Source organism: Zea mays, chromosome 5 (genome assembly GCF_902167145.1).
Source record: "Zea mays cultivar B73 chromosome 5, Zm-B73-REFERENCE-NAM-5.0, whole genome shotgun sequence".
In the NCBI taxonomy this organism is placed as follows: Eukaryota; Viridiplantae; Streptophyta; class Magnoliopsida; order Poales; family Poaceae; genus Zea; species Zea mays.
Window position 1 is genome coordinate 167,166,332 of NC_050100.1, and position 71,564 is coordinate 167,237,895.

At 50.0% G+C, this 71,564-nt stretch overlaps 2 protein-coding genes across 2 annotated transcripts; both read right to left on the bottom strand.

Annotated features, from left to right (window-relative positions):
• Positions 1 to 23,135: 23,135 nt before the first annotated feature.
• On the bottom strand, positions 23,136 to 28,741 carry LOC107548104 (uncharacterized). The gene is made up of 2 exons (NM_001323021.1): positions 28,240 to 28,741; positions 23,136 to 23,719 (listed from the first exon to the last, which is right to left on the bottom strand). Exons 1-2 carry the CDS (start codon positions 28,649 to 28,651, stop codon positions 23,343 to 23,345), a joined length of 789 nt encoding a protein of 262 aa, NP_001309950.1. The 5' UTR covers positions 28,652 to 28,741; the 3' UTR covers positions 23,136 to 23,342.
• Positions 28,742 to 33,117: 4,376 nt separating this feature from the next.
• LOC100279052 (uncharacterized) lies at positions 33,118 to 33,734 on the bottom strand. Its single transcript, NM_001363831.1, has one exon. It carries the CDS (start codon positions 33,535 to 33,537, stop codon positions 33,328 to 33,330), a length of 210 nt encoding a protein of 69 aa, NP_001350760.1. The 5' UTR covers positions 33,538 to 33,734; the 3' UTR covers positions 33,118 to 33,327.
• Between the last annotated feature and the right edge of the window lie 37,830 nt (positions 33,735 to 71,564).

Genomic DNA, 71,564 nt, shown 5'->3' on the forward strand with positions numbered 1-71,564 from the left:
ACGATATTGTGAAACTGATTATTGATATGCGCCCAGGTAGCTTGATGGCCGCGCGCGCAGTAAGAGTGACGGCCACGTCACTGGCCGACACTTTTAACATAAGAGTGTCAGTTGCGTGTTGAACCGACACTCTTAACTTAAGAGTGTCGGTCCCCACACTTCTATACGAATAAGAGCGTCCATTTTAGAGTGACAGCTAAGAGTGTCGGTCAACTAACACTCTTATACTTAGAGTGTCGGCTTATTTCAGTAAGAGTGTGGGGTTTTGGCCGACACTCCTTGCCTTTTTCCTTGTAGTGGTAGCTTGGAGCTAACGTGGCTGGCAGGGAAGTACCCTGAGCCCTGTACAGATAATAATGTGGCCGTCAGGGGAGCGCCTTGAGCCCTGTAGAGGTAGTAACGTGGCCGTCGGAGAAGTGCCTTGAGCCCTGTAGCAGCACAGCTGTTGGCGCTGCATGGATCCTGCTGACGTCTCCTTGCTTCCGTAGGGGGCTTGAGAACCACCGACGTCATGGACGCACGCGGGGAGCCATCATTGCCTGTTAACGGGGTAAGCTAGATGGGACGCCGGTCTTGTTCCTTCGTAGCCTGAGCTAGCTAGGAGTAGGGTAATGATGTATCCCTTGTGGCGCGGTCGCTCTGAGCCTGAGGTCGGGCGAGGCGGCGGCTCCTCCGAGGCCGAGGCTGAGGCTGAGGCCTAGGGTCGGGCGAGGACGTGACTCTTCCTGAGGCCGAGGCTGAGGCCGAGCCCTGGGTCGGGCGAGGCGGAGATCTCCTCCCGAGGCTGAGGCCTGATGTCGGGCGAGGCGGAGCTTCCTATTGCGCCCGAGGCTGAACTTGGCTGTTGTCGGTTTCACCCGGGTGGTTGGCACAGCAGCCGGAGCGGGGCGAGCGACGCTGTTTTCCTGTCAGATCGGTCAGTGAAAGGGCGAAGTGACTACGGTCACTTTGACCCTGCCGACTGAGGCATGCGTGTCAGGATAAGGTGTCAGGCGATCCCAGCATTGAATGCGCATGCAATACGGTCGGCTGGTAAGGTGATTTGGCCAAGGTCGCTTGCACGACAAGGCTTGCCTTTCGCTGAGCCGAGGGTGTGCTCACTGCCTGAGGAGACCCTCGGGCGAGACGTGAATTCATCCGGGACTACTGTTCCCGCCCGAGGCCGAGCTCGGATGAGGCAAGATCGCGTCCCTTGGTAGACGAAGCTTTTACTTTGACCCGAACTGTCAGTCTTTATGGTTTGCTCCGAAGGTGTTTACCAGCCGTGTTTAGGAGTGTTGGGGGTACCCCTAATTACGGTACCCGACAGTAGCCCCCGAGCCTCGAAGGGAGTGTAGGCACTCGCTTGGAGGTTCTGCCGGATTTTTGCGAGGGGACTAGCCTTTCTCGGTTATGTTTCGTTCCGGTGGGTGCGCGCGAGCGCACCCGCCGGGTGTAGCTCCCGAGGCCTCGGAGGAGTGGTTTGACTCCTCTGAGGTCTTAATTCTTGTTGTGATGCCTCGGTCGGCCTGGTGGTTCCCTCATGCGGCCTGGCCGCAGCCCGGGTGCATGGTCAGGCTCCGAGTTTTTGAGCTGGTTTGTTGACGCTGTCAACAGTTTTGGTGGCAGCCGGGTGCGAGGGCAGCCCCCGAGCCTCTGCACGGAGCGAGAGGACGATCAAGGACTGTCTCGACTTTTATTATATGCCCCTTTCGTCGCCTTTTCACAAGGAGGAAGGGGGGAAGCACCACGTTACCCTCGGAGGGCACCGATCATGGTGTTTCCAGTGAGTTGCTAATGGGTGATCCGAGTGGACACCCCTGCCCCGTTCGTTAAGGGTCGGCTAGTGGCCCAGAGGCGCGCTCCAAAAGTACCTGCAGGGCATTTGCTAGACCCGGACCCATTTCGATAGGGTCCGAGGGCTCGGTGCCTCCCTCTGGTGGGATTCCATTACAAATCGTTCCCGCTGGTCTCGGAAATGTCCTAGGGTACCTCGGGAGCGTAGCCCGAGCCTCGGCCATGTAACAGACGTACCCAGGGTCATCCCTCACTCTGCGTGCTCTGGGGCGGCTGTCGAACCCTTCCGAGGGGCCAGCCTTCGAACCCCTGATCAGTAATGGGCGCAGAGCCCGAGTGCTCTAGGGCGGCTGTCGAACCCTTCCGAGGGGCTAGCCTTCAAACCCCTGATCAGTAATGGGCGCGGAGCCTAAGTGCTCTGGGGCGGCTGCTGGACCCCGCAGGGTGCAACCTTCGAACCCCTGATCAGTAGGAGGGCTTGGGGGCCCGAGTGCTCTGGGGCGGCTGCTGGACCCCGCAGGGCGCAACCTTTGAACCCCTGATCAGTAGGAGGGCTCGGGGGCCGAGTGCTCTGGGGCGGCTGCTGGACCCCGCAGGGCGTAGCCTTTAAACCCCTGATCAGTAGGAGGACTCGGGGGGCCGTTTCCTTCACGGAGAAGGATCCTTTTCGAAATATCCCCTTTCCCGATCCCTGTGGCAAGAGAGAGAGAGGGGAAACGGAAAAGGATATGAATTTAAATAACGTGGCGCACCTTTTTGACGCGGTCATCATGACGGAGGTGAAACGTTGCCCGCTTCGCCTGCCAAAGCTGTCGCTTGCTCTGCCAAGGAGTTAATGCAACGGGACGGGCAATTCGCGGGGCATCTGTTGCGCGTGCGCGAGTCGTTCGAGGAACGGAGCATGGGCGCGTCGTCTTTACACCGTGGGAGAGGGCTCCCCTGCCGCTTCAGGAAAGGATGCGAGGCTGGGGGTGATTTGACTGCTGCTTCCGCTCGTCTGTTGCAGTAGTTATTGTCGGTCCACTTTTGGCCATATCAACTACCGCGCCTACCCCCGCGGCTGACTGACCCATGATCGTTGCACTTAATTGGCATTGTTGGGTCACGCGTGGGGCTGCCTCGAGTCGCGGCACTGGTTCCGCAGTCGAGAAGACGCAGCATTGGCGCAGGTGGCAGTGCGGTTTCCTTGCTCGTAGTCACCGTCTCGCCGGTTACATGATATGTGGGACCGGGCCTCCGCGCTGGTCCACTGGATGTGACGAAGCCGAAAGGGTGCATAACCGCGGTGCGGTTGCATGCTCCCTGCGTGGCGGCTCGCCCTTTCATCCGCTGGTTTCGGTGAGGATGAGGGAACGCTTATAACCGCAGGGCGGTTACATGCTTCGCGTGCGGCGGTTTGCCTCCTTCGCGTTTAGGGTCAGCTCTCGTGACGTGTGGGACCTAGCCCCCGTGTCGTAGGGTGGGAACCCTGGAGCACGTCAGTGGAGACTTTGCCCGTGACGCTTGGGGGTGCGAGTGAGGAGATCTGCCTTTAAAAAGGGACCAACCCCTCGGGGGGTAGCCATGCCTTCACACTCCTCGCATCCATCGCGCCCTTCCACCTTCCAAGCCCCCAGATGGGGCGCACCCGCGTTGCCTTCTTCTTGCTGCTGTTGGAGGAGCGTGACCCCATGGGGGTTAGCGCTCTTCAGTCATCGCTCGGCTTCAAGGATTTTCATCATGCAGCTCGGCTGCAGTCCCTCACCAATGGTCATCCGCCGGGATGATCACCAGCCCGGTGGTGGGGAGAAGCAAGTCGGGCTCCAGCCTCTGCCCCGCCCTCAGCTTCAAGGATGTTCATCATCCGGGCTGAGGAGGGGGGCGCGCCGAGGGGGGTCATGCCTCCCGCGTGGGCCTGTGACCCGCTTCTTCCTCCAGCATTCGGGGGAGAAGGGCATCCTCCAGCCCTGCGGAGGCGTCCTCCAGCCATGTGGGGGAAGACGAACTGCTGCTGCCTAGCCAGGGTGCAGCTGTCCGTCCTCCACCCGGGCGGTGGTCGTGCCGTGCGCAGGTGGCTGCTGTCACCGGTGCTGAGGTGGTGGCCGCCGCTGGTGAGGCTTCCCACCACATCGGTTGCCTCCGCCGATGAGATCGTCGGTGCCAGCTGCGCTTCGGACCTCCAGCTCTTTGGCTTTAATGTCTGGTTTTCGTCCCCCGTGAGGGGACATGAACGAGAGCCTTTTAGCAGTAGCGTTTGCCCTGAGGTCATTATTGCTGTTGTTTAGCCGCCCGAGGCGGAGGTCGTTGTCGCGCTGCTGGCGCAGCGGTCGCCGGCAAGCTGCTCGGAGCTTGTTATCCCGCAGACCTTTTGGTGTGGAGGTTGTTCATTCCTGCGGGAATAGACCCGGAGTCTCGTTTGTAATGGCACCCTCTTGAGAGCGAGATGTAATAGCTTTGAGTACTAAGACATCTGCTGTAGGTCGGGACAACCGCCGAGGGCGCTGCCGACGTCTAAGTCTAGGTACCATTGTTACCCCAAGCACGTGTGTTTGTTCTTTGTGGCTGCTGACGCCTGAACACTTGGGTATAAAGCCATGCTTCTTCCTCGTCTCGAGCATTAAGACTTGCCCATCGTAGCCGAACCACTTAACTGGGCGCGAGTTACTTTTCGCGGAAGGTGACGAGTGAGGTATCCGTATCCCAGAGGCGTAGGATTCCCTCGGCTCGGTCGGCCTTGCCGTTCAAGGTCTCTCTCGCCCGGTTTTAGAACCTTCGACCGCTCTACGATGAGCTGAAGCTGGAGGCAGCGGTGGCGTGGACAGAGGCGGTGTCGGCTCGGACAGAGGCTTTCTTGGCGCGGGAGCAGGTGGCTTCCCAGGCCGAGGAGATGCAGCAGCGGCAGCTGGAGTTTGGCCAGATCATCCGCGAGCGGGACCAGTCCCGGAGCCAGGCTGCCGAAGTCTTGAGCCGGGCTGAGATCCTCGGGGGACAGTTGGTCGAGGCTACGGAGCGGCTAGCCGAGGCGTCTGCTCGTGTTGCCGTCTGAGGCTGGGCCAGATTCCGCCGAGGGTGGAAACGACACTGAGGGTGCTGCTCCTCCCCCTGCCGATGTTTGAGTCTGCAGGAACAGTTCATCTGAAGTATGCGTATGTTTTTTGCGACCGCTGAGGCCTAAACATATTTAGCGTTTGGATTATCAAGCTGCGTTTTCTTTCTTCTCGTTTCGAGCATTAGGACTTGTTCGTCGGTAGCAGAATCGCTTTATCTGAGCAAGAGTTACTTTTCGTGGAAGGTGATGAGTGAGGTATCCGTATCCCGGAGGCATAGGAGTCTCTCGGCTCGGCCGGCCTTGTCGTTTACGTGCTCTCTCGCTCATTTTTAGGATCCTATTATCGATATAGTCGAAAATGCACGAAAGTCGTTTTCTACCCGAGTGTTAGGACTTGTTCGGTAGCAGGATCGCTTATCCAAGCGTGAGTTACTTTTCGTGGAAGGTGATGAGTGAGGTATCCGTATCCCGGAGGTGTAGGAGTCCCTCGGCTCGATCGGCCTTGCCGTTCAAGGTCTCTCCCGCTCGTTTTCAGGGTTCCGTTATCGATATAGTCGGAAAGCACGAGAGTTATTTTGGTAGAAAACTTTTCTTGGTAGAAAACTTTTCCGAAGAAAATTTTGACGCAGAGGGGGTTCCCCCCTTCTAGCCCCTGAGGGAGGGTCGGGCTTTGCCGAGGCAAGGCCGATCCTTCCTTGATGGTTAGACTTTATTTGTGTATGTAAAGAAAGCGAGATACATGAACGACTTAAAACATTTTAAGGGTATAAGCGACGTAGCTGTTCGATGTTCCAAGCGTTGCTGTAGACCTCGCCTTGATCGTTGGCCAGCTTGTATGTCCCGGGCTTCAGAACTTTGGCGATGATGAACGGCCCCTCCCCGGGAGGAGTAAGCTTGTGGCGCCCTCAGGCGTCTTGTCGCACCCAAAGTACCCTTGGAAGTCTCGGGGCCGAACCCTTCGGGTGTGGTAGCGTCGCAGAGACTGCTGATACCGCGCTGAGAGTAGTAAGGCCACGTCCCGAGCCTCTTCCAGCTGGTCCAAGGAATCTTCTCGGCTGGTCTGGTTGCCTCAGTCGTCGTACGCCTTTGTCCTCGGGGAACCATATTCCAAGTCCGTGGGTAATATGGCCTCGGCCCCATAGACTAGGAAAAATGGCGTGAAGCCCGTGGCCCGGCTCAGCGTCGTCCTCAGACTCCATACCACTGAGGGTAGCTCTTTCATCCACCGCTTGCCAAACTTGTTGAGGTTGTTGTAGATCCTCGGTTTTAGTCCCTGCAAAATCATACCGTTGGCGCGCTCCACCTGCCCATTTGTCATCGGGTGAGCTACGGCGGCCCAGTCCACACGGATGTGGTGGTCCTCGCAGAAGTCCAGGAACTTTTTCCCGGTGAACTGCATGCCATTGTCGGTGATGATGGAATTTGGGACTCCAAAGCGATGGATGATATTTGTGAAGAACGCCACCGCCTGCTCGGACCTGATGCTGGTTAAGGGTCGGACTTCGATCCACTTGGAGAATTTGTCGATGGCGACCAGCAGGTGCGTGAAGCCCCCGGGAGCCTTCTGCAAGGGACCGACGAGGTCTAGACCCCACACGGCAAACGGCCAAGTGATAGGTATTGTCTGTAGTGCCTGAGCGGGCAGGTGCGTTTGTCGCGCGTAGAATTGACACCCCCGTCAGGAGCGTACAATCCTAGTGGCATCGGCCACTGCGGTTGGCCAGTAGAAACCTTGTCGGAAAGCGTTTCCCACGAGGGCTCGAGGTGCTGCATGGTGACCACAAGCCCCCGAGTGTATTTCTTGTAACAGCTCTTGTCCTTGGGCAATGGATATGCATCGTTGGAGAATGCCCGAGGGGCTGCGGTGGTACAGCTCCTTTTCATCGCCCAGTAAAACGAACGACTTGGCACGCCGAGCCAGTCGCCGAGCTTCGGCCTTGTCGAGGGGTAGCTCTCCTCGGAGGAGATATTCCAGGTATGCGGTCTGCCAGTTCGAAACCGGTGTGACCCCATTCCGCTCCTCCTCGACACTCAGGGCCTCACCCTCGGCGGTCGCGGGTACCTCGGGCTGGGCCGAGGCCTCCTCGGGCTCGGCGTGTCGTCGATTTGGATGGATGGTTGATATATATCCTTGGAGAAGACGTTCGGGGGAACCGTCGTTCGCCTCGAGGCTATTTTTGCCAGCTCATCTGCGGTTTTGTTGTACTGTCGAGCAACATGGTTGAGTTCCAGCCTGTAGAACTTATCTTCCAAGCGCCAAACTTCGTCGCAGTAGGCCTCCATTTTTCGATCGCGGCTGTGGGAGTTCTTCATGACCTGGTCAATGACGAGCTGCGAGTCGCCACGAGCGTCGAGGCGTCGAACCCCTAGCTCGACGGCGATGCGCAGGCCATTAACCAAGGCTTCGTACTCGGCCACGTTGTTTGACGCTGGGAAATGAAGGCGCAGTACGTAACAAACATGTTTCCCGAGGGGTGAGATAAAGAGCAAGCCAGCACCTGCTCCTGTTTTCATCAGCGACCCGTCGAAATACATGGTCCAAAGCTCGGGTTGTATTGGGGCCGTTGGCAACTGGGTGTTAGTCCATTCAGCCAGGAAGTCGGCCAAGACTTGGGATTTTATGGCCTTCTGAGGGGCAAATGAAAGTGTTTCGCCCATGAGTTCCACTGCCCATTTGCTATCCTACCCGAGGCCTCTCGGGACTGGATGATCTCTCCCAGGGGGAAGGATGACACCACAGTCACCGGATGGGACTCCAAGTAGTGTCGCAACTTTCGCCACGTCAAAATCACTGCGTAGAGCAGCTTCTAGATCTACGGGTAGCGGACTTTGGTCTCGGATAGCACCTCGCTGATGAAGTAGACCGGCCTCTGGACGAGCAACGCATGCCCTTCTTCTCGTCTCTCGACTACGATCGCGGCGCTGGCCACCTGAGTGGTCGCGGCTACGTAGATCAAGAGGGCTTCTCCCGTAGCGGGGGGCACCAAGATGGGCGCATTGGTAAGGAGTGCCTTTAAGTTTCCGAGGGCTTCCTCGGCCTCGGGGGTCCAAGTGAAGCGTTCGGCCTTCCTTAAGAGGCAGTATAGGGGCAATCCTTTTTCGCCAAGGCGTGAGATGAAGCAGCTCAGAGCCGCAAGGCATCCCATGACCCTCTGTACTCCTTTTAAATCCTTGATTGGTTCCATGTTGGTGATGGCCACGATTTTCTCTGGGTTGGCCTCTATGCCCCGCTCGGAGACGATGAATCCTAGGAGCATGCCTTGGGGGACTCCGAAGACACACTTCTCGGGATTGAGCTTTACACCTTTCGCTCTCAGACACTTGAATGTCGTCTCAAGGTCAGAGAGGAGGTCGGAGGCTTTCTTTGTCTTGACAACGATGTCATCGACGTAAGCCTCGACCGTTCTGCCGATGTGCTCTCCGAACACGTGGTTCATGCACCTCTGGTAGGTGGCACCTGCATTCCTCAAGCCAAATGGCATTGTAGTATAACAATAAATGCCAAAAGGTGTGATAAAAGAAGTCGCGAGCTGGTCGAACTCTTTCATCTTGATTTGGTGATAGCCTGAGTAGGCATCAAGGAAAGACAGGGTTTCGCACCCAGCAGTGGAGTCCACAATTTGATCAATGCGGGGCAGAGGGTAGGGAACTTTCGGACATGCTTTGTTTAGACCAGTGTAGTCTACGCACATCCTCCATTTCCCACCCTTTTTCTTTACAAGAACAGGGTTAGCTAACCATTCGGGATGGAATACCTCTTTGATGAACCCTGCAGCCAGTAGCTTGCGGACCTCCTCGCCTATGGCCCTGCGCTTTTCTTCATCAAAACGGCACAGGGACTACTTCACGGGTTGGGCTCTAGCTCTGATGTCCAGTGAGTGCTCGGCGACCTCCCTTGGTATGCCTGGCATGTCCGAGGGACTCCACGCAAAAACTTCGGCGTTTGCGCGGAGAAAGTCGACGAGCACTGCTTCCTATTTGGGGTCGAGCTCGGAGCCGATCCTGACTTTCTTGCTGGCGTCGTTGCTGGGGTCGAGAGGGATGGACTTAACCGCCTCAGCTGGTTTGAAGTTGCCGGCGTGCCGCTTCGTGTCGGGCGCCTCCTTGGAGAGGCGTTCCAGGTCGGCGATGAGGGCCTCGGACTCGGCGAGGGCCTCAGCGTACTCCACGCATTCCACATCGCATTCATACGTGTGGCGGTACGTGGATCCGACGGTGATGATCCCGTTGGGGCCTGGCATCTTGAGCTTGAGGTAGGTGTAGTTGGGGACGGCCATGAACTTGGCGTAGCACGGTCTTCCCAACACCGCGTGGTAGGTCCCTCGGAACCCGACCACCTCGAAGGTGAGGGTTTCCTTTCGGAAGTTGGAGGGAGTTCCGAAGCAGACGGGTAGGTCAATCTACCCGAGGGGTAGGATACGCTTTCGGGTGTGATCCCGTGGAAGGGTGCCGCACCGGCCCGGACCTCGGACCGATCAACCCCCAAGAGTTCCAGGGTCTCGGCGTAGATGATATTGAGGTTGCTGCCTCCATCCATGAGGACCTTGGAGAGCCTAACGTTGCCAATGATCGGATCGACGACGAGCGGGTACCTCCCTGGGCTTGGCACGAAGTCGGGGTGGTCGCCTCGGTCGAAGGTGATAGGCTTGTCGGGCCAGTCGGTAGACTGGCACTGCCACCTTCACCGAGCAGACCTCTCGGCGCTCCTGCTTGCGGTGCCGAGCCGAGGCGTTCGCCATCTGCCCGCCGTAGATCATGAAGCAGTTGTGGACCTTTGGGGACTCCTCTTCCTCGTTGCCCTCCTTCTTGTTGTTGCCTTGGCCCTTGCCATCTTTCGCCGAGGGCCCGACCTTCTGGAAGTAGCGCCAGAGCATGACACATTCTTTAAGGGTGTGCTTGACGGGACCCTGGTGATAGGGGCACGGCTCCTTGAGCATCTTGTCGAACGAGCCGGCCCCTCCAGGAGGCTTTCGAGGGTTCCTGTGCTCGGCAGCAGCGACGAGATTCGCGTTAGCGACGTTGCGCTTCGCTTGCGCCTTCTTCTTGGCCTTCTTCTTCTCACCATGTTGGGCGGACGCCTCGGGGGCGTCTTCCTTTGGCTCTCCCTGAGGCTGCTTGTCTTTCCGGAAGATGGCTTCGACCGCCTCCTGACCCGAGGCGAACTTGGTGGCGACGTCCATCAATTCGCTCGCCTTGTGGGAGTCTTGCGCCCCAGTTTGCTCACTAGGTCTCGGCAAGTGGTGCCGGCGAGGAAAGCCTCGATGACATCCAAGTCGGTAATATTGGGCAGCTCGGTGCGCTGCTTCGAAAACCGTCGGATGTACTCTCGGAGGGATTCCCCTGGCTGCTGGCGGCAGCTTCAGAGATCCCATGAGTTCCCAGGGCGCACGTACGTGCCTTGGAAATTTCCCGCAAAAGCCTTGACCAGGTCGTCCCAGTCGGAGATCTGCGCAGGAGGCAGATGCTCCAGCCAGGCCCGGGCAGCGTCGGAGAGGAAAAGGGGAAGATTGCGGATGATGAGGTTGTCGTCGTCTGCCCCTCCCAACTGGCATGCCAGCCGGTAATCCGCGAGCCACAACTCCGGTCTTGTCTCCCCCGAGTACTTGGTGATGGTAGTCGGGGCTCGGAACCGGGCGGGGAACGGCGCTCGTCGTATGGACCGGCTAAAGACTCGCAGACCGGGTGGCTCGGGCGAGGGACTTCGATCCTCCTCACTGTCGCAGCATCCCCCGCGCCTAGGGTGGTAGCCTCGGCACACCTTCTCCTCGAGGCGGGCTCGATGGTCGCGACGGTGTTGCTCGTCACCGAGGCGATCCCAGGTGGCAGGTGCCTCGTCCCGCATGCGCTCAGGATGGACCGAGGCCTCCCGCATGCGTCGAGAGGACGCCGCGTGATGCACTGAGGGGCCAGCTCACCTTCGGGAGGCAGAGCTCTCGGCTCATCGAAATGCAGCACCTTCCAGGAGATCCTTGAGTTTGCCCTGGATACGCCGTCCCTCGGCAGTGGATGGCTCCAGCATGGTTCAAAGCAGCATCGCCGCTGCAGCTAGGTCCTGGCCGGACCCGCTGACGGCCGGGGGCAGCGCTGCCCTGGCATTGCCATCGATACGGCGCCGGACGTCTCGGGCCTGATGACGGGCTCCTCCGGCGAGTGTTCGGCCTGCCCACTCCTGCTCGATGTTCTATCGGAGCTGCACAAGTCGCCCTTGAAAGGGAATTAGGCTTACACCTAGTTCCTAAATAATTTTGGTGGTTGAATTGCCCAACACAAATCTTTGGACTAACTAGTTTGCTCTAGTGTATAAGTCATAAAGGTGCAAAAGGTTCACACTTAGCCAATAAAAAGACCAAGTGTTGGGTTCAACAAAAGGGCAAAGGAGCAACCAAAGGCCCCTCTAGTCTGGCGCACCGGACTGTCCGGTGTGCCACCGGACAGTGTCCGGTGCACCAGAGGACTTCAGCTCAAACTCGTCGCCCTCGGGAATTTCCAGAGGCCACTCCGCTATAATTCACCGGACTGTCCGGTGTGCACCGGACATGTCCGGTGCTCCAAGGAAGAGTCGCCTCCGGAACTCGCTTGCCTCGGGTTTTCACTTCGGCTGCTCCGCTAAAATTCACCGGACTGTCCGGTGTACACCGGACTGTCCGGTGTAACGGCGGGGCAACGGCTATTTCGGCGCCAACGGCTTCCTGCGACGCATTTAATGCGCGCCAGAAGCGCGCAGTCGTTAGGCACGCGGGAGCAGGTGCACCGGACATTGAACAGTACATGTCCGGTGTGCACCAGACATCCAGGCGGGCCCAGAAGACAGAACCCCAACGGTCGATCCAACGGCTATTTGGTGACGTGGCTGTCGCACCGGACATGTCCGGTGTGCACCGGACTGTCCGGTGCACCATACGACAGACAGCCTCCACTAAACGGCTAGTTTGGTGGTTGGGGCTATAAATACCCCCAACCACCCCACATTCAAGGCATCCAAGTTTTCCAGCTTCCAACCACTATACAAGAGCTAGCATTCATTGCAAAGCACACCAAAAGAGATCAAATCCTCTCCCAACTCCACACAAAGCCCTAGTGACTAGAGAGAGTGATTTGTAGTGTTTATTTGAGCTCTTGCGCTTGGATCGCTTCTTTTTCTTTGGCATTCTTTCTTGTGATCAAACACTCACTTGTAATTGAGGCAAGAGACACCAATCGTGTGGTGGTCCTTGCGGGAAGTTCGATTCCCAAGTAATTTGAGAAAGAGAAGCTCACTCGGTCCGAGGGACCGTTTGAGAGAGAGAAGGGTTGAAAGAGACCCGGCCTTCGTGGCCTCCTCAACGGGGAGTAGGTTTGAGAGAACCGAACCTCGGTAAAACAAATCCGCGTGTCTCACTTCATTATTCGCTTGCGATTTGTTTTGCGCCCTCTCTTGCGGACTTGATTATATTTCTAGCGCTAACCCGGCTTGTAGTTGTGATTATTTTTGAGATTTTCAGTTTCGCCCTATTCACCCCCCCTCTAGGCGACTTTCAATTGGTATCAGAGCCCGGTGCTTCATTAGAGCCTAACCGCTCGAAGTGATGTCGGGAGATCACACCAAGAGGGAGATGGAGACCGGCGACAAGCCCACTACAAGCCAAGGGAGCACTTCATCGGAAGAGTCCCGCACCAAGAGGAAGGAGAAGAAGAAGGTCTCCTCCAAAGGAAAGGAGAAAAGATCTTCTTCACACCACGAAGAAAAGAAGAAGGACTCCTCCAAAGGAAAGGAGAAAATATCTTCTTCACATCACAAAGAGAAGAAGGAAAAATCTTCTTCCCACAAGCCGCATCGGAGTGGGGACAAGAAGAAGAGGATGAGGAAGGTGGTCTACTACGAGACCGATTCTTCATCGACATCCACCTCCAGCTCCAACGCGGCGTCCGTAACTTCTAAGCGCCAAGAGCGCAAGAAGTTTAGTAAGATCCCCTTACACTATCCCCGCACATCTAGACATACTCCATTACTTTCCGTTCCATTAGGCAAACCGCCAACTTTTGATGGCGAAGATTATGCTAGGTGGAGTGATTTAATGAAATTTCATCTAACCTCACTCCACAAAAGTATATGGAATGTTGTTGAGTTTGGAGCACAGGTACCATCAATAGGGGATGAGGATTATGATACGGACGAAGTGGCCCAAATCGAGCACTTCAACTCCCAAGCCACAACCATTCTCCTCGCCTCTCTAAGCAAGGAGGAATACAACAAAGTGCAAGGGTTGAAGAATGCAAAGGAGATTTGGGACCTACTCAAGACGGCGCACGAGGGTGATGAACTCACCAAGATCACCAAGCGGGAAACGATCGAGGGGGAGCTCGGTCGCTTTCGTCTTCGCCAAGGGGAGGAGCCACAAGATATGTACAACCGGCTCAAAACCTTGGTGAACCAAGTGCGCAACCTTGGGAGCAAAAAGTGGGACGACCACGAGGTGGTTAAGGTTATTTTAAGAGCTCTTATTTTCCTTAACCCTACTCAAGTTCAATTAATTCGTGGTAATCCTAGATATCCACTAATGACCCCCGAGGAAGTTATCGGGAATTTTGTGAGCTTTGAATGTATGATCAAGGGCTCAAAGAAGATCAACGAGCTTGATGATCCCTCCACGTCCGAGGCGCAACCGGTGGCCTTCAAGGCAACGGAAGAGAAGAAGGAGGAGTCTACACCAAGTAGACAACCAATTGACGCCTCCAAGCTCGACAATGAGGAGATGGCTTTAATCATCAAAAGCTTTCGCCAAATCCTCAAGCAACAGAGGGGGAAGGACTACAAACCCCGCTCCAAGAAAGTGTGCTACAAATGTGGTAAGCCCGGTCATTTTATTGCAAAATGTCCTATGTCTAGTGACAGTGACAGGGGCGACGACAAGAAGGGAAAGAGGAGAGAAAAGAAGAAGTACTACAAGAAGAAGGGCGGCGATGCCCATGTTTGCCGGGAATGGGACTCCGACGAGAGCTCCACCGAGTCCTCCTCCGACGAGGACGCCGCCAACATCGCCGTCACCAAGGGACTCCTCTTCCCCAACATCGGCCACAAGTGCCTCATGGCAAAGGACGGCAAAAGGAAGAAGGTTAAATCTAAATCCTCCACTAAATATGAATCTTCTAGTGATGATAATGCTAGTGGTGAGGAAGACAATTTGCATAACCTTTTTGCCAACCTTAACATGGAACAAAAAGAAAAATTAAATGAGCTAATTAGTGCTATCCATGAAAAGGATGATCTCTTGGACTCCCAAGAGGATTTCCTAATCAAGGAAAACAAGAAACATGTTAAGGTTAAAAACGCTTATGCTCTAGAGGTAGAAAAATGTGAAAAATTGTCTAGTGAGCTAAGCACTTGCCATGAGACCATTAACAACCTTAGAAATGAAAATGCTAGATTAATTGCTAAGGTTGATTTTCATGTTTGTATTGATTCAATTCCCAATCTTAGAAATGATAATGATGATTTGCTTGCTAAGATTAAGGAATTGAATGAGTCTCTTGCTAGCCTTAGAGTAGAAAATGAAAATTTGATTGCTAAGGCTAAAAATTTTGATGTTTGCAATACTATTATTTCCGACCTTAGAACTAAGAATGATATGTTACATGCTAAGGTTGTAGAACTAAAATCTTGCAAACCCTCTACATCTAATGTTGAGCATGTTTCTATTTGTACTAGATGTAGAGATGTTGATATCAATGCTATTCATGATCACATGGCTTTAATTAAACAACAAAATGATCATATAGCATTATTAGATGCAAAAATTGCTGAGCATAACTTAGAAAATGATAAGTTTAAATTTGCTAGAAGTATGCTCTATAATGGGAGACGCCCTGGCATCAAGGATGGCATTGGCTACCAAAGGGGAGACAATGTCAAACTTAATGCCCCTCCTAAGAACTTGTCTAACTTTGTTAAGGGCAAGGCTCCCATGCCTCAAGATAACGAGGGTTACATTTTATACCCTGCCGGTTATCCTGAGAGCAAAATTAGGAAAATTCATTCTAGGAAGTCTCACTCTGGCCATAATCATGCTTTTATGTATAAGGGTGAGACATCTAGTTCTAGGCAACCAACCCGTGCCAAGTTGCCTAGAAAGAAAACTCCTAATGCATCAAATGATCATGCTATTTCATTTAAAACTTTTGATGCTTCTTATGTGCTTACTAGCAAATCCGGCAAGGTAGTTGCCAAATTTGTTGGGGGCAAACACAAGGGATCAAAGACTTGTGTTTGGGTACCCAAAGTTCTTGTTTCTAATGCTAAAGGACCCAAAACCGTTTGGGTACCTAAAGTCAAGAACTAAAATTGTTTTGTAGGTTTATGCATCCGGGGGATCAAGTTGGATACTCGACAGCGGGTGCACAAACCACATGACAGGGGAGAAAAAGATGTTCTCCTCATATGAGAAAAACCAAGATCCCCAACGAGCTATCACATTCGGGGATGGAAATCAAGGTTTGGTCAAAGGATTGGGTAAAATTGCTATATCACCTGACCATACTATTTCCAATTTTTTCTTGTAGATTCTTTAGATTACAATTTGCTTTCTGTATCCCAATTATGTCAAATGGGCTACAACTGTCTATTTACTGATATAGGTGTTACTGTCTTTAGAAGAAGTGATGATTCAATAGCATTTAAGGGAGTGTTAGAGGGTCAGCTATACTTGGTAGATTTTGATAGAGCTGAACTCGACACTTGCTTGGTTGCTAAGACTAACTTGGGTTGGCTCTGGCACCGCCGACTAGCCCATGTTGGAATGAAGAATCTTCACAAGCTTCTAAAGGGAGAACACATTTTAGGACTAACCAATGTTCATTTTGAGAAAGACAGGATTTGTAGCGCATGCCAAGCCGGGAAGCAAGTTGGCACTCATCATCCACACAAGAACATCATGACTAGTGACAGGCCACTGGAGCTCCTACACATGGACCTATTCGGCCCGATCGCTTACATAAGCATCGGCGGGAGTAAGTACTGTCTAGTTATTGTGGATGATTATTCTCGCTTCACTTGGGTGTTCTTTTTGCAGGACAAATCTCATACCCAAGAGACCTTAAAGGGATTCTTGAGACGGGCTCAAAATGAGTTCGGCTTAAGGATCAAGAAAATTAGAAGCGATAATGGGACGGAGTTCAAGAACTCTCAAATTGAAGGCTTCCTTGAGGAGGAGGGCATCAAGCATGAGTTCTCTTCTCCCTACACTCCACAACAAAATGGTGTAGTGGAGAGGAAGAATCGAACTCTATTGGACATGGCAAGAACCATGCTTGATGAGTACAAGACATCGGATCGGTTTTGGGCCGAAGCGGTCAACACCGCTTGCTACGCCATCAACCGGTTATATCTTCACCGAATCCTCAAGAAGACATCCTATGAACTCCTAACCGGTAAAAAGCCAAATATTTCATATTTTAGAGTTTTTGGTAGCAAATGTTTTATACTTGTTAAAAGAGGTAGAAAATCTAAATTTGCTCCTAAAACTGTAGAAGGCTTTTTACTAGGATATGACTCAAACACAAGGGCATATAGAGTTTTTAACAAGTCCTCAGGACTTGTTGAAGTTTCTTGTGATGTTGTGTTTGATGAGACTAACGGCTCTCAAGTAGAGCAAGTTGATCTTGATGAGATAGGTGAAGAACAGGCTCCATGCATAGCGCTAAGGAACATGTCCATTAGGGATGTGTGTCCTATGGAATCCGAAGAGCCTCCACATGCACAAGATCAACCATCCTCCTCCATGCAAGCATCTCCACCAACTCAAATTGAGGATGAGGCTCAAGATGTTGAACAAGAAGATCAAGAAGATGAGCCACCTCAAAATGACGGCAACGATCAAGGGGGAGATGCAAATGATGAAGACAAGGAGGATGAACAACCAAGGCCGCCACACCCAAGAGTCCACCAAGCAATACAACGAGATCACCCCGTCGACACCATCCTCGGCGACATTCATAAGGGGGTAACTACTCGATCTCGTGTTGCACATTTTTGTGAACATTACTCTTTTGTTTCCTCTATTGAGCCACACAGGGTAGAGGAAGCACTTCAAGATTCGGATTGGGTGATGGCGATGCAAGAGGAGCTCAACAATTTCTCAAGGAATGAGGTATGGCATTTAGTTCCACGTCCTAATCAAAATGTTGTAGGAACCAAGTGGGTCTTCCGCAACAAGCAAGACAAGCATGGTGTGGTGACAAGGAATAAAGCTCGACTCGTGGCCAAGGGGTATTCACAAGTCGAAGGTTTGGATTTTGGTGAAACCTATGCACCCGTAGCCAGGCTTGAGTCAATTCGCATATTATTGGCCTATGCTACTTACCATGGCTTCAAGCTTTATCAAATGGACGTGAAGAGTGCCTTCCTCAATGGACCAATCAAGGAGGAGGTCTATGTTGAGCAACCTCCCGGCTTTGAAGACAGTGAGTACCCTAACCATGTTTATAGGCTCTCTAAGGCGCTTTATGGGCTCAAGCAAGCCCCAAGAGCATGGTATGAATGCCTTAGAGATTTCCTTATTGCAAATGGCTTCAAAGTCGGCAAAGCCGATCCTACTTTATTCACCAAAACACTTGATAGTGATTTGTTTGTATGCCAAATTTATGTTGATGATATTATATTTGGGTCTACTAACAAATCTACATGTGAAGAATTTAGTAGGATCATGACACAGAAATTCGAGATGTCTATGATGGGGGAGTTGAAGTATTTTCTAGGATTTCAAGTCAAACAACTCCAAGAGGGCACATTCATTTGCCAAACAAAGTATACTCAAGACATTCTAAGCAAGTTTGGAATGAAGGATGCCAAGCCCATCAAGACTCCCATGGGAACAAATGGGCATCTCGACCTCGACACGGGAGGTAAGTCCGTGGATCAAAAGGTATACCGGTCGATGATTGGTTCATTGCTTTATTTATGTGCATCTCGACCAGACATTATGCTTTCCGTATGCATGTGTGCAAGATTCCAAGCCGACCCTAAGGAATCACACCTTACGGTCGTAAAACGAATCTTGAGATATTTGGCTTACTCCTAAGTTTGGGCTTTGGTACCCTCGGGGATCGACTTTTGATTTGATTGGTTATTCGGATGCCGATTGGGCGGGGTGTAAGATTAATAGGAAGAGCACATCGGGGACTTGCCAGTTCTTGGGAAGATCCTTGGTGTCATGGGCTTCAAAGAAGCAAAATTCGGTCGCTCTTTCTACCGCCGAAGCCGAGTATATTGTCGCAGGCCATTGTTGCGCGCAATTGCTTTGGATGAGGCAAACCCTGCGGGACTACGGTTACAAACTAACCAAAGTTCCTCTTCTATGTGATAATGAGAGTGCAATCCGCATGGCGGATAATCCCGTTGAGCATAGCCGCACTAAACACATAGCCATTCGGTATCATTTTCTTAGGGATCACCAACAAAAGGGGGATATCGAGATTTCATACATTAACACTAAAGATCAATTGGCCGATATCTTTACCAAGCCACTTGGTGAACAATCTTTTACCAGACTTAGGCATGAGCTTAATATTCTTGATTCTAGGAATTTCTTTTGCTAATTTGCACACATAGCTCATAAATATACCTTTGATCATGTCTCTTTTATATATGCTATGACTACTGTGTTTTCAAGTGTATTTCAAACCAAGTCATAGGTATATTGAAAGGGAATTGGAGTCTTCGGCGAAGACAAAGGCTTCCACTCCACTCTACTACTCATCCTTCGCCGTCACTCCGAGCATTTCTCTCCAACTTTGGTATAATCTTCACTCATTTATTTTATGACCAAAGGAGGAGAAAGTACTTCGAACGGCTTATATCTCACTCAAAGTTTCCGTTTTTGGCGATTCATGCCAAAGGGGGAGAAAATATGAGCCCAAAGCAAAAGGACCGCACCACCACCCTAAATTTTAAAATTAATGGTTTTCAATTGGAAAATTTCAATTGGTATCTCTTTGTGTTCTAAATTGGAAAATTTCAATTGGTATCTCTTTGTGTTCTAAAGGGGGAGCAAGTAGTATCTTCAAAACTTAATATCTCAAAACCCTCTTGAACACTAAGAGGAGAATTTATTTGAGGGGGAGTTTTGTTTAGTCAAAGGAAAAGCATTTGAAACAAGGGGAGAAAATTTTAAACTTGAATTGCCCAATATGTTACAACAGGATTTGCAAAAACAAAACATATGGTGCAAATGTGGTCCAATATGTTAAAAACAAAGAAGCAATCCATGCACATCATGTAAGTATTTATATTGGCTCAATTCCAAGCAACCTTTGCACTTACATTATGCAAACTAGTTCAATTATGCACGTTTATATTTGCTTTGGTTTGTGTTGGCATCAATCACCAAAAAGGGGGAGATTGAAAGGGAATTAGGCTTACACCTAGTTCCTAAATAATTTTGGTGGTTGAATTGCCCAACACAAATCTTTGGACTAACTAGTTTGCTCTAGTGTATAAGTCATACAGGTGCAAAAGGTTCACACTTAGCCAATAAAAAGACCAAGTGTTGGGTTCAACAAAAGGGCAAAGGAGCAACCAAAGGCCCCTCTGGTCTGGCGCACCGGACTATCCGGTGTGCCACCGGACAGTGTCCGGTGCACCAGAGGACTTCAGCTCAAACTCGTCGCCCTCGGGAATTTCGAGAGGCCACTCCGCTATAATTCACCGGACTGTCCGGTGTGCACTGGACATGTCCGGTGCTCCAAGGAAGAGTCGCCTCCGGAACTCGCCTGCCTCGGGTTTTCACTTCGGCTGCTCCGCTAAAATTCACCGGACTGTCCGGTGTACATCGGACTGTCCGGTGTAACGGCGGGGCAACGGCTATTTCGGCGCCAACGGCTTCCTGCGACGCATTTAATGCGCGCCAGAAGCGCGCAGTCGTCAGGCACGCGGGAGCAGGCGCACCGGACATTGAACAGTACATGTCCGGTGTGCACCAGACATCCAGGCGGGCCCAGAAGACAGAACCCCAACGGTCGATCCAACGGCTATTTGGTGACGTGGCTGTCGCACCGGACATGTCCGGTGTGCACCGGACTGTCCGGTGCACCATACGACAGACAGCCTCCACCAAACGGCTAGTTTGGTGGTTGGGGCTATAAATACCCCCAACCACCCCACATTCAAGGCATCCAAGTTTTCCAGCTTCCAACCACTATACAAGAGCTAGCATTCATTGCAAAGCACACCAAAAGAGATCAAATCCTCTCCCAACTCCACACAAAGCCCTAGTGACTAGAGAGAGTGATTTGTAGTGTTTATTTGAGCTCTTGCGCTTGGATCGCTTCTTTTTCTTTGGCATTCTTTCTTGTGATCAAACACTCACTTGTAATTGAGGCAAGAGACACCAATCGTGTGGTGGTCCTTGCGGGAAGTTTGATTCCCAAGTAATTTGAGAAAGAGAAGCTCACTCGGTCCGAGGGACCGTTTGAGAGAGGGAAGGGTTGAAAGAGACCCGGCCTTCGTGGCCTCCTCAACGGGGAGTAGGTTTGAGAGAACCGAACCTCGGTAAAACAAATCCGCGTGTCTCACTTCATTATTCGGTTGCGATTTGTTTTGCGCCCTCTCTTGCGGACTTGATTATATTTCTAACGCTAACCCGGGTTGTAGTTGTGATTATTTTTGAGATTTTCAGTTTCGCCCTATTCACCCCCCCCTCTAGGCGACTTTCAGCCCTGCTTCCTCGTCGACCTTGGCCTGCATCTCGCGGATTTGCTCGAGCTGTGTGTCTTGACCCCCCGCAGGGACTGGGACCACAGCTAGCTCCTGCGGGATGTCAACGCGAGATGCGGGCCCAGGGGGATCACCAACCTCCAGCATGCCGAGATGGTTGCCTTCGTCGTTATCTCCCTGATCGACGTGGAAACATTCGCGACTCGGGCCATAACCCTCGTCGTCAAGGCCGTGGCCATCGTCAGAGCAACCGGAGAGGCAGTGGTCACATGCGGACATGAAGTCCCGCATGGTACTGGGATCACCGAGGCCAGAGAAATCCCAACCGAAGTCGGGGTCGTCCTCTTCCTCGGAACCCGCCGGTCCAGAGGTTGAGACAGCTGTCAGTCGGTCCTAGGTTGACCACATATGGTACCCCGGAAGGTTTGGATACGCCCTTGCGAAAGCGCTCACCGAAGCGAGGTCGCTAGGTGGATCGAAGCTGAATCGAAAGGGAACAGGGTGGAATACGGACGGTACCTCTTGGTCGATGGATGGTGGTGAAGTCGCATCGGGGACGGAACGCACCGTCGTCTCAGGTACGAGGCTAACGCCTAGCAGGTCCTTTGCGAGGGTGCTGGCGTCATCAGCCCGCTTGGGGCTAGCACGTTGCGGGGAAGCGACGCTCGTCGTTGTCTCAGGCGCGAGGACAACACCCGACATGTCCCCCGGAGGAGTGCCGGCATCGTCGACTCGCTCTGGTCCGACAACCGATAAGGTGCCGCCTCCTGCGTGGCCACGGTTGCCCTGTCTCCGTCTCCTCCGGCGAGGAGGGTGGCGGGGACGACCCAGGTGTTCCTCTTCCACCGCGGGGAGATGTCGTCGTCGAGTTCGCCGCCGCCGGGCGAGCCGACTGTCGTTGTTGTCGTGCTGCGAGGGGAGGAGTACCATGTCGTAGCTGCCGTCAAGGGACATGAACTCGAGACTCTCGAAGCGGGGCACCGTCCCGGGCTGAAGAGGTTGCTGAAGTCTACCCATCTGGAACTCAACGGGAAAGTGTTCGTTAACACGCAGAAGCCCCCTACCTGGCGCGCCAACTGTCGGTGTTTTAGACCCGGGGGGTCCCTGGACCGACTAGTAAATTTATCGCTGTGTGTCCCTGCCCAGATGGGTTAGTGCGAGATGGAACACAAGGGGGGAATGAGACTTGTATTATCCTGCACCAGGGTGCTCGTAGTAGGGGTTACAAGCGTTGCGAGAGAGCGAGAGCGAGAGAGCGAGCACGAGAGAGAGAGGGTCCGGCCCTGCTCGTCTTCTCCCGTCCCTTTGTCGTGCGTCTACTCGTCTCTGTTCTGCCGTCCCTCCCTTCGTGGGGCCCTGGACACCCCCTTTTATAGACACAAGGAGATGCCCAGCTGTACAATGGGGGTGTAGCTTGGAGCTAACGTGGCTGGCAGGGAAGTGCCCTGAGCCCTGTACAGATAATAACGTGGTCGTCGGGGGAGCGCCTTGAGCCCTGTAGAGGTAGTAACGTGGCCGTTGGAGAAGTGTCTTGAGCCCTGTAACAGCACAGTTGTTGGCGCTGCATGGATCCTGCTGACGTCTCCTTGCTTCCGTAGGGGGCTTGAGAACCACCGACGTCATGGACGCACGCGAGGAGTCATCATTGCCTGTTACCGGGGTAAGCTAGATGGGACGCCGGTCTTGTTCCTTCGTAGCCTGAGCTAGCTAGGAGTAGGGTAATGATGTATCCCTTGTGGCGCGGTCGCTCTGAGCCCGAGGTTGGGCGAGGCGGCGGCTCCTCCGAGGCCGAGGCCGAGGCCCAGGGTCGGGCGAGGACGTGACTCTTCCCGAGGCCGAGGCTGAGGCCGAGCCTTGGGTCGGGCGAGGTAGAGATCTCCTCCCGAGGCCGAGGCCTGAGGTCGGGCGAGGCGGAGCTTCCTATTGCGCCCGAGGCTGAACTTGGCTGTTGTTGGTTTCACCGGGGTGGTTGGCACAGCAGCCGGAGCGGGGCGAGTGGCGCTGTTTTCCTGTCAGATCGGTCAGTGAAAGGGCGAAGTGACTGCGGTCACTTCGACCCTGCCGACTGAGGCGCGCGTGTCAGGATAAGGTGTCAGGCGATCCCAGCATTGAATGCGCATGCAATACGGTCGGCTGGTAAGGCGATTTGGCCAAGGTCGCTTGCACGACAAGGCTTGCCTTTGGCTGAGCTGAGGGTGTGCTCACTGCCTGAGGAGACCCTCGGGCGAGACGTGAATTCGTCCGGGACTACTGTTCCCGCCCGAGGCCGGGCTCGGACAAGACGAGATCGCGTCCCTTGGTAGGCGAAGCTTTGACTTTGATCCGAACTGTCAGTCTTTATGGTTTGCTCCGAAGGTGTTTATCAGCCGTGTTTAGAAGTGTTGGGGGTACCCCTAATTACGGTACACGACAGTGTCGGTCATGCAGCATGATCGGTGTTTACCAGCCATGTTTAGGAGTGTTAAGGGTACCCCTAATTACGGTACCCGACAGTGTCGGTCATGCAACATGATCGGGAGCGTGGCAACCAAACACCCACTCGCATGCCACGAGCCTGGACGGATAGGACGTGGCAACCAATCAGGCGATTACTGCACGACGGTAAGCAATGGCACCATTCACAGAACACAGTACAGGTGAAATTTGCAGAACATAATGTCCATTGGGTTGGGTAAAAAGACACAAGACATTCCTGCACGTGTCCCCATGCTCACAACAACAATGAACAAAAAAATTTGGGACGTAACAGATCAAACCCAGCACAAGTTAGATTTCAACGCAAAACATCTAGTATTTGGGCACCTTTATTTACTTCCTCGTCCATTCAACTGGACGAGTGAGGGCAACAGGCTGTTACAGGGGGATGGAGAACGACTTCTTCAGCTTCTCTACCTCCAGATAAGCGTTAGAGTAAGGCAGGAACTCCGAGAAATGGCTCTGCATCAGATCGTTGATGGCAGTTGCCAGCTTCGGAATCTCCATGATCTCCTCATTGGTCAGCTTCCGAACGAACCTGGCCGGGCTTCCAGCCCAGAGCTCGCCGGTCGGAATCCGCCTTCCTGGGGGCAATACAGAGCCAGCTTCGAGGATCGAGTTGGTCTCCACCAGCGAACCTTCCATGAGGACAGAGTGCTGGCCAATGATGCACTCAGGCTCGATGGTGCAAGAGCGCAACAGACAGTAGGCGCCCACTGTCACGTACCGGTCCACGAGTGTCTCAGCTGGAAGCCCTGCAAACAGCACAAATTTACGCTGAGATCAAATCCAGCCTTGCCTAACAGGTACCATACAGCGTATGGACATTATTATTACAGTACAAGTACAAGGTGGTGCAAATCTAAAAATTCCTTTTGATGATACCTTAGAGCAAGTTGGTTTCTGGTGGGGGAAAAGTATTCACATGTGTCCAGAACAAAGTTGCTTAAACAGAGGGGGGGTGGAATAATAAGGTACAGTGGTGTCTATTGGATAGACCCAATGGTGATCAAGTCAGGACTAAGTCTTATTTTTATGAAATAGCAGTGCTTATTTTTGCAACTCATGCATTATTTTTCGTAAAAATGGCAAGGTGTGCAGATGATAGATAGATTTACTGGGTAGGCAAGTTCACAAGCATCATTATGTGTTTAAGCAGTCACAGATCACACACGGCGACTTCTAAGACAAAAAAAAAATCACCAACAAAGATCATTGATTTAACACTAATAGAGATTCTCAATCCATCTACACTTGAGGTCCATGCCATGTGGTAAGGCTACATGTTCAGAGTAAAAGGAGATATACCACCCAGAAACTATAATTCACAACTTTATTCTAACAAATGTTTACAGCTTCTAGTAGAAGGCAACCTTATGATGAAAAAAATATATGAAAAAAAAACACATGGACCACTAGGAGACACCTACCTAAAATAAAATACACATATAGTGATGTAAACATGACATTCAACAAAAAAAAACGGCATGGAGTACAACAGATGAGAGAGTTTGATGGTATACTTATGTATAAGAGCGCAAGTCTAGCAGAAAAACAGTTTCAGCATTAAATTTAGTTTGCAGAAAATAAAATCAAAATCCTCAGTCCAGTAGGCACACGTATCATGGTTTTTAAGGCGGTACAGCAAGGAGTGCAGATCTACCCACCTTACAACGTCTAGGCAACACCTAGGTGTTCATAAGGCAAGGTGAGGCAACGTTTTGGAATGTATTCTGTGCTCATGAAGCTTTCATGGTTATACTTATATGAGCACTACAAATCTGGTGCATCCGTGAGCAATCCAACAATACCAATAAATTTTCACTTACCTCATGTGCTACCAAAGCCGAGGTGGAAGGGAGTAAGTGAAAAACTGCCGGTCTTGTTGGATTGCTTACAAATGCACCACGTGCTCATATGAGCATGAAGGCTCCTATACGTTCCCTTCTAAGAAATAGGAAAATAGCAGCAGAGAATAGACAAGAAAAATAGAAGAAAAAAGGAAAAAAGACAAACCAGAAAAGGGCAAATGAAAATATAAGTGATTGGCCTTAGCCCGCGAGTGCCCTCTTGTACTTATCCCTTCTCAGGTCATCTTTTTTTTCGAAAACGCAGGAGATTTGTGTATCATTATATTAAGAAAAATAGGTGAGGCAAAAAGAAACCTCGTACAACTCCACACAAACCCACATACACTAGATTATAGGAAGACAATTAACAACAAAAGACATCTAGACCCGTGACCTAAAGATTACCGACGGGTTCACTGGAGCATAAGGATGCTAGATAAATCACTGGCTCCAGCCCTACACCAGAGATGAGACTCATACTGGCTCCAGCCCTACACCAGAGATGAGACTCATCCTTAACCCAATTGATGACCATGCTGAACCTAGGCTGCACACCATTAAATACACAACGGTTGCGGTGATTCCAGATAGCCCAAGCCCTTGTGCAGCCCCTTGTATGCTGGATCAGCAGGAGGTGCGGCAACTCCTCCCCACCAATCCTCCAAGGAAGAGCTCTCAAGGTTAGGAGCAAGGTGCTGCAACCCAACATATTTCATAATCTGAAACCAGACTTCCCGTGAGAAAACGCAGGAGACCAGCAAATGGTTTAGTGTCTCTTCCTCTTGATCACACAGGGTACAAAATTGAGGGTGAGGCAGTCCTTTCTTTGCTAGGCGGTCAGCTGTCCAGCAGCGACCGTGAGCCACAAGCCACATGCAGCGCTGCTGCATCTCCTCCCTCAGTTCATGCAACCACGCACACAGGTGCAGGCGCGCAGCACCACTCTCCCTCCCTCGGTGATGCTCTTGGCTGCACACCCTCAGCCTGCCCTCCGCTCTCCTTCAGATCCCCATCTCAATCAACCGCCGCCTCAGTTGCAGATGACCCAGGCAGCACCAGATTTAGTGGAGATGAGCAAGGAGGCAGCTGCATGGCCTTTCCCTATAGTTTTCCTCTGTTTTGCCTCCAGGCTCCATTCCATGGATATCTTGCTACTTTTGGCTAGGTATCAAGGATGCCTTACTCCCTGCAAGCGCCTCGTCGCCTAGGAGAAGCCGTAAAAACACTGCACAGTATCATTCATGGGGAGCAATCCATAGCAGTTCATTCTAGATTCTAGAATGCACAAACTTCCGAGGTTACCATGCTCAGAATCTAAAACTTCAACTAACATTATAAAAGCTAAATGTTAAGTCACCAATAACAGTTTAATTTGGTTACTCATGTGAAACTGCATATATTCTCATTAGCCAAATTAAATTGTTAAGATGTGTTCCAGGTAAGAAGTCAGCAAAATCTTATGGAACAATTTATGGAACTCTCATTCGAGAAAAAAAACAATTTATGGAACTCTGTTCAACACCATTCAAAAGCCTACACAGGCTTACTAATAATATAGCACAAAGGAATCATGTTAATAAGCACAAAGGAATCAGGAAAAAAAATAAAACCTTGAATTTGTACTTCGAGTTGCCTGATGCTGGTGACCTCATGTTAATAAGCAACTAAAACAATAGATCCGTCAAACATCTTTATCATCTCAGAAACTGGTTTACTAGTATTTCTACTACAGAAATTCCAATGAAGTAACCATGGTGACCCCTTCCTAAAGAAAAAATATTCTCTAAAGCATCCAAAAACCAAAGGTTTCGTTACAATCAAAATATTACGATGATCTGTTTTATTGCTGTTCCGGTTAGTGTTTTCATTCTGGCCTCAGTTTAGGCCTTTCCCACTTGATGTTGATGAAACACTGATCCACATATATTGGCATTAAGTGACAGAGCCAAAAGAATATATTGATAAGCCCATTCAGCATGTGCTTGTCCCGTATAAGGATCGTTCTGTATAGAAAGCAAAGAACAGAGTAATGATGAATTTCAGGTACTAAAAATTCCTTTTGTTATAGATGAAAGAACTAGATAAGGGTAAACAAGGTGCAAGAGGAGAAAGTTTTATCTGTTACTACGAAATATTTATGGGTAGACCTAATGAGCAGAAAAAGTATATTCTTATTTACCACGAATTAGAAAAAAAAAAAGGTTGAAGGAGGAATTCTTTGGAGATAACCCACATGAACATGAACCCAACCGGAATCAGTTCTATTGTAGTGGAGGAAAGTTAAGGTTGTTCAGTGAAGAGACTTGCAGAACAACAAGAAACAAGAGTGATAGTGACGCAGGGGATGAGAGCTTTGTGCCACAGGCAATAGAAGTACAAACCAGAAAATGCCAAAAAAAAATGGACACATCTAATAGTTATGAGGCCCATGTGAGAAGAGTGACACAACTAGCACAATATTTGAGTAAACCAAACTCTTCAGTACTACGAAAAAGAGTAAACCGAACTTCCATAGCTGTCTGACATAGCTCCCTCGAATTGTAAAGTACCTTTTGATATCATATAGCAATACAAGTTCAGGGACCAGTGTAGTACATGGAAGCTCCAATAAGGGTCATCACTACTATCAGAAAATTATTGTGAGATGTGAGAAGAAATGGTATATCAACAAAACCGATTGTGGCTCATTGCCTCATTGAATGGGTTAAAGATAGTAACTTCGATATTTAGCATAACAAAACAGTAAAATACATAGATTGAAAACAGCTAAGTGCACCTCAGATTTCCATGAAACAGCTTGTAAACACACTCACATGCAGCCTAGTTAACATGAACCCTTTTTTCCATCTAAGGCTTGTTCGGTTATTCCCATTTCACGTGGATTGGATGGGATTGGAAAAAAAATATGAAGAACTTTGAGTCTTTGACTTGTTTGGGATTTAAACCCACTCAATCCCGCTCAATCCACATGGATTGAGATCAAACAGAACAGGCCCTAAATGAGTCAGAGATTAACTTAACGTGGCTAGTGTAATTGGATAGCTCTAGCTACAAGAGCATTGTTCTACTTGTAGCTAAGTACACTAACTAGAGAAAAGAATCATGGAAACACGGTCCAAGCTCCATAAGAACCGGCACACAGTAACAATTCATACGAGAGAAACCATGGAATAGAGCAAATACCAATTCCAATTTGCACACAAAATTCGTAAATCATTCAGGTCAACTCTTCAGAAACACAAATACACAATGGTTCAGTTCAGGATCAAGCTGAGAAAGGCATCACCAAATTACAAGCCACGCCCGATTCTTCACTACAGAGCCGAAACAAAAATAGTCCCGCTGCGTCCTAGATCACGTAAGGAGTTCAGGAAACAGTCCTAGGCCTAGCAACCAGATCTAGCATTTTGAGTGATGACGATTACCTGTGGGAGCCGTCCATGCGGCATGGAGGACGCATCGCTCCTGTACGTTGGCGCAGAAGCCGAGCGTGATCTTGTTGAGGTCCCCCCGCAGGACGGCGCCGCTCCAGACGGAGGCGCCGTCGTGGACGGTGACCTGGCCGGCAAGCACGGCCTCGGGGGCTACGTAAGCGTCCACGGCCACCTTGGGCATCCATTGTCCCAGCGGAACAAGCTTCCTCTGCCCGCGGTAGTCCCACCGCACCCGATCCGCGCCCACGGCCGCGGCGCCGGCCGCGCTGGGCGGCGGCGGCGGGGCGGATGCCGCGACAGAGGCTGTGGAGGTTACTGAGAGGAGGCGCCGGAGGGAGGGCGCCGCGGCGGTAGCGGAAATGGTGGCGCGTCGGGAGAGGCGCGCGAGGGAGGTGGCCGCCATGGTGGTGGACTGGTGGTAGTCGCCGGAGGTGGAGAGGTGCGGCCGTGCGCCTGGGGGAGTGGGCGGAGCGTGTGATGGGTTCGTGCGGACACTCACGACCATCTGGTGGGCCGGATGTTTGGGCTGGGCTGTTAGCCTGTTACGTTCAAATTGGCCTGCGCAGTGTGAATGTGTGGTCCAGTTATAGACGGTCAAATGGGTCGTAACTGTCGGTCCGAGATACGACCCATTTAATAGTATCGAGGTATATATTGTGACTTTTTAACATATGGTCAGCCAAGTTCAAACGGTGGGAGAATGGGAAACGGTTTGATGCCAATAAACGCAATGTGTTAAGGGCAACAGTGTTTTTCTCCGTCCCCCGCAATGGTACAGTATAGGGATATTTATAGGTAACCGAGGGCCGACCCTGTCTCGCCAAAGACGAGTGTACCCTCAGTTACCTATGTTATCCCTAGAATATTCCCCTAGGTGGGTTATGACGGGTCATTACAGCGTAATCAATTACAAACATGGGCGGTCCATCAGCCCTGCCAGCATGGCGGCCTACGATCGGGACAGGACCCTGTAACATGGGCCGACTATACATGGCCATCTCAAAGAAGAAAGCTCACTCGGTCTAAGTGACCGTTCGAGAGAGGGAAATGGTTGAAAGAGACCCGGTCTTTGTGATCACCTCAACGGGGACTAGGTTCTTTGGAACCGAACCTCCGTAAAATAAATCACTGGGTCATCCGCTTTATTTCTTGGTTGATTTGTTTTCCCCTCTCTCCCAGACTCTGATTTTATTCTAACGCTAACCTCGGCTTGTAGTGTGTTTAAAGTTGTAAAATTCAGTTTCCGCCTATCCACCCCCCTTAGGCGACTTTCAGGCTTCATACTCCAAAGTCCATCAGTAACCCTAAAGTTCTGTCTAATTTTGGATCTAAGAGTTAGGCTTCCTTCCCCTTAAGTGTGTGACCTTATAGGTTCACATACATATAGACATGGCCCAAGTACTCTTACTTGGCCCAATAAATGACAGCGGCCTCTAGCAAGACATGTCAACTCCTATGCGCACGTAAAGATCATATCAGACGAACCATTGCAACAATACATACATGATGTTCCCTTTGTCTCACGATATTTGGTCTGGCTCTAAGCTGACCTCTCTTTCTCGATAACGTGAATTAGAATCCTTTCATTTGTTAACACTTAACCCTGGCACGGCTATGCAATTCTTGATCCAATCACTTGAGGGGCCCAAAAATATCTCTCTCAAGAAGAGAGGGACAAATTCTATCTTGACTGACCATGCCTCAGCATGATTCCTGATAAACCCAAAACTACCTTTATAACTACCAAGTTACGGAGTAGCGTTTAATAGTCCCTAAGTAAGTCAATTCACATCTTGAGAACATACAACAATCTCAGGTATAAGGACACAATATACATGTTGCAAAAGAGAACTATATTACAATCTCATGTTGGGTCGGTCAGCCTCATGTCATACATGCGCCCACATTGTTACTTTAACATCTCCATGTCCATGACTTATGAAATGTAGTTATCAACTAATACATGTGCTAGTCATCGACTCTAACTAGGGACATCATTTAGAATGACCATACAAGTAAAGAATCTCACAAACAATTTACATAATTGCTAATTAATACAAGGTGTCTTTCATGGATATTCAATTAAACAATATATATCATGGATACAAAGAAATATGCTCATCTTTATGATTATCTCTAGGACATATTTCTAACACTTGTTAGCAAGGACCGTCCGGGATTAGATTAGTTCGAGCGAGAGTCTGGATTTGTGGATTTGTTGCGAAATATTGCTCGTTTATTGCGTTATATTTACTTCGCTTAGGATAAGGTCCAGACCTCCTCCCCTAAATAAGAAAGGGCACGACCGATTAAGATACACAATCCAATTGAACCAATCTATTTACATTACTTAATTATATGTATACCCCAATCCAATCGAACCAATCTATTTACATTACTTAAGTATATGTATGCCCTAGGTCCGTCTAGTTGTAGTTACCCAATCTCAATATTCACCTCTTCAGCTCCATGTCGTATAGAAGCGTTTTAGGTGGCCTGCTAATCCTAAAACAACTCTACTATCTCTCTTATCTCTCCTCCCTAATAGATCCCTCCTAAAAGACGTGATCTAGGTTCAACACGAAACCCTCTGCACATAATGGTTCGCCAACACATGGACAGTCCGTGTGCATGTAGAGAAGACCAGAGTTCTCTATACTATCATGAACGTTTCAATGCCCAATCGCAGACCATCTAGTGACCTACAACAGACGCTCTTCTGTCAGCGTCATGGACAATCCGCCAGCTCGAGAAAACTCCCCAAAGTTCTACATTCCTAGGGATCGTTAGTATTTAGCAAAAAGACGACAACAATAACTTAACCTATAACCATGTATAACTAATCAGTTTCAACCAGTTTCAACTTTGTAAAACCCACGTAACTAAATTTCCTTCACACTCATAACCTTCCTAAATTCACTAAACAAATTGTACCCACACATAACACGCCCTTAAATCCAAGAGTTCAGATCACTGCATAACCCATCTCTTTAGAGCAACTTCAATAGTTCTCTAAAAAACTTCTCTAATCAGTATTTTAGAGAGTTTGGCTAAAAACACCTCTCCAACAATTCTCTAAATTAACTTCTTAAATTTAGCCACTTCGGTTTTAACCTCATTTGTTCTCCAAATGTGGCTATACTATCCCAACTCCCGAAAGTATTGTGCCACCATTTTTTTTGTTCCACGCCATTTTTCTACTGGTACAGTGGTACTGTCTCTATTCCCAAAAGGCAAAGATGAGATGAGGACTGACAGTTTTCAGGACGTTGCAGCAAAATATTCGTGCGAACCTTTGTTGGTAGATACAGGGAAAAAAGATGTGGCACAACCTTTGTTAGTTTCTAGCAAAAATCGATCACAGGTAGCACAAAGTAACGATGGCACGAGGCCTCTGATGGTGTAGGGTTTTATACGGGAGTTTTTCTATTCAATTAAAACAGATAGACCCACTAAATACATTTAGAACAGATTTACCTCCCTACGTATCAGGAACTATTGGAGACCAAGTATTTTTTTCCTTCGAAAATTAATTTACCAACTTACTAAACATCTATTTAGGGAGCTATTTTTTAAAAAACTATTGGAGTTGCTCTTATTACTCAAATCCAATGTCCAATATTATTTAGATCATTCTTCCTCTCTCATCCCACACCGCACAGTAACCACACATAACCATAGGCATCACCTGCGACTCTATCACGTTCCCCACCTTCCGGACTCTATCACCTTCCCCTTCCGAGGATCATGGTGTTTAGACTAGTCACCCCAAGATCATAGGGGGTATTTGGTTTAAGGAATCCCTCTATCCAAAATGAGGTAGAGCTAGGTCTATTTCTCAAATTTGGTGGGATGATCTCATTCCTCATATTAGTACTAACTAACTAATTATAAGGAATGAGATGATGATGAATCAACTTATTTCATTCTACAAACCAAACAAAAAAAAGTTGAGCAGTAAGAAGATGATGGACTAGTTAATTCCTCAAACCAAACATCCTAATAGTGTTTGTGTTTAGACTAGTCAAAGGGTATATAAAAACCATATTAATTAGAAGATCTTTCGAGGGATCCCATATTAATTAGAAGATCTTTCGAGGGATCTTTAGAGAGTTATCTTTCAAGATAGACGGACTATTCGAGCAAAGAACCCATGAGTCTTTATTCATAACTATATTTAAGACACAAAGACTAGATTATATCATAGTCTCTTAGCTGTATTTATTTATATACTTAAAAATAAAAAGGGTTCTAACGGCCTAGAAGAGCCGAGACCAAAAGAGACCCTTGGACCTCGTCGCTAGAGCTTCCTCGAGGCCCCTTCGGCACCTACATTTGCAAAGCGATATGGACCTCCCCCTCGCCAGAGGCTTCGTCTCCAAGCAAGCACCGACAACCAGAAGTGTTAATGAGCTATATAAAATTAATTTAAGCATCGGACTGGATCTTATTTGAATCGGGCTGTATTTCTATTTGATTTTAAACTAAAATTAATTAAGAACACAAATAAATCCATACCAAAAAACTTGACACTGATCTTCGTATCTTCGTGATGTAGTCCACGAACACCAACGAGTCCAACAGCTAAAGTATATCCATAATTAATTCCATCTCGATCTAATGACTGTGACTAGAGTTAAGAACTAACATCCAAATAAGTTCGGCAGAAGGGAAAGAACGAACAGGTTAGCGGAACGAACGAACCCCAGGGATATAATCAAACCAACAGCCAGTAAGTGTTCATTCTGAGTCTTGTATAAACACATACACACACACACAACTGTTCAGACTGAATCAAGAGCCCGGCCGGACCATCTTCAGTGAAATGGATGCGCAACCAAGCGTTAAGACGACGGAAGGAGCTGGAACAATATAAAACACCATAACAATCCCATAATAAATACCAACATACTGCGGGGTATCCGGCGTCCGGATTAATTGTTCGCCGCAGCTAAGCTAGCATGCGCGCATCATCCGCCAAACGAAGACTAGTAGTAGTACATGACTAGGAAGCTAGCAGGGGCCGATGATGAGAGGAAGAGACGAAGGGGGTGTGGACTAGAAGACACCCGGCCCTAGCTAGCCGGCGTAGATGTGGACGCCGATGGCGATGAGGAAGATGGTGATGAGCGCGAAGTAGAGGACGGCGTGGACGAGGATGGCGACGCCGCTGGTGTGCATGGTGCCGAATCCGACGATGCGGCCGTGCGCCGGCAGCTGGAACAGCAGGCCCGGCGTGAGCAGCACGAACAGCACCGTCGCGATCACCACGGGGCCCCAGTCAGCCATGGGGGGCGACGAGCTAGCTGTGGACCGATGAGTGACCACCTTCCTATCCCCCCTCGATAGTGAGTTTGAAACTTGAATCCCCACTCTCACTCTCCCTCTCTCTCTCTCTCTCTCTCTCTCTCTCTCGGGCGGTGGCTCGCTCGCTCGCTCGCTCGTCTGAAGCAGCTGGGTGATGCAAGGGAGGGGGAGTAATTAATGGGCTGCACGGCAGGTGAGGAGTGCGGGCGACGTTGCGCTTCTCGGGGCTGCGCGCGTTCCCACTGCCACTGCCACTGCCGCGTGCCGCCCACTGCGAAGAGCAAACGGTCGGCGAGGAGAGGCAGGTGCCACCGGCTGAAACCTGGGTCCCCCCTACCAGGGGACACGTGGGCGGACGCGCGGCGGGCCCACCGTCCGCCTGCCAGTCGTGTGACGGACCTTGGGTTGGGTGGACGGCTGTTGCACGTGACGCCTCGCGATCGGGCTACGTGCGTGTTCGCATTTGTATGCGTGTCGTGTGCCGCTTGCCGGGCACGGCGGTCTCGGGCGACTCAGCGTCGTCTGTACTCTATCCGGCTCGCGTCACGGCGCCGCTTGGTCTCGTGCGCCTCGCCTTGTGGCTGCTCGCTACGCACACGGCACAGCACGGTAGCGGTAGGTGCTCGTTGCTTGGTCTTTCGTCACACCACCCCACACCCCGTTCCAAAAGCTATGCCAGAATGGCAGAATAGCTAGGCAGCGGCCATGCTATGTACCGACGACGACGGGAAAAGGAGAACCACCGCCTCCATCGTCATGTCTCCACCTGTTATGCGAACGTACGGATAATAAAAACAAGCAGTAAATCAGGCAAGATCTCCTTCAGTTCGTGCTTGCTGCTGCTAACTGTCACGCAAACCAACGCCACCAAGGATGCTTTGCTTCGGCCTGAAATCTGGATCGCATGAGCTAACGTGATCTATCTGTTCTTACTTATAAGTTTTTTTTTAGCTTTTGATTTGGTAACGTAATACTACACTATAAACTAGTACTAAGCGAGTACTGTACTGGCTATTATTATCTATGCATGGCACCGTCGTCGATGCGATGCAATGAGCCGTCCGATGCACGTACGGCTTGCTCAGTTTTCGAATCCTTAGGGCGGCCAGGCCCGGTGCGCGTGCAGCGCCTCTCGGCTTCGCCGCTTATGGTTAACAGTCGGTGGCCTGCCTGTCGCGGTGTGTCGTCTCGCCTGCGCCCCGCCCCAACAATTTTCGTTTCGATGCAGCCTCCTGCTAGCCGACGCCCGACGGAACGGTAACGCGCCCTGATGAATGTGAATCCCCGTCACACCTCCGTCTACGTCGACATGAAACGCGTGATAAGCAAATTAGAGGAGTGGAAGTGGAATGATACCTTTTCTTTCCTTTCTGCTAGCTGTTAATGCATGATGCTTTACTTCTTGCTTTCAGCAATATATGGGACGTCTCTATCTCTCTCTCTCTCGGCAATCAGGAGCTGGTGAGCACGCTGAAAAGAGAATGGCCATTTGTTCCAGCATCCAATCCAAAGCTATAGGCGTGTGCGTGTTTGTGCCTTTTTCACAGTTAACAAAAAAAATATGAAACTCCACCTTCCCCCCTCCTCCTTTTATCTTATATTTTCTGGATGAAAAAGAAAAAAAAAGGATCGCAAAAATGCGCTTTAGATAAAGAGCTTGCGAATGATTTGATCCGGCGTTCTCCATCAGAAAGACCAATCAACTCTTCAGATCGTGCAAGAGCCAGCGGTGGCAGAGGCGGAATGTACGTATACGTGCATGCGGACAATGTCTCGTCTCCCTGGCTTTTTCGTCGTGCAAAGCTTATTTATTTACTCTTGACAGCAAGTCACCCCGAATACAGCAGAACCGTCTGATGAGCCCACGAACATGCGCTAGCTGTACCACAGACCCAACCCCCCACCCCCTTTTGCGTGCGTGCGTGCGTGTCAAGGATCGGAGAGGAGACAAGGAATCGCCGACCTTGCGTGTGCACAGCCGTACCCATCAAGCTACATACGCACACACTATACGTACCCTCCTTTACAACTAAGGCCCTGTTTGGGAACAAAGTTTTTGAAAACTACAGTTTTTAAAATACTATACTATACTTTAGTTATGACAATACCGCAGTTTATAATACCGCAGTTTTGAAAACTGAGGTCCAGAGCTAAGTTTAGAATGCCTTAAAACAACTATAGTATTTGCAATACTTCAGTTTTGAAAACAGAGATTTTACCCAGCTTGCCAAACACCATTATGTATATAATACTGCAGTATTTGAAAATACTGCAGTATTCTTCTAAAACTGCAGAAAAACTTTGTTCCCAAACACCCTCTAAGAAGTATAGAGATAGACGTGGGTATTGGAGTCCAGTCCAAACCATTCTCGACTGTGTCATATATCTGGATGGGTTCGGATACTTAATTTGAATGTTAAATTTTTTACCTCCTTCTTTAATTATGAATAAATAAAAAACTAAGAATTTACTATACAAATTTATATTCTTATTTTTTTATTGAGTTTTAATATTCATACACATATTTTTAAATAATTAATGTAAACTTCGGACACAGATATGAATTCAGATGCCTTTTCAACTTTTTCGTTGCAGAAAGAAAATGATACATTTTCTGTAAAAAAAATCTATGCTAAAATATTAAATTTATTATATAATCTAGATGCTTAGAATCTAATCATATAGCACGAATAAAAGAGAAAGCCTTGCACTAGGGGGTATAGGCGCACACGATACACGTATACATACATCACAGTCCTCCTGACTTGTTGATATCGGAAATGTGGGCAGGGCAGCCAAGGTGGCACTCTCGCTAGAGATGGATAATGAGCCAGAGCAAAAAAATAATAATAATATATTTATAATAATTAATTTTTAGTTAATTTTAAACTAATTTAACAATAGAAAATAATAATTATACTCAGTTTTAAAAACCACATAAATGTAACATCAAATTAGTACAATTCATCACTTATCAATTCACAATTCACATACATGTTCATCAGTTTAACTCACAATTATATTTAAATCAATTTAACACATAGACATAGTTCATTAATCATTAGTTTAACTCATAGACCATAGACACCTCACATACATATAACATGTTCATCAATTATTCCGTAAATGATAATATATATTGTTTTGTTTTGTTGGAATGTGGTAGTTCGTTTAGCACACGAGTTGGTTCGTTAACAAACCGAGCTAGGATGTCAGCTCAGCTCATGAAAAAATCAAACGAGCCGAGCTGATCATGAACCGAGCGAGCCAACGAGCCACGAGCATTTCGTCCAGCCCTAAAACTCGTTGTGGTAACACATACTACGGGCACGGCCATGCAAAGACGCCAACACGTACGTGTCGCCCAGGTAGCCAGCAGCCCAGAACAACCCGAGCGAGTACCAAACCGTTTTAACGGAAAAAATCGCTACCCAGCGGTAATAGTTTACCATCGGTAAACCGCCAAAAATTTGTAAAACCCGACCGGTTTGGCCAGTTCAAACTAAAGCAAATTTAAAACAACTTTCCCTAGAAAAACATAATTTGCTCAATTCGCGTTGAACAGTTTATATTAATTGATACATACAACATATGTTTACCAATATCACATACGACATACATATACAATCACAAACTCCAATTCTCATGCAACAATCACCCATCAGACTACGCAATATTCAAATACAAGTTCTTTTAGAGTTCTCCTAGAGACATATGTCGATATGTTTCACAATACTCACGTATTCAGCTCGAGTCATAATGATAGTACTTAGACATGTGTGGAAGGATCATGATATGGGCCAATTCCGTATACATAGTCATATACAGAAGGTATGAGATGCATTAGCGAGAAAAACAAGAACGAATAAATCCCTACAACAAAACCTAAGCAAATAAACAATCTATAATGTGCAAACTAGGTTTTGTATAAATGTTGTTATCTCTACCCCAATGTCTAAGTTTCAATTCTAAACAATATAAGTATAAAGACAAGATGAAACTTAAATGCTTAATATAAATGCGGAAGTTAAAAAGCAACGTAGAGATGCAAACTCTTGTGGATGACGCCGGTATTGTTACCGAGGTATTCGGAACCACGCAAGGTCCCGACTAATCCTCGTTGGTGCCTCTACGCAAAGGAAAGCCCACGCGAGGGCCAAGAACCTTGGTCGAGTAACTCCGTAGAGAGTCGCGGGTCTTCTCAACACGCAAGTGGTGCTCCGCTTTCAGCTCCTCTCGGACGCTCCTCGCCGTCTCCACTAACGAGCTTCCAGCCGAAAACGGCGCGAGCCTCGTTCCCTCCGGTACACGGTGGCAACCGTGACACAAACGCGGTTGTCACAGTCTCACAAGACTCTCGCCTCACTCGGTACAATTACAACGGCTCACACAAGAGCCTAGGGGTTGTGTGGTTTTTCTAAATTCACTCAACTAACTAGGGTTCACATAGAGCAAGCGCTAGAGCGGTCTAACTAACCTAAGCACTTCGCAAAGCACCTACGCTAATCATCGAGTGATTCTATTAAGCACTTGAGTGTATGAGCACATGGAAATGTCTATACTATGCCTTGGTAAGTTGCTTGGGCTCTCACACCTTGAAATAGCCAGTTGGGGTGGTATTTATAGGTCCCAACACAATTCTAGCCATTAGAAAAAAGCTACTGCTCTTTGCGGCACACCGGATAGTCCGGTGGGGTCACCGGACAGTCCGATGCCCCTATCCGGTGCGCCTAGCTGTTGGATTTGACACCATAGGTGACCATTGGCGCTGCAGGCTTTTACACCAAACAGTCTAAACGTCACACCGGACAGTCCGGTGGCTTCTCTCCACCAGTGCCACTTGGAACTAGCCGTTGGGCTACCGACTACTTGTCGGTGTTTCAAAACCCGGGGGGTCCCTGGACCGACGAGTAAATCGTCACCGCGTGCCCCAGCCCAGATGGGTCGGCGCGAGGCGGAACGCGAAGGGGGGAGAAGCAGCCGGAGGGAGACAGGCGTGGGAGCGTGGAACCCGCGGCCTTCGTGTTAGCCCCGCGCCCAGGTCGGGTGCGCTTGCAGTAGGGGGTTACAAGCGTCCACGCGGGAGGGAGCGAGCGGCCTTGCGCGAGCGCCGTTCCGTCCTTCCCCGCGCGGCCAACCCTCTGTAAGAGGGCCCTGGTCCTCCCTTTTATAGGCGTAAGGAGAGGATCCAAGTGTACAATGGGGAGTGTAGCAATGCGCTAACGTGTCTAGCGGGGGAGAGCTAGCGCCCTAAGTACATGCCATCGTGGCAGCCGGAGAGGTTTTGGCAACTAGTTCGCGTGGTGTCGTGGCCGTCGGAGGAGCGCTGGAGCTTGGCGGGAGGACAGCTGTCGGGGTTGTCGCGTCCTTGCTGACGTCCTCTTTCTTCCGTAAGGGGGCTGAGAGCCACCGTCGTCACAGGGCATGCGGAGCGCCATCATTACTCGTATAGTGGAGCGAGCCGGATGGGACGCCGGTCTTGTTCCCCGTAGCCTGAGTCAGCTTGGGGTAGGGTAATGATGGCGCTTCCTGTCGACGTGGTCGGTCCGTGCCCTAGGTTGGGCGAGGTGGAGGCCCCTCCGAGGTCGAGGTCGAGTCTGTCTTCCAAGGTCGAGGTCGAGTTCGAGCCCCCGGGTCGGACGAGGCGGAGACCGTCGGCTGAGGCTGGGGCTGAGCCCGTGTCCGAGCCCTAGGGTCGGGCGAAGCGGAGTTCGTCGTCTTCCGGGGCTGAGCCCGTGTCCGAGCCCTGGGGTCGGGTGAAGCAGAGTTCGTCGTCTTCCGGGGCTGAGCCCGTGTCCGAGCCCTGGGGTCGGGCGAGGCGGAGTTTCCTATGACACCTGAGGCCGGACTTGGCTGCTGTCAGCCTCACTCTGTCGGGTGGCTCAGCAGTTGGAGCGACGCAGGCGGCGCTGTCCTCTTGTCAGACCGGTCAGTAGAGCGGCGAAGTGACTGCGGTCACTTCGGCTCTGTCGACTGGAGGGCGTGCGTCAGGATAAAGGTGTCAGGCCACCTTTGCATTAAATGCCCCTGCGATTTGGTCGGTTGGCGTGGCGATTTGGCCAAGGTTGCTTCTTGGTGAAGACTGGGCCTCGGGCGAGACATAGATCCTCCGGGGTCGGCTGCCCTTGCCCGAGGCTGGGCTCGGGCGAGGCGTGATCGCGTCCCTCGAATGGACCGATCCTTTACTTAATCGCACCCATCAGGCCTTTGCAGCTTTGTGCTGATGGGGGTTACCAGCTGAGATTTAGGAGCCTTGAGGGTACCCCTAATTATGGTCCCCGACAGTAGCCCCCGGGCCTCGAAGGGAGTGTTAATACTCGCTTGGAGGCTTTTGCCGCACTTTTTGCAAGGGGACCAGCCTTTTTTGGTTGCATTTTGTTCCGGTGGGTGCGCGCGAGCGCACCCGCCGGGTGTAGCCCCCGAGGCCTCAGAGGAGTAGTTTGACTCCTTCGAGGTCTTAGTGCGTTTTGCAACACTTCGGCTGGTCTGGTTGTTCCCTCATGCGAGCTGGTCGTAGCCCAGGTGCACGGTCGGGTCCCAAATTCTCGGGCTGGTATGTTGACGCTGTCAACGGTGTGGCCGGAGCCGGGTTTGCGAGAGCAGCCCCCGAGCCTCTGCATAGGGCGAGAGGGCGGTCAAGGACAGACTCGTCTTTTTTACATACGCCCCTACGTCGCCTTTCCGCAAGGAGGAGGGGAGAAAGCGCCATGTTGCCCTCAGAGGGCGCCGAACATGGTGTCTCCGGTGAGCTGCTGGCGGGTAATCCGAGTGGACGCCCGTGCCCCATTTGTTAGGGGTCGGCTAGAGGCCCGGAGGCGCGCTCCAAAAGTACCTGCGAGTGATCTGCCGGACCCGGTCCCCTTTGACAGGGTCCGAGGGCTCGATGCCTCCCTTTAATGGGATTCCGTTACAAGATCGCTCCCGTTGTTCTCGGAAATGTCCTAGGGTACCTCGGGAGCGTAGCCCGAGCCTTGGTTATGTATCGAACGTACCCAGGGTCATCCCTCACTCTGTGTCTGAGGTGACTGTGAACCCTTCGAGGGCCAGCCTACGAACCCCTGATCAGTAGTGGGCGCGGAGCCCGAGTGGCCTGAGGCGGCCGTTGAACCCTTCCGAGGGGCCAGCCATCGAACCTCTGATCAGTAGTGGGCGCAGAACCCAAGCGCTCTGAGGCGGCCGTTGAAACCCTTCCGAGGGGCCAGCCTTTGAACCTCTGATCAGTAGGGAGGCTCGGGGCCTGTTTCCTTCACGGAGAAGGATCCTTTTCGGGGTATCCCCCTTTCCCGGTCCCTGTTGTAAGAGAGAGAAAGAGGTGAAAGCATCTAGGCCCCTGGTTGGTTTTAGTGATTAATGACAACGTAATATTATATGTGACTAACGTGTGTTTTGCAGAGACAAATGGTAAGTTAGGTCGCATGACAGGTAGAAGTACTACAACGGTGAAAACAATTCCGGAGATAAGAACTCGAAGCGACGGCTAAAACGACGAAACAAAAGGTGAAGGTCTACGGAGTCCGAGTGTCAAGGAGATGTGGACACTCGCGATTTAGTTAGCTCTTTTATTCTCTTTTAGCCGTACTATAAAGAGGGGTTGTCGATGAGTAGTTTGACCAAGAGAGTTCTAGTATAGTGTTGGTGCACAATCACACTCACATACAGTGCTAGGTGTCACTCTAGAACTCACTCACAAGTTAGAACGAAAACTGATTTGAAAAACAAGAAGTAGGGTTTCTGTCCCTGGGGGCACCGGACTGTCCGGTGTGCACCGGACTGTTCGGTGCACCCTCTGCGAGGAAGAAGCTTCCTCCACAGAAAACCCGAGAGCGCCTGTTTCAGAGTTGAATTTTAGTGGCGCACCGGACATCGCACCGGACTGTCCGGTGTGCCATGAGTCCAACGGCTAGCTGTCAGAACTAGCCGTTGGAAACGACCGTTGGCGCACCGGTGGCGCACCGTTGGCGCACCGGTGGCGCACCGTTGGCGCACCGGTGGCGCACCGGACTGTCCGGTGCGCCATTGCGCAGTGAGATGCCTGTAACGGCTAGTTGGTGGGTGAGGGCTATTTATACCCCCTCCACCCACCATATTCAATGTCTTGCACTCCACATTTATTCCAGCACATTGCTAGAGCATTGCAAGCACCAAAAGCCTAGTGAGGAGATTAGAGAATCTTAATCCGTGTTTGTTCCTCATTAGCGCTATCGAGAGCCACCTAGAGCACACACCACTTGCATTAGGCTTCTCTTGGTCAAGCGAAAGTCTACGGCTTGTTACTCTTGGTGATCGGCATCACCTAGACGGCTTGGTGGCGTTGGGAGCTCGGTGATCACCGTGAAGATCTTGTTGGTGACCCGACTCAAGTTTGTAAGCAGTCTCGAGGGATCCACCGCGCCGGAGTGGCAAAGGATCATCTCGTAGTGAGCACTTGGTTCTTAAGAGGACCAAGGGGGAGCGATACCCTTGCGCGCGTGCTCCAACGAGGACTAGTGGAGAGTGCCGACTCTTCGATACCTCGGGAAAAATTGGAGTCTTCTAAACCTTGCTTTACATTCCGCACTTAATTCAAGCACTTTACATTGTGTATTTGTTTAGTAAGTATTTGAAGTATTGTTTTAGCATTGTTGCATTTCTAGTATTATTTTCTTAGTGCTAGTAGTTGGGGTGAAGTTGGGCTCTTGCTTAGCTCTTGCTTAGGTTTTAATTAGTGTTGTTTTTTAGAAAAGCCCAATTCACCCCCCTCTTGGGCATCGTGATCCTTTCAATTGGTATCAAAGCCTTGTTGCTCATAGATTAGCTTAACCGCTAGAGTTACGATGTCCGGTGGGGATGGACCTCCTCCCGCTTTTGATGGTGACGATTTTCCTTATTGGAAAATTCGTATGGAAGCATACTTAGAGGCTATAGACATTGGTGTCTATAAAGCCGCCACACAAGGATTCCCCGAACCTAGAGATCGCACAAATCTTGTAGGTGATGAGTTCAATTATGAGAAATGGAATGCTAAGGCCAAAAACACCCTTTTTAGAGGCCTTTGCAAAGATGTGTTCAATAGAGTAAGAAATCATAAAAATGCTCATGATTTGTGGATGGACATTTGTGCTCTACACGAAGGAACTAGAAGTGAGCGTGAGGAGAGATATCACATAGCCATGAGAAAGTTAAATTCTTTTGAAATGCTTGCTAATGAAAATGCTAATGCCATGTACTCACGTCTCAATATTCTTGTAGAGGAAGTTAATGGATTGGGGCTTACTCAAATCTCACAACCGGATGTTGTGAGGAAGATTCTCAGTGTCCTCCCAATAGACAAATATGGACACATTGTCACTGTGCTACATCAAATGGATCTTTCAGTTACCACACCTACACAGATTTTGGGAAAGATCAATGCTCATGAGATGTACATGCACATCAACGACAAAGAAGAATCATCTTCCAAAAGAAAGGATTTGGCTCTCAAAGCAAATCATGAAAGAAAAGGAAAATCCAAAGTACAAATTGAGGAAGAATCCTCAAGTGATGATGATCTTGATGCTAACATTGCCTTGATGGTGAGGAAGACCACCAAGATGCTAAAGAAGCTCAACAGAGAAGGCATCAAATTTGACTCAAGAAAGAAGAAATTCTTTTCCAGCAAAAGAAAGCCCATCTCTGAGATGGATTGCTATAACTGTGGAGAACTTGGTCATCTTGCTCATCAATGTACCAAGCCCAAGAAGAACAAGTTCAAGGGCAAGAAAGAAGATGACAGCGATGATGAAAAGAAGGAAAAGAAATTTTTCAAGAGAAAAGATGGGAAGCAAAAGAGGTTCCACAAGAAGAAGAATGGAAAGGCATACATTGTCGGTGACTGGCTCACTGACATTGAGTCATCAAGTGGATCTTCTTCAAGTGAAGAAGAGAATAATGAAAAAGTTGCCGCCATCGCCGGGGACTTCTCTTCACCACCACCATCGCCATCATCGACTTCTCACCTATGCCTTATGGCTAGGGGTGAACGGAAGGTACAAAATGACATTAATATTACTGATGATAGTGATAGTGATAGTGATGAGGAATTTGCTTCACCTTCATATGATGAGCTAGCTGACTTGCTTAAAGAATATACTCAAATCATTAGAAATTCAAAGGCTAAATGTGATAGGTTGAAAAATGAAAATGAATCTTTAAATGCCAAATATGACATAGTTATGAAAGCTAGTGATGAAATAAAAGAAGAAAATAAAACTATGTCATCAACTGTAAATGAGCTCACAATCTCCCTAAAAGATGCTAAGGATAAATGTGACAAATTAAATGAAACTAATAGGGAGTTGCAAAATAGACTAGTAAAGATCAAGGAAGACTATACTCAAATTAAATTTGATCATGACAATCTTCTTGTTGAAAATGAACTTTTATCTTGCAAAACACATGAGGCTATTAACCCTGTTGTTAAGATTGATGTAGCAACCTCATGTGATGATTTGAGTCAAGAAGAGCAAACTAGTCTACATGCTGAATTGACTGAAAAAGTTGAAGTCCTGACTTTAAACAACCAAAAATTGAAGAATTACTTGACTGATGCAACTACTAGAGGAAAGGTTGCTATTGAGAACAATGATTTCAACAATAAGTTGACAGTGGATAATCAAAGGCTTAAAAATGAGGTCAAGAAACTAAAAAGTGAAAATGAACATCTTGCAACAAGTGTGCAAAAGTTCAACAAGGGTCAATACCTCCAAAATGAGCTGCTTATGAACACTGTCATGAAAAACAACAGGAGTGGTATTGGATACAATGCTTTTGTGCAAAAGAAAGCTACCACTCAATACAAGCCAAAGCAGACTCACAGGCCTATCAAATGCTTTGAGTGTGGAAATGAAGGTCATTTTGCCCACAACTGCAAAGCCAAACCACCAACTCCCTTGCCTAAGCACTCAAGACCATTTGCTTTCAATGCTCATTATGTTCTAAGAAAGGTTGCAAATGGAAAGGTCAAAGTTACATTCCTAGGTCCACCAAACAAGAGTAGACCTAGACAAATCTGGGTTGCAAAGTCCTTGATTGAGAGAGTTACTGGTCCTATGCAATATAGGGCCCTCAAAACTCAAGCTTGAATTGTCTGTGGATGTAGGTGAACTACAATACCGGTGGGAGCCATTGGGTTATTGACAGTGGATGCACACAACATATGATAGGCAACCCACGGATGTTCACCTCACTTGATGAGAATGTTGATGGACAAGATAAAATCACATTTGGAGACAATTCAAAAGGAAAAGTGCAAGGACTTGGCAAGGTGGCAATCTCAAATGATTTATCAATATCAAATGTTCTCTTAGTTGCACCTTTGAGCTTCAATTTATTATCAGTGGGTCAACTCTGTGATCTTGGACTTCAATGCTTATTCACTCCAACAGAGGTCATTGTAACAAAGATGGATGATGAATCAATGGTATTCAAGGGATTTAGATACAACAACCTCTACTTAGTGGATTTCACTTCAGAAGATGCAGACTTAAGAACTTGCCTCTTCACCAAAGCTTCACTTGGATGGCTCTGGCATAGGAGGCTTGCACATGTTGGGATGAGCACACTCAAGAAGGTATTAAAGAAAGATATGGTTAGAGGATTAAAGGATGTGGTGTTTGAAAAGGACAAGCCATGCAGTGCATGTCAAGCTGGAAAGCAAGTTGCTAATACACATCCTACTAAAGCTTTCATGTCAACATCAAGGCCACTGGAACTACTTCATATGGATTTATTTGGACCTACAAATTATGTAAGTGCCGGTGGCAACCTCTACTGTCTAGTGATTGTTGTTGACTTCTCAAGATACACTTGGGTGTTCTTTCTCCATGACAAATCTGAAGTTGCATCTATATTCAAGAAGTTTGCCAAGAAAGCACAAAATGAATTTGATTGCAAGATCAAAAAGATTAGAAGTGATAATGGCAAAGAATTTGACAACACCAACATTCATGAGTACTGTGATGAAATTGGGATCAAGCATGAAGTGTCTGCAACATATACACCTCAACAAAATGGAGTTGTTGAAAGGAAAAACAGGACCTTGATCACTCTTGCAAGAACAATGATTGATGAGTATAACACTCCGGAGAGGTTTTGGGCCGAAGCTGTCAACACTGCATGTTATGCATCAAACAGGCTATTTCCTCACCGGCTGCTTGCGAAGACTCCCTATGAACTGCTAAATGGGAAAAAGCCAGACGTCTCCTTCTTTCGGGTGTTTGGATGCAAATGCTATATCTTCAAGAAACGCCATCACCTAGGGAAGTTTCAAAGACGTTGTGATATTGGTTTTCTTTTGGGTTATTCATTAAAGTCCAAAGCATATCGAGTATTCAATCATGCCACTGGCGTGGTAGAAGAAACATATGATGTGGAATTTGATGAGACTAATGGCTCCCAAGGAGCACTTGAGAATTTTGATGATGTAGGTGATGAGCCACTTAGGGAAGCAATGAAGAACATGCCAATTGGAGCTATCAAACCAAAAGAAGATGAAGAAGAGGTGCAAAACATTGACATGCCTTCTTCATCAAATGTACCACAAGATGATGATAAAGATGAGAGGCATGCAAATGAAGATACATTTGTCTCTCATGAACAAGCAAGGGTACAAGCCGAAGATGTTGATGCTCCAGGATCTTCTTCCCAAGTGGTCAACAGGAGAAATTCATCACTACTTCAAGCTCATCCTCAAAACCAAATCATCGGGAGTCCTTCACAAGGGGTTATTACTCGATCCCATAGACATGCTTCTTTTATTGAACACCACTCCTTTGTTTCTTGTGTTGAGCCTACTTGTATAGATGAGGCGCTACAGGATCCGGACTGGGTGAATGCCATGCATGAAGAACTTAACAACTTCACCCGTAACGAAGTTTGGACCCTGGAGAAGCCCCCACAAGATGCAAGAATCATTGGAACAAAGTGGGTGTTCAGAAACAAACAAGATGATCAAGGTGTGATTGTAAGAAACAAGGCAAGACTTGTTGCAAAGGGATTCTCCCAAGTTGAAGGCTTAGATTTTGGAGAGACCTTTGCACCGGTTGCTCGACTGGAAGCCATCCGTATCCTACTTGCATATGCATCATGCTATGAGATAAAACTTTATCAAATGGATGTAAAAAGTGCATTTTTAAATGGCTTCATAAATGAACTTGTATATGTTGAGCAACCGCCTGGATTTGAAGACCCTAGATATCCTAACCATGCTTACAGGTTGTCCAAGGCGCTTTATGGGCTAAAGCAAGCTCCAAGGGCTTGGTATGAGCGCCTTCGCGACTTCCTCATCGAAAAGGGCTTCAAGATCGGGACCGTCGACACAACTCTCTTCACAAAGAAACATAACGGTGATATTTTCATTTGTCAAGTATATGTTGATGATATAATCTTTGGCTCGACAAATGACTATCATTGCAAGGAATTTGGTGAGTTGATGTCGAAGGAGTTCGAGATGTCAATGATTGGTGAGCTAACATACTTCCTCGGCTTTCAAGTCAAGCAAATGAAAGATGGTAACTTTCTCTCACAAGAGAAGTATACCAAAGACTTGTTAAAAAGGTTCAACATGGAGAAGTGCTAACCAATCAAGACCCCCATGCCAACAAATGGACATCTCGACCTAGATGAGGGAGGTAACCCGGTTAATCAAACTCTCTACCGTTCTATGATTGGTAGTTTATTGTACCTTACCGCATCTAGGCCCGATATCATGTTTAGTGTCTACATGTGTGCTAGATTTCAATCTAATCCTAAGAAAGCTCATCTTCGTGCTGTTAAGAGAATTCTTAGGTATCTCAGGCACACCACAAGCGTTGGTCTGTGGTATCCCAAAGGAGCTACTTTTGATTTAATTGGCTATTCCGATTCGGATTATGCCGGTTGCAAAATTGATAGGAAAAATACTTCTGGGGGATGCCATCTGCTTGGTAGATCACTAGTTTCTTGGACATCCAAAAAGCAAAACAGTGTTGCCTTGTCAACTGCCGAAGCGGAATACATTGCCGCGGGTGCTTGTTGCACACAAATTTTATATATGAAACAAACTCTTCTAGACTATGGCGTAGTTTTAGAAAAGGTACCTTTGTTGTGTGACAATGAGAGTGCTGTTAAAATTGCTAATAATCCTGTACAACACTCTCGCACCAAGCACATTGATATCCGTCATCACTTCCTTAGAGATCATGTTGCTAAAGGATATATCATTTTAGAAGGAGTGAGGTCGGAAGATCAATTAGCGGATATTTTCACTAAGCCACTTGATAAGACCCGCTTTTGCATGTTGAGGAATGAACTAAATATTCTTGATCTCAGAAATTTTATGTAAAATGTCAAATGGTGTTGTCAAGCTTGCATTGCATGTTTAAATTTCTTGTATTGCATCTAGGGCTTTGTCTAACCTAGTTGAGATAACCGCCAACAAAGCGAGTGAAAAAGCTTAACTCGGATCAAACTTGACAAGTCTTAGTTCTAAGCTTTTATCACTTAAATTCTTACTTTTTATGCAATTGTTGGTTCTTGAAATATGCATGAGGTACTGCACTTAGGGGGAGTATTCAAAACTCAAATCATTCATGAAAACCCCTAGTGCAAGCCAAAATGCAAATTTCACCATTTGCCTATTTTCTCTAAAAATTATCTAGCCTATGGCAAAATATTTTGAAAAATATATGAGGGTGCCAATACCTGTCCCAACAAGTGTTATTTTGTATGATTATAAGTTGGGATTTGGTTTGGTTGAAAGTTAGATAGAAAAATTCAAAATTTTCCAATCTTCCCTCTGTCTGGGCTCACCGGACAGTCCGGTGTGCACCGGACACTGCACTGTGCAATGTCCGGTGCACCGGCAGCCGCGCGCTAAAAATCCTTTTTCTTGTGCGCTGTCCGGTGGTTCACCGGACAGATACTGTGCGCTGTCCGGTGTGCACCGGACAGGCACTGCAGACTGTCCGGTGCGCCCATATCGCGTTTTAAAAAAAGGCCTCCAGCCCGAGACCGAGCCAGAGGCTCCTTTCACTCCCCCGCCAGTGCTTCTCTCTGTCTCTCTGGCGTCTCTCCTCCGCCGGCGACCTCCCCCCCACCGGCGACTCTCCGGCGACCTCGTGCCCCTCTCCTTCCCTCTCCGGTGAGCAGCACTTCCCCCTCTCCTTCCCTCTATTTCTATCGGTCAGTGAGGCAGTGAGGCACTCCTTCTCCACCCTGTGTCCATTTTTCAAATTCCTGTCAAATCCAATGAATCTCAAAGGTGGAATGTGTTCAATTGTCCCCATTGTGTATTCCTGCAGGTTTCTAGCTCCCTTTGGGAGGGTTTCACAACCTAATTTGCCTCAATCTCCCAAAACCTAATTCACCGCACGCCAAGTGTTCGGTGAAATGCTCAAACCAGCCAAAATTGCTCCAATTGAACCCAAATTTTTCAGGCACCTTCACAACACTCCCAGTAACATACTTGCCAAATTTCACGCCAATCCGAGATCCCAGGCTTAAAATTCACCAAATTCTCCGTTTCGAGCGATCGTTTCCGAGCCGAGTGCCCAAATCTCCTTTTCTTCGCCTAAATTCAAACCAAGCACACACTTCACTCATATTCACCTACATAAACCTATTCGTGAAGTATCGGCTCAATTCCATGTCGTTTCGTGCCTCAATTCGAATTCCAAACCTCCTATGGCACTGTTTATCTTTCAAACGTCGTTTTCGCGTCGTTTGGCCTCTCGATCGTCTCGTCTCGTGTTTTCTGTGCCATATTTCTCTGTGTATGTATTTATTCACATTTCATATACTTATGACTATGTGACTAATACGTGCTCACCTCTTCTGTCATTTCAGTGACCTTGATTGCCCGTGTGCCGTCTCCTGTTCTGCCTGGATCGTCACCTCTCGTGTGAGCTTTTCAGGTAGTCATCTCATCTTTTGCTAATCTATCGGACATTTTCGCTCTGTGCTTAGTCACTCTCTCTCATTTGCAGACATCAGTTCAGGATGCCACGCACGAAGAATGTGTCGGCGCCAGGGGGAGGCGATGATGAGGATCCTCGTTGCCCCTTCAGGCAGGTCAAGGGCAAGACAGTATATTTGGAGCAGCAGGAAGGCCGCAAGAAGCGGCGTACGGATAGAGCTGCCCGTGCGGCGGCAGCCGCAACAGCAGCCGCTGCGCAGGCTGAGCTTGGAGATCAGCCGCAGACTCCGTCAGATCAGATCGCCTACTGTGTTCGTCGTCTCGCCTCCCGGCGCTCCTCCACTCACACCTCTGCTTCCACTCCGCCACCCACTCTGCCTGCTCCCGTCACTCCTGTTGCGCCATCCACCACCACAGCCATACCCACTACCTCCACTACGCCAGCTTCCACTGCTCCTCCTCCTCCCGCTCCCGCTTCAGCTCCTCCTATCCCTCCACCTCGATTCCGGGAGCGCGATGAGACTGAGGTACAACCACTTGCTGCAGATCCTAGACTGTTTGACCTTCAGCGTGCTACAGCGGCACGGGTACGCAGGTTTAGATACGTACCCGTGGAGTCTTGGTTACCAGCTCAGAGGGACCCTGCAGCAGTTGACCTATTCAGCACACGTATTCAGGAGTCGTTTTTCAGAGCCCAGATGTCTGCTCAGATAGCTCTGCGAGTGCACCGGCTTTTGGATCTTCCAGCCTTTCTGCTTGCAGCCGGTGCTGACTCTGAGGCGCACCTCACATATCTTCCTGGCCTTCAGACCCTTTTGACTACCAGCGGCAGGTATATTGAGGAGTGGGTACGAGTCTTCTACGCCTCTGTATGGATTGACCCGGATCATCACTGGATGAGGTTTCGTTTTGAGCGCGAGGATGTCACCATTACTGCCAGTCAGATTCGTCAGCTTTTTGGATTTCCCGAGTCGTCGACTCGTCTTCACAGCCTCTGCTACGGCACTTCTGACCCTCCTCGTCGCCCTCACGGCGGTGTGGCTCCGGGTACAGCTCACGTCGCGGCTCTGTTCCGCCTGCCCTTCACAGATGGGTCGCGACGTTCACCGGCAGATTTTACTACAACAGCCAAGTATTTATATGAGCTTATCAGACGGACTCTTCTGCCGAGGATGGGATACAGGGAGGCTACCACACATATTCAGCTTTGGCTCCTTGGTGCCCTGATCTCTCACTCTGAGTTCGACGTCGTGGACTTCCTTCTTTGTGAGATCGAGGACACCGTTTTGGATGGGATTCGTGCTCGTCGGCAGTTGCCCTATGCTCACTACTTGTGCCACATCTTTGCGCAGCTGATTCAACCTCCTCGGTTTCAGGGCACACTTGAGGCCTCACGCCTCGTTTTTGGATCCTACCGTCCTGCGCCTGAGACCCATGTGCCGGCTTCTGCTCCTGTTTTTGACTCTCAGGCCGAGGACGCTGCTCTTCGTCAGTTCGACACTCAGGCTACAACAGTTGATGATGTTGTTGTTGTTGTTGATGATGATGATTTTGGGGTTCCTCCTCTGCCTCCTATGCCTCCACGCTCACATGATCATGAGGCTGGGAGTTCTAGTGCTACCCCTGCTGCCCCTCCGGCTATGGACCCTGCTCTTGCTTCGATTCTGGCTCACCTGGCAGCCGAGCAGGCCCGGTTATCTGAGCAGATGCTCTCAATGTTTCAGAACATGCAGGACAGGCAGGATGCGCTTCAGCAGCAGCTTCTTCAGGATCGGGCTGAGAACAGGGCATTCATGGCTCTTATGCTACAGCAGTCTGGTGTCTCAGTTCCTCTAGTTCAGTCTGCTCCACCTCCTCCGCTTCACGCTCCAGTTGTGCCAGCGATTTTGTCAGGACCCCTGTTGGTACTTCTCCGCTCCGGCCGGTCACTTTGGCTTTCACCTCTCCGGCTCTCAGCTCTGTCTGCCCGCAGCCACCAGTGCCACCAGCATCTGCTGTTACCACTACTGCTATGGCAGTATCTGTGACCACTTCTGTTCCGGTAGCTCCTGCAGCGCGGCCTCAGTCTGAGTCAGTACCAGCTCTAGCTTCTACCACAGATCCTGGATCCGAGACTGACTCTGACCCCCCGCCGGCGTTCGCTCTGCTGCCTCGACCGCGACCGGACGCGCCCCCGCCGCCTCCTCCCGCTTCAGATGTTTAGGTTCGGGTGCCCTTTTGGTGTTTGACGCCAAAGGGGGAGAGATATGAGTTGTGAGAGCTAGGGGGAGTTAGAGAGTTAGTAGAGAGTCATTTTGGTGTAATACATGTGCTTGCTGCTTGCTACTCTCTGTACTAGCTTGATGTTTTTGGCTCACAAACTCGATATATACTCTCGTTGCTTATGATTGACTGTGTGTATTATGTTTTCACCTTATATTTTATCACCAGTCTTCTTGTTCTTGTTTCATTGATTTAACTTCACTTTCATATGAACAAGAATCTTATGTTGTGTATGTGCTCACTCTTATTATTATGGTACACGTTCTTTCTGTCAAAGATTACTGAGTATAACTAACCATCCTTCCTATTGACAGAAACTTCAAAACAAACTACTCTCACAAAACTTGTAAGGTTGTCATCAATCACCAAAAAGGGGGAGATTGAAAGCATCTAGGCCCCTGGTTGGTTTTAGTGATTAATGATAACGTAATATTATATGTGACTAACGTGTGTTTTGCAGAGACAAATGGTAAGTTAGGTCGCATGACAGGTAGAAGTACTACAACGGTGAAAACAATTCCGGAGATAAGAACTCGAAGCGACGGCTAAAACGACGAAACAAAAGGTGAAGGTCTACGGAGTCCGAGTGTCAAGGAGATGTGGACACTCGTGATTTAGTTAGGTCTTTTATTCTCTTTTAGCCGTACTATAAAGAGGGGTTGTCGATGAGTAGTTTGACCAAGAGAGTTCTAGTATAGTGTTGGTGCACAATCACACCCACATAAAGTGCTAGGTGTCACTCTAGAACTCACTCACAAGTTAGAACGAAAACCGATTTGAAAAACAAGAAGTAGGGTTTCTGTCCCTGGGGGCACCGGACTGTCCGGTGTGCACCGGGCTGTTCGGTGTGCACCGGACTGTCCGGTGCACCCTCTGCGAGGAAGAAGCTTCCTCCACAGAAAACCCGAGAGCGCCTGTTTCAGAGTTGAATTTTAGTGGCGCACCGGACTGTCCGGTGTGCACCGGACAGTGACTGTTCACTGTCCGGTGTGCCATGAGTCCAACGGCTAGCTGTCAGAACTAGCCGTTGGAAACGACCGTTGGCGCACCGGTGGCGCACCGTTGGCACACCGGTGGCGCACCGGACTGTCCGATGCGCCATTGCGCAGTGAGATGTCTGTAACGGCTAGTTGGTGGGTGAGGGCTATTTATACCCCCTCCACCCACCATATTCAATGTCTTGCACTCCACATTTATTCCAGCACATTGCTAGAGCATTGCAAGCACCAAAAGCCTAGTGAGGAGATTAGAGAATCTTAATCCGCGTTTGTTCCTCATTAGCGCTAGCGAGAGCCACCTAGAGCACACACCACTTGCATTAGGCTTCTCTTGGTCAAGCGAAAGTCTACGGCTTGTTACTCTTGGTGATCGGCATCACCTAGACGGCTTGGTGGCGTTGGGAGCTCGGTGATCACCGTGAAGATCTTGTTGGTGACCCGACTCAAGTTTGTAAGCGGTCTCGAGGGATCCACCGCGCCGGAGTGGCAAAGGATCATCTCGTAGTGAGCACTTGGTTCTTGCGAGGACCAAGGGGGAGCGATACCCTTGCGCGGGTGCTCCAACGAGGACTAGTGGAGAGTGCCGACTCTTCGATACCTCAGGAAAAATTGGAGGAGTCTTCTAAACCTTGCTTTACATTCCGCACTTAATTCAAGCACTTTACATTGTGTATTTGTTTAGCAAGTATTTGAAGTATTGTTTTAGCATTGTTGCATTTCTAGTATTATTTTCTTAGTGCTAGTAGTTGGGGTGAAGTTGGGCTCTTGCTTAGCTCTTGCTTAGGTTTTAATTAGTGTTGTTTTTTAGAAAAGCCCAATTCACCCCCCTCTTGGGCATCGTGATCCTTTCAAGAGGAAAAGGAAAAGGAAAAGGATACGAAATCGAATGATGTGGTGTACCTTTTTCGACGCGGTCATTATGGCGAAGGCGAAGCGTCGCTTGCTTCTCCTGCCTGAGGCGCCGCCTGTCCCGCCGCGGAGTTAATGCGACGGGGCGAGTGGTTCGCGAGGCGGTCGTTGCGCGTGTCCAAGCCGTTCGAGGAACGGATCACGGGCGCGCCGTCTTCATGCCGTGAGAGAGGGTTCCCTCGCTGCCCCTGGATGGGACATAAGCTTGGCTGACGACGTGACCGCTGCTCCTGCCCGCCTGCCACTGCCATTACTGCCGGCCCATTTTTGACCGTATTTGACCGTAGCGCCTGGCTGGCACTGCTGGGTCACACGCAGGGTTGCCTCAAGTTGCGGTATTGGCTCCGCCGTCGAGGAGGCGCGGTAGTGGCGCGAGGGGCGGTGCAGTTGCTCGCACGTAGCAATCGGCGTGCCGGTTGCATGACGTGTGGGCCTGGGCCTCCATGCTGTGTGCGTTGGAGTTGAAGGGGCGCGCCCACTTGGCGCGGTTGCATGCCGACTGCATGGCTATCCACCCTTTCACCCGTTGGTCTGGGCGAAAGTGGAGGAATGCTTGTAACCGCTGGGCAGTTGCATGCCCTGCGCGCGGCGGTTTGGCTCCTTCTGCCCTGGACCAGCTTGCATGACGCGTGGGGCCCAGCCCCCGTGTCGTAGGGGGAGGACCTTGGAGTGTGTTGGAGAAGACGCAGCCCGCGACGGCTAGGGACACGAGTCGGGAGAGTCGCCTTTAAAAGGAGGGTGATCCCCTTGGAGGGCAACCACGTCTTCGCGCTCCCCTCATGCATCGTGTCTTTCCACCTTCCGAGCCCCCGGATGGGGGACGCCCGCAGTCCTTCCGTCTTGTCGTTGGAGGAACACAACTTCGTGGAAGTTGGTACCTTTCAGCCATCGTTCGGCTTCAAGGATTTTCATCATGCAGCCCGGCTGCATCCCCTCGCCGGTGGTCACCCAAGATGGTGACCTCCAGCTTGATGGCGGGGAGAAGTGAACCAGGCTGCGGCCTCTGCCCCTCCCTCAGCTTCAAGGATGTTCATCATCTGTGCTGGGGAGAGGAGTGTGCCGAGTTGGGGTCGGTCCCTGCGCGGGCGGCGGCCCGCTCCTTCCCTCAGTGATCGGGGGGAAGGGTGTTCGCCGTTCGTGGCGTTGGCAGCTGCCGCGTGCCTGGCTCTCTGGGCCGGGTGGCTTCTGAAAGGGAATTAGGCTTACACCTAGTCCCTAATTATTGGCTCAATTCCAAGCAACTTTTGCACCTACATTATGCAAACTAGTTCAATTATGCACTTCTATATTTGCTTTGGTTTGTGTTGGCATCAATCACAAAAAGGGGGAGATTGAAAGGGAATTAGGCTTACACCTAGTCCCTAATTAATTTTGGTGGTTGAATTGCCCAACACAAATAATTGGACTAACTAGTTTGCTCCAGTGTATAAGTTATACAGGTGCCAAAGGTTCACACTTAGCCAATAAAAAGACCAAGTATTGGGTTCAAACAAAGGAGCAAGGGCCAACCGAAGGCACCCTGGTCTGGTGCACCGGACTGTCCGGTGCACCACCGGACAGTGTCCGGTGCACCAGGGAAGACCGACTTCAAACTCTTCACCTTCGGGAATTCTCAGAAGCCGGCGCGTTATAATTCACCGGATTGTCCGGTGTACACCGGACAGTGTCCGGTGTACACCGGACAGTGTCCGGTGCTCCACGAAGTCGCGGCTCCGAACTCGCCAGTCTCGGGAATTCGCTTCGGCTGCTCCGCTAAAATTCACGGACATGTCCAGTGTACACCGGACTGTCCGGTGTAACTGCGGGGCAACAGCTACTTCTGGCGCCAACGGCTACCTGCAGCGCATTTAATGCGCGCCAGCGCGCGTAGAGGTCAGGCACGCCCATGCTGGCGCACCGGACACTCTACAGTTCATGTCCGGTGCGCCACCGGACATCCAGGCGGGCCCAGAAGTCAGAGCTCCAACGGTCGGAACCCAACGGCTTTGGTGACGTGGCTGGCGCACCGGACATGTCCGGTGTGCACCGGACTGTCCGGTGCACCATTCGACAGCCAGCCTGCACCAAACGGCTAGTTTGGTGGTTGGGGCTATAAATACCCCCAACCACCCCTCATTCAAGTCATCCAAGTTTTCCACTTCTCAACCACTTACAAGAGCTCTAGCATTCAATTCTAGACACACCTAAGTGATCAAATCCTCTCCAAACTCCACACAACGCCTTAGTGATTAGTGAGAGAGATTTGCTTGTGTTCTTTCGAGCTCTTGCGCTTGGATTGCTTTCTTCTCTCTTTGATTCTTCATTGCGATCAAACTCACTTGTAATTAAGGCAAGAGACACCAATCTTGTGGTGGTCCTTGTGGGAACTTTGTGTTCCAAACATTTGAGAAGAGAAAGCTCACTCGGTCCGCGGGATCGTTTGAGAGAGGGTAAGGGTTGAAAGAGACCCGACCTTTGTGGCCTCCTCAACGGGGAGTAGGTTTGCGAGAACCGAACCTCGGTAAAACAAATCCTGGTGTCACACTCCTTATTCGCTTGCGATTTGTTTTGCACCCTCTCTCGCGGACTCGTATTTATTTCTAGCGCTAACCCGTCTCGTAGTTGTGTTTATATTTGTAAATTTCAGTTTCGCCCTATTCACCCCCCCCCCCTCTAGGCGACTTTCAATTGGTATCAGAGCCCGGTGCTTCATTAGAGCCTAACCGCTCGAAGTGATGTCGGGAGATCACACCAAGAGGGAGATGGAGACCGGCGACAAGCCCACTACGAGCCACGGGAGCACTTCATCGGAAGAGTCCCGCACCAAGAGGAAGGAGAAGAAGAAGGACTCCTCCAAACGGAAGGAGAAAAGATCTTCTTCTTCACACCACAAAGAGAAGAAGGAAAAATCTTCCTCCCACAAGTCGCATCGGAAAGGCGACAAGCACAAGAGGATGAGGAAGGTGGTCTACTACGAGACCGACACTTCATCAACGTCGACCTCCGGCTCCGATGCGTCGTCCGTAACTTCTAAGCGCCAAGAGCGCAAGAAGTTTAGTAAGATCCCCTTACACTATCCTCGTACATCTAGACATACTCCATTACTTTCCGTTCCATTAGGCAAACCGCCAACCTTTGATGGCGAAGATTATGCTAGGTGGAGTGATTTAATGAAATTTCATCTAACCTCACTCCACAAAAGTATATGGAATGTTGTTGAGTTTGGAGCACAGGTACCATCCATAGGGGATGAAGACTATGATACGGACGAAGTGGCCCAAATTGAGCACTTCAATTCCCAAGCCACAACCATTCTCCTCGCCTCTCTAAGTATAGAGGAATATAACAAGGTGCAAGGATTGAAGAATGCGAAGGAGATTTGGGACTTACTCAAGATCGTGCACGAAGGTGATGAACTCACCAAGATCACCAAGCGGGAAACGATCGAGGGGGAGCTCGGTCGCTTCCGTCTTCGCCAAGGGGAGGAGCCACAAGATATGTACAACCGGCTCAAAACCTTGGTGAACCTAGTGCGCAACCTCGGGAGCAAGAAGTGGGACGACCACGAGGTGGTTAAGGTTATTTTAAGATCACTTATTTTCCTTAACCCCACTCAAGTTCAATTAATTCGTGGTAACCCAAGATATACACTAATGACTCCCGAGGAAGTAATCGGGAATTTTGTGAGCTTTGAATGTATGATTAAAGGTTCAAAGAAGATCAACGAGCTTGATGAACCCTCCACGTCCGAAGCACAACCGGTGGCATTTAAGGCGACGGAGGAGAAGAAGGAGGAGTCTACACCGAGTAGACAACCAATTGACGCCTCCAAGATCGACAATGAGGAGATGACTTTAATCATCAAAAGCTTTCGCCAAATCCTCAAGCAACGGAAGGGGAAGGATTACAAATCCCGTTCCAAGAAGGTTTGCTACAAGTGTGGTAAGCCTGGTCACTTTATTGCTAAATGTCCATTATCAAGTGACAGTGACAGGGATAACGACAAGAAGGGCAAGAGAAGAGAAAAGAAAAGGTACACAAGAAGAAGGGCGGCGATGCCCACGTGTGCCGCGAATGGAACTCCGACGAGAGCTCCACCGACTCCTCCTCCGACGACGAGGACGCCGCCAACATCGCCGTCACCAAGGTACTTCTCTTCGCCAACGTCGGCCACAAGTGCCTCATGGCCAAGGACGGCAAAAGGAAGAAGGTTAAATCTAAATCCTCCACTAAATATGAGTCCTCTAGTGATGATAATGCTAGTGATGAGGAAGATAACTTGCGTACCCTTTTTGCCAACCTTAACATGGAACAAAAGGAAAAATTAAATGAATTAATTAGTGCTATTCATGAAAAGGATGACCCTTTGGATTCCCAAGAGGACTTCCTAATTAAGGAAAACAAGAAACATGTTAAGGTTAAAAATGCTTATGCTCTACAAGTTGAAAAATGTGAAAATTGTCTAGTGAGCTGAGTACTTGCCATGAGACTATTGACAACCTTAGAAATGAAAATGCCAAATTAATTGCTAAGGTTGATTCTCATGTTTGTAATATTTCAACTTCCAATCCTAGAGATGATAATGTGGACCTTCTTGCTAGGATTGATGAGTTGAATGTTTCTCTTGGTAGCCTTAGAGATGAGAATGAGAAATTGATTACTAAGGCTAAAGAATTAGATGTTTGCAATGTTACAATTTCCAATCTTAGAGATAACAATGATATTTTGCGTGCTAAGATTGTTGAACTTAATTCTTGCAAACCCTCTACATCTACTATTGAGCATGTGTCTATTTGTGATAGATGTAGAGATGTTGATATCAATGCTATTCATGATCACATGGTATTAATTAAACAACAAAATGATCATATAGCAAAATTAGATGCTAAAATTGCCGAGCATAACTTAGAAAATGAAAAGTTTAAATTTGCTAGAAGTATGCTCTATAATGGGAGACGCCCTGGCATCAAGGATGGCATTGGCTACCAAAGGGGAGACAATGTCAAACTTAGTGCCCCTCCTAAAAGATTGTTTAATTTTGTTAAGGGCAAGGCTCCCATGCCTCAGGATAACGAGGGTTACATTTTGTACCCTGCCGGTTATCCCGAGAGCAAAATTAGGAAAACTCATTCTAGGAAGTCTCACTCTGGCCCTAATCATGCTTTTATGTATAAGGGTGAGACATCTAGCTCTAGGAAACCAACCCGTGCCAAGTTGCCTAGAAAGAAAACTCCTAATGCATCAAATGATCATAATATTTCATTTAAAACTTTTGATGCATCTTATGTTTTGACTAACAAATCCGGCAAGGTAGTTGCCAAGTTTGTTGGGGGCAAACACAAGGGCTCTAAGACTTGTGTTTGGGTACCCAAAGTTCTTGTTTCTAATGCCAAAGGACCCAAAACCGTTTGGGTACCTAAAGTCAAGAACTAAAATTGTTTTGTAGGTTTATGCATCCGGGGGCTCAAGTTGGATACTCGATAGCGGGTGCACAAACCACATGACAGGGGAGAAGAAGATGTTCTCCTCATATGAGAAAAACCAAGATCCCCAACGAGCTATCACATTCGGGGATGGAAACCAAGGTTTGGTCAAAGGTTTGGGTAAAATAGCTATATCTCCTGACCATTCCATTTCCAAGGTTTTTCTTGTAGATTCTTTAGATTACAATTTGCTTTCCGTATCCCAATTATGTCAAATGGGCTACAACCGTCTATTTACTGATGTAGGTGTCACTGTCTTTAGAAGAAGTAATGATTCAATAGCATTTAAGGGAGTGTTAGAGGGTCAGCTATACTTAGTAGATTTTGATAGAGCTGAACTCGACACTTGCTTGGTTGCTAAGACTAACATGGGTTGGCTCTGGCACCGCCGACTAGCTCATGTTGGAATGAAGAATCTTCATAAGCTTCTAAAGGGAGAACACATTTTAGGACTAACAAATGTTCATTTTGAGAAAGACAGGATTTGTAGCGCATGCCAAGCCGGGAAGAAAGTTGGCACTCATCATCCACACAAGAACATCATGACAAGTGACAGGCCACTGGAGCTCCTACACATGGATTTATTCGGCCCGATCGCTTACATAAGCATCGGCGGGAGTAAGTACTGTCTAGTTATTATGGATGATTATTCTCGCTTCACTTGGGTGTTCTTTTTGCAGGACAAATCCCATACCCAAGAGACATTAAAGGGATTCTTGAGATGGGCTCAAAATGAGTTCGGCTTAAGGATCAAGAAAATTAGAAGCGACAACGGGACGGAGTTCAAGAACTCACAAATAGAAGGCTTCCTTGAGGAGGAGGGCATCAAGCATGAGTTCTCTTCTCCCTACACCCCACAACAAAATGGTGTAGTGGAGAGGAAGAATCGAACTCTATTGGACATGGCAAGAACCATGCTTGATGAGTACAAGACACCGGATCGGTTTTGGGCCGAGGCGGTCAACACCGCCTGCTACGCTATCAACCGGTTATATCTACACCGAATCCTTAAGAAGACATCCTATGAACTCCTAACCGGTAAAAAGCCCAATATTTCATATTTTAGAGTTTTTGGTAGCAAATGCTTTATTCTTGTTAAAAGAGGTAGAAAATCTAAATTTGCTCCTAAAACTGTAGAAGGCTTTTTACTAGGATATGATTCAAACACAAGGGCATATAGAGTCTTTAACAAGTCCTCAGGACTAGTTGAAGTTTCTTGTGACGTTGTGTTTGATGAGACTAACGGCTCTTAAGTAGAGCAAGTTGATCTTGATGAGATAGGTGAAGAACAGGCTCCGTGCATAGCGCTAAGGAACATGTCCATTGGGGATGTGTGTCCTAAGGAATCCGAAGAGCCTCCACATGCACAAGATCAACCATCCTCCTCCACGCAAGCATCTCCACCAACTCAAAATGAGGACGAGGCTCAAGTTGATGAAGGAGAAGATCAAAGAGATGAGCCACCTCAAGATGATGGCAATGATCAAGGGGGAGATGCAAATGATCAAGACAAGGAGGATGAAGAACCAAGGCCGCCACACCCAAGAGTCCACCAAGCAATACAACGAGATCACCCCGTCGACATCATCCTCGGCGACATTCATAAGGGGGTAACCACTAGATCTCGTGTTGCACATCTTTGTGAGCATTACTCTTTTGTTTCCTCTATTGAGCCACACAGGGTAGAGGAAGCACTCCAAGATTCGGATTGGGTGATGGCGATGCAAGAGGAGCTCAACAACTTCACTAGGAATGAGGTATGGCATTTAGTTCCACGTCCTAACCAAAATGTTGTAGGAACCAAATGGGTCTTCCGCAACAAGCAAGACGAGCATGGTGTGGTGACAAGGAACAAAGCTCGACTCGTGGCCAAGGGGTATTCACAAGTCGAAGGTTTGGATTTTGGTGAAACCTATGCACTCGTAGCTAGGCTTGAGTCAATTCGCATATTATTAGCCTATGCTACTTACCATGGCTTCAAGCTTTATCAAATGGACGTGAAGAGTGCCTTCCTCAATGGACCAATCAAGGAAGAGGTCTACGTTGAGCAACCTCCCGGCTTTGAAGACAGTGAGTACCCTAACCATGTTTATAGGCTCTCTAAGGCGCTTTATGGGCTCAAGCAAGCCCCAAGAGCATGGTATGAATGCCTTAGAGATTTCCTTATTGCAAATGGCTTCAAAGTCGGCAAGGCCGATCCTACTTTATTCACTAAAACTCTTGACAATGATTTGTTTGTGTGCCAAATTTATGTTGATGATATTATATTTGGGTCTACTAACGAATCTACATGTGAAGAATTTAGTAGGATCATGACACAAAAATTCGAGATGTCTATGATGGGGGAGTTGAAGTATTTTCTAGGATTCCAAGTCAAGCAACTCCAAGAGGGCACCTTCATTAGCCAAACAAAGTATACTCAAGACATTCTAAGCAAGTTTGGAATGAAGGATGCCAAACCCATCAAGACACCCATGGGAACAAATGGGCATCTCGACCTCGACACGGGAGGTAAGTCCGTGGATCAAAAGGTATACCGGTCGATGATTGGTTCATTGCTTTATTTATGTGCATCTCGACCGGACATTATGCCTTTCGTTTGCATGTGTGCAAGATTCCAAGCCGACCCTAAGGAATCACACCTTACGGCCGTAAAACGAATCTTGAGATATTTGGCTTATACTCCTAAGTTTGGGCTTTGGTACCCTCGGGGATCCACATTTGATTTGATTGGTTATTCGGATGCCGATTGGGCGGGGTGCAAAATTAATAGGAAGAGCACATCGGGGACTTGCCAGTTCTTGGGAAGATCCTTGGTGTCTTGGGCTTCAAAGAAGCAAAATTCGGTCGCTCTTTCTACCGCCGAAGCCGAGTATATCGTCGCAGGCCATTGTTGCGTGCAATTGCTTTGGATGAGGCAAACCCTGCGGGACTATGGTTACAAAATAACTAAAGTTCCTTTTCTATGTGATAATGAGAGTGCAATCCGCATGGCGGATAATCCCGTTGAGCATAGCCGCACTAAACATATAGCCATTCGGTATCATTTTCTTAGGGATCACCAACAAAAGGGGGATATCGAGATTGCATACATTAATACTAAAGATCAATTAGCCGATATCTTTACAAAGCCACTTGATGAACAAACTTTTACCAAACTTAGGCATGAGCTCAATATTCTTGATTTTAGGAATTTCTTTTGCTAGTTTGAACACATAGCACACAAGTATACCTTTGATCATGTCTCTTTTATATGCTATGACTAATGTGTTTTCAAGTGTATTTCAAAACAAGTCATAGGCATATTGAAAGGGAATTGGAGTCTTCGGCGAAGACAAGGCTTCCACTCCACTCTACTACTCATCCTTCGCCGATGCTCCGCATCACTATCCGTCTTTGGTATAATCTTCACTCACATGTCTTATTTGCCAAAGGGGGGAATATAGTTATCAAGGGCTTATATCTCACTCAAAGTATCCGTTTTTGGCGATTCATGCCAAAGGGGGAGAAAGTATGAGCCCAAAGCAAAAGGACCGCACCACCACCCTAATTTTAAAAATTAATGGTTTTCAATTGGAAAATTTCAAATTGGTATCTCTTTGTGTTCTAAAGGGGGAGCTAGTAGTATTTTCAAAATTTGATGTCTTAAAACCCTCTTGAATGCTAAGAGAAGAATTTATTGAGGGGGAGTTTTGTTTAGTCAAAGGAAAAGCATTTGAAACAAAGGGAGAAAATTTCAAACTTGAAAATGCTTCTCAAAATCTTATTCATTTACCTTTGACTATTTGCAAAAGAACTTTGAACAGGATTTACAAAAGAATTTGCAAAAACAAAATCTGTGGTGCAAGCGTGGTCCAAAATGTTAAAAAAAAATAAAGAAACAATCAATGCATATCTAGTAGGTGATATTTATTGGCTCAATTCCAAGCAACTTTTGCACCTACATTATGCAAACTAGTTCAATTATGCACTTCTATATTTGCTTTGGTTTGTGTTGGCATCAATCACAAAAAGGGGGAGATTGAAAGGGAATTAGGCTTACACCTAGTCCCTAATTAATTTTGGTGGTTGAATTGCCCAACACAAATAATTGGACTAACTAGTTTGCTCCAGTGTATAAGTTATACAGGTGCCAAAGGTTCACACTTAGCCAATAAAAAGACCAAGTATTGGGTTCAAACAAAGGAGCAAGGGCCAACCGAAGGCACCCTGGTCTGGTGCACCGGACTGTCCGGTGCACCACCAGACAGTGTCCGGTGCACCAGGGAAGACCGACTTCAAACTCTTCACCTTCGGGAATTCTCAGAAGCCGGCGCGCTATAATTCACCGGATTGTCCGGTGTACACCGGACAGTGTCCGGTGCTCCACGAAGTCGCGGCTCCGAACTCGCCAGTCTCGGGAATTCGCTTCGGCTGCTCCGCTAAAATTCACCGGACTGTCCGGTGTAACTGCGGGGCAACGGCTACTTCTGGCGCCAACGACTACCTACAGCGCATTTAATGCGCGCCAGCGCGCGCAGAGGTCAGGCACGCCCATGCTGGCGCACCGGACACTCTACAGTTCATGTCCGGTGCGCCACCGGACATCCAGGCGGGCCCAGAAGTCAGAGCTCCAACGGTCGGAACCCAACGGCTTTGGTGACGTGGCTGGCGCACCGGACATGTCCGGTGTGCACCGGACTGTCCGGTGCACCATTCGACAGCCAGCCTGCACCAAACGGCTAGTTTGGTGGTTGGGGCTATAAATACCCCCAACCACCCCTCATTCAAGTCATCCAAGTTTTCCACTTCTCAACCACTTACAAGAGCACTAGCATTCAATTCTAGACACACCTAAGTGATCAAATCCTCTCCAAACTCCACACAACGCCTTAGTGATTAGTGAGAGAGATTTGCTTGTGTTCTTTCGAGCTCTTGCGCTTGGATTGCTTTCTTCTCTCTTTGATTCTTCATTGCGATCAAACTCACTTGTAATTAAGGCAAGAGACACCAATCTTGTGGTGGTCCTTGTGGGAACTTTGTGTTCCAAACATTTGAGAAGAGAAAGCTCACTCGGTCCGCGGGATCGTTTGAGAGAGGGTAAGGGTTGAAAGAGACCCGGCCTTTGTGGCCTCCTCAACGAGGAGTAGGTTTGCGAGAACCGAACCTCGGTAAAACAAATCCTCGTGTCACACTCCTTATTCGCTTGCGATTTGTTTTGCACCCTCTCTCGCGGACTCGTATTTATTTCTAACGCTAACCCGTCTCGTAGTTGTGTTTATATTTGTAAATTTCAGTTTCGCCTTATTCACCCCCCCTCTAGGCGACTTTCAGCTTCGGAGCCACTCCCGGCGCCGCCTTCCGCCACGGCAGCCGGAAGAGGTTTCTCCGCCGATGAGCTAGCCGGTGCCGCCCACGGACTGACCTCCAACTCTATGGCCTTCTGCCCGTCCTTGCCTATCGAGTTGGGGCCATGGGCGAGGGCCTCATGGCAGCAGCATCCGCCCTGAGGTCATCGCTGCTGCTGTTCGGCCCTCCGGAGCAGAAGTTGTCGTCGTCATCGCTGCTGGGGCAGACGACGACGAGCCGTTCTTCAGTCTTCTGTTGCTCCGCAGGCCCTTCAATCGTGTGGGTTTGTTCGTGCCTGCGGAGGTGGAACCGGAGTTCCGTTTGTAATGGCACTTTGAGTGCCGGTGTCTTGTTCATCGTGGTTGTCGGGGCTTGAACATGTATGTATCTTCGGCGCGGAGCCGTGTTTTTTCTTCATTTCGAGCACTAAGACTCGCCTGTTGGTTATCTGAACCGCTTCACCAAGCGTGAGTCGCCTCGTGCGAAGGTGACAAGTGAGGTATTCGTATCCCGGAGGCGTAGGGGTCCCTCGGCTCGGTCGGCCTTGCTGTCCGAGGCTTCTCTTGCTTAGTTAAAGGAACCCATCGGCCGCCCTTCGATGAGCCGAAGCCGGAGGTAGCGGTGTCAGCACGGGCAGAGGCAGGGTTGGCTTCGAAAAGAAGATGTGATCGGCTAGAGCCTGGCCGGGTCGTCCTCTGGCGGGACTGACGCCGGAGTCGAGTTGCCGAGGCCACAAGCCGGGCTAATGTCTTCAGGGGACAGCTGGCCGAGGCCTCGGGGTGGCCGGTCGAGCCGTCTGCTCGAGCCGGATTCCTGGAGAAGACCCTGGCGGCGATGGCCCGGGTGTGGTGTTGATGTCGTCCTTCAGAGTGGAGATCCTCCGACCGCGTCGCCGTCCGAGGCTAGGTCAGACCCCGCCGAAGGTGTAGTTGGCGTCGAGGGTGCTGCTGCCCCCTTCAACTATCGACGTCCGAGCCTGCAGGATCGGGTTGTCTTGTAGTGTGTGTATGTTTTCTGCGGCCGCCGAGGCCCAGACACACTGTCGTCGTGTTGTAAAGCTGCGTTTCTTTTCCTCTTGTTTTGAGTATCCGGACTTATTTGTCAATAACAGAATTGTTTGTGCGGGCGAGAGTTGCTTTTCACGGAAGGTGATGAGTGAGGTATCCGTATGCCGGAGGCGTAGGAATCCCTCGGCTCGGTCGGCCTTACCGTTTACGCGCACTCTTACTCGTCCATAGGGTTCTGTCACCGACGCAGTCGAGAAGGCCCGAAAAACCGTTCCGGCAGAGGAGCTTTCGTGCGTGAAGACTTGTCCGGTCCGCGGAATCACTTATTCGAGCGCGAGTTACTTATCGCAGAAGGTGATGAGTGAGGTATCCGTATCCCGGAGGCGTAGGAGTCCCTCGGCTCGGTCAGCCTTGACTGCTTACGTGTACTCCGTCGTTTTCAGGATCCACTTTCGAAGTAGTCGAAAAGCACGAAAACCATTCTGGCAGAAAAGATTTTTTTTCTTTTTTCGAGGAAAATTTCGACGCAGAGGGGGTTCCCCCCTTCTAGCCCCCGAGGGAGGGTCGGGCTTTGCCGAGGCAAGGCTGACCCTTCCTTGATGACCAGACTTTGTGTGTGAACGAGGTATACGAACAACTTGAAAGCATCTTAAGGGTAGAAGCGACGTAGCTGTTGGATGTTCCAAGCGTTGCTGTAGACCTCGCCTTGACTGTTGGCCAGCTTGTATGTTCCAGGCTTCAGAACCTTGGCGATGACGAACGGCCCTTCCCAGGGAGGCGTGAGCTTATGCCGCACTCGGGCGTCTTATCTTAGCCGAAGCACCAGGTCGCCCACCTGGAGGTCTCGGGACCGAACCCCTCGGGCGTGGTAGCGTCGCAGGGACTGCTAGTACCGCGCTGAGTGTAGTAAAGCCATGTCCCGAGCCTCTTCAAGCAGGTCCAGTGAGTCTTCTCGATTGGCTTGATTGCTTTGGTCGGCGTAGGCCCTCGTCCTCGGGGAACCGTATTCTAAGTCTGTGGGCAAGATGGCCTCGGCCCCATAGACTAGAAAGAACGGTGTGAAGCCCGTGGCTCGGCTCGGCGTCGTCCTTAGACTCCAGACCACCGAGGGGAGCTCCTTCACCCATTGCTTGCCGAACTTGTTGAGGTCGTTGTAGATCCGAGGCTTGAGTCCTTGTAGAATCATGCCGTTGGCACGTTCTACCTGCCCATTCGTCATGGGGTGAGCCACGGCGGCCCAGTCCACCCGGATGTGGTGATCCTCGTAGAAGTCCAGGAACTTTCTACCGGTGAACTGGGTGCCATTGTCGGTGATGATGGAGTTCGGGACCCCAAAGCGATGGATGATGTTGGTGAAGAATGCCACCGCCTGTTCGGACCTGATGCTGTTTAGGGGTCGGACCTCGATCCACTTGGAGAATTTGTCGATGGCGACCAGCAGGTGCGTGTAGCCCCCGGGTGCCTTCTGCAAGGGGCCAACGAGGTCCAGACCCCACACAGCAAATGGCCAGGTGATGGGTATGGTCTGCAGAGCTTGAGCGGGCAGGTGGGTCTGCCTCGCGTAGAACTGACACCCTTCGCAGGTGCGGACGATTCTAGTGGCGTCGGCCACCGCCGTCGGCCAGTAGAAACCTTGTCAGAAGGCGTTCCCAACAAGGGTTCGAGGTGCTGCGTGATGGCCGCAAGCCCCCGAGTGTATCTCTTGTAAGAGCTCCTGGCCTTCGGTGATGGAAATGCATCGCTGGAGGATGCCCGAGGGGCTGCGGTGGTAGAGCTCCTTCCCATCTCCCAGCAAGACGAAAGACTTGGCGCGCCGCGCCAACCGCCGAGCTTCGGCTTGGTCGAGGGGTAGCTCTCCTTGGTGGAGATATTGCAGGTACGGGGTCTGCCAGTTTTGATTAGGCGTGACCTCGCTCTACTCCCCCTCGACGCGCAGTGCCTCACCCTCGGGGGCCGAGGGTACCTCGGGCCGAGCCGAGGGTACCTCAGATCGTGCCGAGGGTACCTCGGACTGAGCCGAGGGTGCCTCGGGCTCGGGCGTGTCGTCGGTCTTGATGGAGGGTTGATGCAGGTCTCGGGAGAATACGTCCGGGGGAACTGTTGTTCGCCCCGAGGCTATTTTAGCCAGCTCGTTTGCAGTCTCGTTGTAGCGTCGGGCGATGTGGTTGAGCTCGAGCCCGTAGAACTTGTCTTCCAGGCGCCGAACCTCATCGCAGTAGGCTTCCATCTTCGGGTCGTGGCAGTGGGAGTTCTTCATGACTTGGTCGATGACGAGCTGCGAGTCACCGAGAGCGTCGAGGCGTCGGACCCCTAGCTCGATGGCGATTCGCAACCCGTTTACCAGAGCCTCGTACTCAGCCACGTTGTTGGACGCCGGGAAGTGGAGGCGTAGCACGTAGCGTAGGTGCTTCCCGAGGGGCGAGATGAAGAGCAGGCCCGTGCCGGCCCCCGTCTTCATCAACGACCCATCGAAAAACATGGTTCAGAGCTCCGGTTGGATCGGAGCTATCGGGAGCTGGGTGTCGACCCATTCAGCCACGAAGTCCGCCAAGACCTGGGACTTGATGGCCTTCCGAGGGGCGAACGAGATCGTCTCGCCCATGATCTCCACCGCCCACTTTGCAATTCTACCCGAGGCCTCTCGGGACTGGATGATCTCTCCCAGGGGGAAGGATGACACCACAGTCACCGGATGAGACTCGAAGTAGTGTCGCAACTTCCGCCGTGTCAGGATCACCGTGTACAGCAGCTTCTGGATTTGTGGGTAGCGGATCTTGGTCTCGGACAATACCTCACTGATGAAGTAGACTGGCCTCTGGACAGGCAACGCATGCCCTTCTTCTCGTCTCTCAACCACAATCGCGGCGCTAACCACCTGAGTGGTCGCGGCGACGTAGATCAAGAGGGCTTCTCCGGCAGCGGGGGGCACCAAGATGGGCGCGTTTGTGAGGAGCGCCTTCAGGTTTCCGAGGGCTTCCTCGGCCTCAGGGGTCCAAGCGAAGCACTTGTCCTTCCTTAAGAGGCGGTACAGAGGCAGGTCTCTTTCGCCGAGGCGCGAGATGAAACGGCTCAGAGCCGCGAGGCATCCCATGACCCTCTGTACGCCTTTCAAGTCCTTGATGGGCCCCATGCTGGTGATGGCTGCGATCTTCTCCGGGTTGGCTTTGATGCCCCGCTCGGAGACGATGAACCCCAAGAGCATGCCTCGGGGGACCCTGAAGACACACTTTTCGGGATTGAGCTTCACGCCTTTCGCCTTGAGACATCGGAATGTCACTTCAAGGTCGGAAAGGAGGTTGGAGGCCTTCCTCGTCTTGACTACGATGTCATCGACGTAGGCCTCGATCGTTCGGCCGATGTGTTCACCGAACACATGGTTCATGCATCGCTGGTACGTTGCACCCGCATTCCTCAAACCAAACGGCATGGTAACATAGCAGTACATGCCGAAGGGTGTGATGAAAGAAGTCGCGAGCTGGTCGGACTCTTTCATCCTGATCTGGTGATACCCTGAGTAGGCATTGAGGAAAGACAGGGCTTCGCACCCAGCAGTGGAATCCACGATTTGATCGATGCGAGGCAGAGGGTAGGGAACTTTCGGACATGCTTTGTTTAGACCAGTGTAGTCTACACACATCCGCCATTTCCCCCTTTCTTTCTCACAAGCACAGGGTTGGCAAGCCATTCGGGATGGAATACCTCTTTGATGAACCCTGCCGCCATTAGCTTGTGGATCTCCTCGCCTATGGCTCTGCGCTTTTCTTCGTCGAATCGGCGTAGAGGTTGCTTCACGGGTCGGGCTCCAGCTCGGATATCCAGCGAGTGCTCGGCGACTTCCCTCGGTATGCCGGGCATGTCCGAGGGACTCCACGCGAAAACGTCGGCGTTTGCGCGAAGAAAGTCGACGAGCACTGCTTCCTATTTGGGGTCGAGCTCCGAGCCGATCCAGATCTGCTTGGAGGCGTCGTTGCCGGGGTCGAGAGGGACAGACTTGACCGTCTCCGCTGGCTCGAAGTTGCCGGCGTGGCGCTTCACGTTGGGTGCCTCCCTTGAGAGGCTCTCTAGGTCGGCGATGAGGGCCTCGGACTCGGCGAGGGCCTCGGCGTACTCCACGCACTCCACGTAGCATTCGTACGCATGTCGCTACGTGGGCCCGACGGTGATGACCCCGTTGGGGCCCGACATCTTGAGTTTGAGGTAGGTGTAGTTGGGGACGACCATGAACTTGGCGTAGCATGGCCTCCCCAGCACTGCGTGGTAGGTTCCTCGAAACCCGACCACTTCGAACGTGAGGGTCTCCCTTCGAAAGTTGGAGGGCGTCCCAAAGCAGACGGGTAGATCGAGTTGTCCGAGGGGTTGGACGCGCTTCCCAGGGATGATCCCGTGGAAAGGCGCAGCGCCCGTCCGGACCGAGGACAGATCGATCCGCAGGAGCCCGAGGGTCTCGGCGTAGATGATGTTGAGGCTGCTGCCTCTGTCCATGAGGACCTTGGTGAGCCTAACGTTGCCGATGATGGGGTCGACAACGAGCGGGTATTTCCCCGGGCTCGGCACGTGGTCGGGATGGTCGGCCTGGTCGAAGGTGATGGGCTTGTCGGACCAGTCTAGGTAGACTAGCGCCGCCACCTTTACCGAGCAGACCTCCCGACGCTCTTGCTTGCGGTGCCGAGCCGAGGCGTTCGCCACTTGCCCGCCGTAGATCATGAAGCAGTCGCGGACCTTGGGGAATTCTCCTGCCTTGTGATCTTCCTTCTTAGCGTCGTCGAGGGCCTTGCCACCCTCCGCGGGTGGCCCGGCCTTGTGGAAGTGGCGTCGAAGCATGGCACACTCCTCGAGGGTGTGCTTGATGGGCCCCTAATGGTAAGGGCACGGCTCCTTGAGCATCTTGTCGAAGAGGTTGGCACCTCCGGGAGGTTTCCGAGGGTTTTTATACTCGGCGGCGGCGACAAGGTCCGCGTCGGCGGCGTCGCGTTTCGCTTGCGACTTCTTCTTGCCTTTCTTCTTGGTACCGCGCTGAGTTGACGCCTCGGGAACATCTTCCGGTGGGCGGCCCTGGGGCTGCTTGTCCTTCCGGAAGATGGCCTCAACCGCCTCCTGGCCAGAGGCAACTTGGTGGCGATGTCCATCAGCTCGCTCGCCCTGGTGGGGGTCTTGCGACCCAGCTTGCTCACCAGGTCGCGGCAGGTGGTGCCGGCGAGGAACGCGCCGATGACATCCGAATCGGTGACGTTGGGCAGCTCGGTGCGCTGCTTCGAGAATCGCCGGATGTAGTCCCGGAGAGACTCTCCCGGCTGCTGGCGGCAGCTTCAGAGATCCCAGGAGTTTCCAGGGCGCACGTACGTGCCTTGGAAATTGCCGGCGAAGGCTTGGACCAGGTCGTCCCAGTTGGAGATCTGCCCCGGAGGCAGATGCTCTAGCCAGGCTCGAGCGGTGTCGGAGAGGAACAGGGGGAGGTTGCGGATGATGAGATTATCATCGTCCGTTCCACCCAGTTGGCAGGCTAGCCGATAGTCCACGAGCCACAGTTCCGGTCTCGTCTCCCCCGAGTACTTTGTGATAGTAGTCGGGGTTCGGAACCGGGTCGGGAACGGTGCCCATCGTATGGCGCGGCTGAAAGCCTGCGGACCGGGTGGTTCGGGCGAAGGACTCCGATCCTCCCCGCTGTCATAGCGTCCCCCACGTCTGGGGTGGTAGCCTCGGCGCACCCTGTCGTTGAGGTGGGCCCGACGGCTGTGATGATGGTGCTCGTTGCCGAGGCGACCCGGGGCCGCAGGCGCTGTGTTGCGCGTGCGCCCGGTGTGGACCGAGGCTTCCCGCATGAATCGGGAAGTCGCGGCGCGATGTTCCGAGGGGTACCCCTGCCTTCAGGAGGCGGAGCTTTTGGCCCGTCGGACCGCGGCATCCTCCAGGAGATTCTTGAGCTCTCCCTGGATACGCCGCCCCTCGGTGGTTGATGGCTCCGGCATCGCGCGGAGAAGTATTGCCGCTGCGGCCAGGTTCTAGCCGACTCCACTGGAATCCGGTGGCGGCCTTACCCTGACGTCGTCGGCGATGCGGTGCTGGATGCCCTGGGGGAGATGACGCGCTTCTCCGACCGGAGGTTGGCCCACCCATTCCTGCCTGATGTCCCAGC

What these genes read in the sequence shown, in the direction of transcription:
- LOC100279052 (NM_001363831.1), bottom strand. Translation starts at nt 33,537, where the DNA reads ATGGCTGACTGGGGCCCCGTGGTGATCGCGACGGTGCTGTTCGTGCTG.
- LOC107548104 (NM_001323021.1), bottom strand. Translation starts at nt 28,651, where the DNA reads ATGGCGGCCACCTCCCTCGCGCGCCTCTCCCGACGCGCCACCATTTCC. An exon ending in CGCATGGACGGCTCCCACAG is followed by an intron (nt 23,720 to 28,239) that starts GTAATCGTCATC and finishes TGCTGTTTGCAG; the next exon opens with GGCTTCCAGCTGAGACACTC.